Below are 72089 nucleotides of genomic sequence, written 5' to 3'. Positions count from 1 at the left end.
AAAAGCAGTGAATTCATTGCTTTGCAGAATGAATTAGAGTTAAGATCATTATCTAAAAATGGTTTTTCCACAAAAGTGGAAATTTACAGCTTACTTTAAGAATTTATTGAAAAAGCTCTTTTTGAACGTCAGAGAAAAAAAATTTATTCTGTGTCCTTCTCCTTTTACTGTATGTAGCATTTAATAAGTTAGTATTTGAACATTTCAATGCAAGATATATAATACGTTCACATGCATTATTCAGATCTTCTTTTCAATTATCAGTTTGTAAAACTGATATTTATACAGCATTTAAACATATTTTAGTTTGAAAGATCATCTTTCTGGAGTTGGCTCTCATCCCAACCAAGGTTGCTGTGAGGCTTTCTCTCAGATGGGTTAATAAATACAAGGGGAGGAAAAAACTTTAAGACAGTGTAATTTCAGTGTCAGGACATGCTGGCTGGCATAGCATAAAACATTAAAATAAATATGAAAGCAGTAAAATGTATTTAGATGTCAGGATTTTAGTCAATAAATATTTTCAGAATAGCATAAGAAAACTACTGTTTTTCAATGCACACAAATCTGCTTGATAAGTATACTGAAGGATTCAATTTTAAAATTCAAAGGAAAAATAATAAATTTTTAAAAATAATCAAGCCAAACAATGATCTTACGAACTTGAAACCTAGGGAAAAATTAATTCTTATATGATTAGAATGTGCGGGGGAAGAAAAGCTTTTTCCTTTTACCCTCCTAGGTTCTTCAGCCGGGGCCCTGCAAATCAGACTGACAAAAGACAATTTAATCAGAGAGAAGCAAACAGAAGTTTATTAACATGTGCAGCGTGCATACATACAGGTGAGTGATCAGTAACTCAAAAGGGTGGTTAGAACTTGAGCTTCTATCTATAGCATCTAACCAAAGACCTATAAATTTGTAGAGAAGGGACAAGACAAAGGAAAAGGTTTTAGGCTTCCAAGGGTGGCAAACTGTGGGTAGGTAAACATGGGGGAAATTACAGAGTAAAGTATGTTTGTGCAGGTGCATCTCTGTACCTAATCTGTCCTCAATTTGGCTATAAAAAAAAAATCCGGGCTTCCCTGGTGGCGCAGTGGTTGAGAATCTGCCTGCCAATGCAGAGGATACGGGTTCGAGACCTGGTATGGGAAGATCCCACATGCCGCGGAGCAACTGGGCCCATGAGCCACAATTGCTGAGCCTGCGCGTCTGGAGCCTGTGCTCCGCAACAAGAGAGGCCGCGACAGTGAGAGTCCTGCGCACCGCGATGAAGAATGGCCCCCACTTGCCGCAACTAGAGAAAGCCCTCACACAGAAACGAAGACCCAACACAGCCATAAAAATAAATAAATAAATAAACCCAAAGTTAAAAAAAAAAAAAAATCCCTGTAGAGGGGATTTATGGCAGTCCTGATTTCTCAGAAGTTTCTGCTTTTGGTCGAATAAGGGAAGCTCAAAAAAGGTATCTTTCTGCATCTATTGACTCTCAAATGTCTTCAGCTAAAAATAGTCCTTATGCCAAAGTGGTGTATTTTGGGATGGCATATTTTGATTTCATAAAAATGCATTTAAATTAGTTTGGGCCCTAACATTGATCATAATACCTATCCTTAGCCTAACATTAATCCTAACTCTATGAAATGACATTTACCTATTATTATGCTTCCTTTCGTGTTTGCTTACTTTCCTATTTCTCCCCAGAGGTGAAGAAATGCCTTTATGTAGGGGGCATCTTAAAAGTTTTATGAAAAATACTTATTCAACCAAAAGAGCTGAAGAATAGAAGTACTCTACAATAACGTGTGGCTTACAAAATCTTCTGGCGTTACATCCTCCAAATGCTGCAGCCATGCTTGTGGTCAAGTACACATTCATTGGAAGGAGTTTTGGTACTCTGGTATAAAGGGTAGACATTTGGGGGAATTGAGACTTTTAACAATGCTCCAAAAATGTTTCCTCTCCACGTGTTCCTCCCGCTGCCCCTCAGGCACCGGCATGTACTTCAAAATACGCCAGTGTAGCCCTGCCCTCAATTTCAGTGGGGTTTCAGCAGGTAGAGAGGGTACTTCCCTGCAAGAGAGGCCCAGCGAGGCAGAGGACTTTTAGGAGGACTGCTCAAATTATGCCACAGTTGTCACCTTCCCACTTTGCCCCTGAATATTGTTTGCAAAATGAACATGTTCGTTTTTGGAACACAAAATTTACCTCTCAAGAGGTGATTTGACAAGTCCCAGACAGGAGTAATAGTTTTCTCTCTTGGTTATTTATCTGAGGATCGACATTTCAAAGGCCTGACCCACAGATTCTAGAATATTTTCAAGTAATGCTTTTACATGCGATCAATAGAAGTGCTTTTTCCTTGGAACTGAAGCTTCAGTGGCGCTTGGTGGTCTTTTATCATGAATTGCCGGTGATGGCTGTTGGTCTCTCACCAGGCACTCTGCCCAACTTGCCCGCCATCTACACAAGTAATTGTAATTTACTTGTGCTGGAAGCTGCCAGCTAAGTGAAGCCAGCTAGTTTTCCAAATAATTGGCCTAAAACATACTGCATTTTCACTCTGCGTTGCATTTCATAGAAGTAAATCCCCCTTTCTGTGCACCACAAAAGACTTTTATTTTTGTCTCTATTATAGCATTGCTGTCATTCTATCTTAAATCATATCAGGCTGTTTTCAGACCTACCTCACCATTAGACTATTAATTCCTCAAATGTAGCTATGTTTCTTATTCATTATTATATTTCTGACACCTAGAATATGGTACCTGGTATATATCAAATGTTGTTTAAATATTGTAAATGAAGTAACTTTCACCTTATGGTAGGGTAGGATAATTTGAGGGGCTCGTGTGTGCACGTGGTGTTATAGGGAGATTTATTTAAAATTTCACGTGTTGTAAGAATAAAAGTAAAAGATGCCTTCAGATGAGAGGAAGGATTTGAGTGAGAGGAGCTGCCAGCGGCAAGCAAGGGAAAGACTTATCTGCTTATTCCTTACTCTGGAAATGAACAAGTGCTGGAAACATTCCAGCAAGAGTATCTTAGTGGTGGCCCAGACAGAGCTGCTTTCAAAGCAGAAAGAAGGTTTTTCTCTGTTAGGTTCAGCTGAGCCTCCTTGAAGAGCTCTAGGTAGCAAGACCTCTGAGATCACTTCTACGCCCCCCTTTTAAGGGCAAGAGTCTACCTTGTCATAGGGACCTTGCTGAGCGCCCTCCGTAATTAGACACTGCTGGCCTTCGCAGCGGCTAAGTCAGCAGCGCAGGGCAGGGGTTAGGGTGAGGCCTCCTGCAGAGAACCGTAGAGACTGCTAGAAGGGGGAGGGGTTGCCAGGACAACCTCAAAGCCAAGGAAGCTGGGGTTCTCTAGTGAGTTAAGTGCATGCACTTTGTTTGCAGTCAGATCTAGGTTGCATCTCATTCTACCACTCGGCAGATTTTGACCTGAAGCAAGTTAAGTAAGTCTTCCTTTCTTCATCCGGAAAGTGAGGATGATTCAAAGGATGGCACAAAGTCAGCACTACACACTTGATGTTATTATTTTTACGTTACTTTTATTACTGGAGTGGCGAGAGCTAGGCTAAAGAGAACAAAAAGGTTCCAGGACAGAAGAGCAAAACAGCCAGGAGCCCAGAGGGACAGCTAGTTTATCCACAACTAAAGATAAACCAATTCAGGAAGGGTCAAGGATTCCACTTGGTTTTAAGATGCTATTAGCTCAGACTCAAAGTTCAAATCAATTTAAACTGAAAGATAGTAGCTCAGCTCAGCCAGATAGTGTTGAGGAAAAGATAATAAGGGCTGTGTTCTCCACCTGCTCTGCCGTCCCATTTGCCTGTACTGTACAAACACGTCCATGTCTTTGCACTCATGGAATTTTATTCATTTTCCTTTGCTTACATTTTCAAGTTTCCTTCTGGAAAATGCTAACCTCATGGGAACAGAGGGTCTAGAGAAGCTTCATAACCCAGGGAGTAGACAGGGCCGAGCAGGAGTGAGCTCACAGGAGGGCAAGGTTGTTTTTCCCTCTCAGGCTCCTCTCCAAACCAGAAAGAAAGAACTACCGAGAGACACGTGATCTGGGCTGCCTTGTGCACGTCCTGAGTGATAACAGACCCAGTCTCATTGAGTTAATATGAGTTGGCTTTTTAAATATCTTTTACCAACATATACTATTGTAAATAAATACCTGGTTGTGTCAGCTTTTAAACTTTTGTGGATAAGTGAAAATTTACTCTGTTAGAAGATATTTTCTTAGTCCCATACTGTAGATTTCATACACATTTAGCAGATGGAAAGGAGAAAAGTTTCAAAATGTTGGGTTGTATATATATATATATATATATATATATATTTTTTTTTTTTTTTTGGCTGCGTTGGGTCTTTGTTGCTGCGCGCGGGCTTTCTCTAGTTATGGCGAGTGGGGGCTACTCTTCGTTGCGGTGCACGGGCTTCTCTTGTTGCGGAGCTCGGGCTCTAGTCAAGTGGGCTTCAGTAGTTGTGGCACACGGGCTCAGTAGTTGTGGCTCGCAGGCTCTAGAGCACAGGCTCAGTAGTTGTGGCGCACGGGTTTAGTTGCTCCGCGGCACGTGGGATCTTCCCGGACCAGGGCTCGAACCCGTGTCCTCTGCATTGACAGGTGGATTCTTAACCACTGCACCACCAAGGAAACCCGTTGGGTTGTATTTGACAAAAGCTTTTTAAAAGCTTTAAATGTTACTTTAAATCCAGTTCTTTATCACCCTTTTCCATTTTCATAATATCTCACTTCATTCCTGATGAGTGGGATGCTTTTCTACATTTGCCTGGGATGGAAAACTCAGCTTACAAGCTCGTGGGAACGCTGCGCTCTGGCAAGTGCAAGGTCAAGATGTTAAGAGGGCTTTGCTCTCAGTCTTTTTCCCTCCAATTAACCTGCTGTTCAAGGAAAAATCCCAAAGACCGTAGACAGCTTCTCCTTCTTTCCTTTCAAATCGACTGCATGACTGCTTGCAAATAACATTTGTTCTGCAAACTGGCTGCAGAATCTTGACGTGCAAATCATTATAAGCCCAACCTGGATCTCTCGGGGCTGATTTTCAACTCTTAGTTTTACATCTTGCTCTGAAATTGGATGAACCGGAAGCAGCACAAGAAAACTGTTGAAAAAGCTCTTGCTGGGGGAGGTTTCATGACTTATGGTTACAGAAGGGATCTCTCTGGAGCCCAGAGGTGGTTTCGTCAAAGATAAACAAAGCGGACGTTCGTTAAGGTGGCGAGAATACTTTATTGTCACTACAGACAGTTGGGAGAGTGGAGCCCCATTCCAATTTGTGCTGAGTGACTGGATATTTTAAAGGGAAGGTGAGGGAGTGAGAGGGGCAAGCAGGGCCTCAGCAGAGCCAGGGAAGGAAAAACCACAAAGTCCTGGTCAGTGTAAATGCAGCCGGGCGGCTAAGAAAGTTAGGATTTTATTCTCCCACAGAGACTGGAAGACAGAGGCCCTATGCTTCCTGAGTCTTTCAAAGAGTGGCTTTCAGGTCCTTGAGAAAGGCACTCCTGAGTTGTAGGAGATACATACACATCTCAAGGGCACAGAGGAAGGATTCACAATGGTAAACCCTTTTTTTTTAAAAAAAGCTTTCTACAGTATTGTAAGTCTAAGCTCCTTATTTTTGAATGGCATGAATGCCCTTGAGTTACCTTGATATTGTCAACAATATCAAAATAAGCACAATTTGCGTCTGTTTATTTGAATACTTCACGTATTACTTCTGAGAAAAGTATTTGATTAGAACCCATGAACTCAGGGGAAAAGCAGAAGGAAAGAGTATGTTTCGTCCAAGTTTGCACCCACTTCAGTTACATTTGCTTTCTATGAATAGTGATCAAAGTGTTGACTTAATATGTAAGGGTTCATCTTTTTTCATAATTTCAATTTCTTAAAATTTACAGCTCATATACCACTGTTTCATTATACTCTTTTAAACCACCCTTTAAAATTATTCTTCTGTCTTATGATTTATGTTAACCCAGAATAGATTTTTAAACACTCCTTGATTAGTTCTGTAGAAAATCAATCGCCTCTGAAGTCAACTCAGCCCTTAACCCAATACGTCAAAATTATTTATTATTCAATTAAAGGGTTCTGAAACAAATGTAAATGGCTCCAGAATTTTAAAATATGTTGATGATAATGGCTCCCCATGAGACAAGTTGTCAAAGAAATGACTGCCACCTAAAATAAATGTTTCCCCACGAGGGCTTCAAATCACTAGGCTGAGGCAGTGCATTTCAGACTCTGACTATTCCGAAGTGCAATGTTTTGGAAAAGCAAGCTTCCTTTTCAGACAGCCAGAAGCTCCACAAAATTTTCAGAAGAGCCATGTTTTAGGGCACTGTTAATAACCTTTAAAAGCCCATTTGCAAGCACAGAAGGCAACAAATGACATTTATCTTGTAAACTAGCAAGATGATGCATGTGTGAATGTGACTGTGTGTGTGCACGTGTGTGTCATGGATGAGAGAGACGGAGGCAGAGAGAAGAAGAAGGCAGGGAAAGCAGGAGGAGAAGCAGCAGAGGCAAGGTGTGAAGATGCGAACCCCTCCCCCTTCCAGAATGTCCTTCACTGGTCCCTGCAGATCCACTTTCCATCCCCCTGGACGTTGTTCTATAACCCAGGCGTTAACTTGAACTGCTCTGACTGGCTGTCAGCTGAGTCAGCCAGTGTCCAGCATTGATGGATTGGAGGTGCTGGAAGAGACATAACAGAGCCTCTATGGCCTGGCTTTCTCCCTGCTTGGATACGGATGGGCCACAGCACCCACTGAGTGGTCCTCTCCTACTGCTTCACAGTTCCTCCCTCCAGGAAAGTTTCCTAGGACGGATTAATGGAAAAGAACATGCCTATCTCTGGCTGAATCGACCCCATATACTGGCCCCAGCCAGAAGGGCATCTCCATCTTTTTACGGCACCTGAAACGTGGCTCTGATAGGAAGTCATGACAGTGGGCAGAGCTTTGGGCAGGACATCTGGTTGGCCAGTCTAACGTGGAAGAGATGGTCTGTGGTATGGGCCTACGTGATTTATGGACAGTGGCTGATGAGGTGCCCAGTTAAGAAAGGGAGTTACCTTCTTTGTCTACAGCACTATTAGTGAACTTACAGAGGGCCGTTGTTCTCAACATATCTCAGTCAAAATTGCCTCAGATCACATCATCTTCTTCTTTTCTATTTTTTGGAAAAGGGGTCATGCCCACAGAATTAACATATCTTATCCATCACCCAGAAGTAGCTGGCTGGATAGGATGGGAAAACTGCCAGTAGAGGGTTCAGTTATTTTATCATCGGGGACATGACACCGGGGAGTTTGGGACACTGTTTATAGGATGAACTGTATGCCTTAAATCAGGGGCTAATCCATGGTCTCATCCCTCCTACAGCCAGAATACTCTGGTCCAAGAACCAAGGCAGGGAGGAAATGACAGTGGCCTCTATTGCCATTTTACCCAATAGCCTATATAAGAAAATTTAGTTTTCTTTCCCCACTGGTTTCCATTAAGTAGGTTTGAAGGTTCAAATATCCAAGAAGGAATGCTTCCACCAGGAAACGCAATCCCGGTTCAGTTAAGCTGGAAGCTGAGACTGCTTCTTAGTTCTTGGGAGCTCTTCCTACTGTGCAACCGAAGTGCACAGGCATTTTGATCCCAGTTACCTGCACAGGAAAGTGCATTGCCGCAGCAAAACAATGAAAGGCTAACTATGTAAGGAATCCAGAGGATTCTCAGGGGTGCCTCTTGGGCAGTCTCTTGTCAAAGAATTATATTCAATAAAAGCTGTAAAAACAGTACCTCTACAGACTCAGACCCACATGCGTAAAGGTTTGGGTCACCTCAGTAACTAAAGAACTCTTCAGCCGAGGTGCCGGCAGAGAGTAACAGGAAGATAAAATGAGCTGTGGAAAATGGCAGTCACGCTGGCGAGTTCAGATCTCGTGACCAACTACAAAACCGGGGACTAGAGCAGTAAAATCTTATGTCAATGGACTATTTTCTCCCTTCTCCCCGCCTTATATAGTGAACGTCATTAGTGGCTGTGGACGTCTCAGGTTTCAGAAGGGAGTATGACTGAATTGATGTCACCCCATGACAGTACTTCAGATGATATGGACCCCCGTGCTGGGGACACAGTTTTTTTTATCCATATAAAGCACTCTGGGCATCCGTCCTAAAGACAAGAGTGACCACTGAGATACAAAGGAGTGGACTGTCCTGAATGTTCTGTTTGGCCATCCCCTATTTACTGACCACCATTCTGCATCCGTCTCTGCTCCTCTAGAAGTTCCCTGAACTACATCACTTGGAATCCTTGCCTTCTGGCTCCTGGTTGGGTTTTGTCAATGGGGGGCACTAGTAGTCAGAAGTCAGAAGTGGTGAACCATCGAGGTGTTTGCTCCCCTTGTGCCTTCCCACTGGTGGTGGTTTGGTGGTGACTGTCCCTCCCCTGGAGGCCACAGGTCCTCTCCGGTGGACCAGAGCAGCTGCTGCAGCTCTCTCTTCATCCACTGCTTGCCCCTCCCACAGCTGAAGCCCTCCCAGGGATGACAGCCTCCCAGGATTGCTCGCTTGCTTCCCTCGAGTCTGCTCTCTGAAGAGTCCCCTTCAGTCATCATGTTTGTCTGCTATTTATTTCCACTAACAAATTTCCACTTCCATAGACTCCCTCTTGTGGGGAAGCATACAAATACATCTATTCTAAAGGCTCCTGCATGGATTTTGCTAATATAAAAGAAAAAAAAATTAAGAGCTAGATTTATAACGACAGAAATACTTGTGAACTCCACATAAAATGTCAAACTCCTACCTACAAGACGTGACCAGTTTCCCATCCACAACGTCTCCTTGCTTGGCCCTTCTCCATGTGCCGTGCATGGAGTCATATTATAAAATCAGTCAATGTGGCAAGTACTCACCTGTGCAAGTCAGTGTAGAAAATACAAAAGTAGTGCAGTTACTCCATCTGCATGAGTGGTGACCAACACTGAGGTCACTGACGATCTTCAGTCACAGAGGTTGTCAGTCAACCATAAACATTTTTGAAGTTTGATATAAACCATCCATTTGCCATGACAAGTCTGTGGGGAAGTGATGTGACAACACACAGAAGACATTTTTGAACACAAAATTCACTTTTGAATTTGTTTAAAGGTGTGACTTATAGTACTCTAGGAATATTAAAATTATGAATGCACATCCGTGCGTATTATTATAATGCCTTATGACAAATGTCTTGCTTTTTTCTACTATTCATTTCTTCCCAAAGCAGCAATCCTGGTAACATTTAGTTTTAAGTAGATCGTTATTGATTATCAAAAGAAAGGCTTATTAAACCTTGTTGTTAGGTAGTGACACTGTCTATACAGCATAGAATAAAGAGAGTTAATTAAATATCCAGGAAATTAAAGTTGACAATAATATCTCATTCACTCATGTTTCTAAAATTCTGTATTGAAATCTAAATTGACTGCGTTAATAAAATTGGTCAACTCATTTTTAACACCAAGACTGACCTCTTTCTAGCTTCTAAGAAAAACTATCCTTGCCTTGGAAATCTCACCCTCACCTGCAGCTTCTCTCTTCTGCCTGCATTCTCCACCCCGGCGGTCCCCAATCTTTTGGGCACCAGGGACCGGTTTCGTGGAAGAGGATTTTTCCAGGGACTGGGGGTGGGTGGAGGGGATGGCTCAGGCGGTAATGCGAGTGATGGGGAGCGATGGGGAGCGGCAGATGAGGCTTCACTCGCTCGCCTGCCGCTCACCTCCTGCTGTGCGGCCCGGTTCCTAACAGGTCGCAGGACCGGTACCAGTCCGTGGCCTGGGGGCTGGCGACCCCTGCTGTACACCCTTCATGGCATCAGAGCCCACTTCCTCCAACACAGACTATTCTTGTTAGGGTCTTTTGTGCAGATTCATGGCTCTCTTACTGCACTTCTCCTTTGACCCTTGGATAATTTGTTTAGTGACCTTTTTTCTGGGCTCTCTTTACCAGACTAAGTGACAAATTCTTTAGAAGTCTAAAGACTCATGATTCCAATGTAGGTTCCAACAGGCACTCACCATAGAAAATGCTCAATAAATGTTTGTGATAATTTTTGAACGAGTAAACGGCTTTGTTCCCTAGTCTTCCTAGACATTTTTCCAACGAAGGCATACAGACGGCCAATAGGTACATGAAAAGATGCTCAACATTGCTAACCATCAGGGAAATGCAAATCAAAACCACAATTAGATTCACCTGTTAGAATGGCTATTGTCAAAAAGACAAGAGATAGCAAGTGTTAATGGAGATGTGAGTAGAAGGAAGGAGGTGCAGTTTGAGAGGAGCCTCTTCATTTTCTCTGGAACAGACACGAGCTTGCCAGGGTAGAATGAGGATGTCCCAAACTGAGCTCCCTTTCCTCACTGCGACAGGGAGCAGCCCTTTCCTCATTATGGAAAACCAGAATCATTTGCATTAGTGCTGCTACCCATCTGTGGTCCTGAGAACTGCGTGGCAGTTATTTGCAGCAGCAGCATGACTGTGCCCAAAGACAGAACACGCAGCCGCAATGGGCCTGCTTCATATCCAGGTGCCAGAGGGAGGTGGATAAAGATAAGGACAGAGAGAGGGAGAGACCGGCTATGGCAGCAGGACAGTGGACCAAGTGGTGCTACCAGAGCACAGCATCAGGCGTAGTGCTCCAAGGAGCTCTGGGGGCTGTTGTGACTGTACTGGTGTCTCATGTCGGTGGCCAGCACACCCACCCCCCTCAGCAGCCCATCCTCAACACAGGACGACCAGACATCCCATGGAGGGGGCTCATGAACTACCAGCAGCTAAGCTGGTGAGGGCTTAATAGAGACGGCTGCCTTTCTTATCATTTCTGCATGACTCTGCTACCTCAGCTACCTGTGGTCTAGCAAACCCTGTCACAAACATGGCCTCAACTATCCTGTCATGGCAAGTTGATACAGAAACCTCTGACTCCAATTCCCATGAACTAGAATTTATTAAGTTTTTTAGTTCCATAATATTAACTGAATTTATCCTGTTGACACTGCCACCCCTTCCCCCCACAACACACACACACCTAGCTGTTTCTCTATATCTTCCTGTCTCTGGCAACTGTAGCATCATTATTCTAGGTACCTAGGCTCAAAACATAGGGTCATCTCTGAATGATCCCTGTTCAGCCCCTATATCCAAGCAGTCAAAAAGGTCTCCCGATACCTCCTCAGTCTTGTCTATTTCCAGCGTTATCATTTACCATAAAATAAACACTTAAACTGAATAAATAACTGTAATGCATAGAAATAAACAATTTAATTATTTAAAGTAATTACCTTATAACTTCATATTGGAAATCTCTCTCACTCTAATCTGATTTCTCCTTAAATATCTCTTTTGTCATGGAACTCATCCACTTGGAAACTTTCTTTGGGTCTCTATTTCTCGACAGTCTCTCTGATTTAGCTCAAGTCTACAATCTCATATTAAGGAGACAGATTCAAACCTTAGCTTCACCACTGACTATTTTTGTAGCCTTGAACTCATTACTTAACCTCTTTGGGTCTCCATATAACATTGTTCATAAAGGTGAACAATTCCTACCCTGTAACATCATAGTGAAGATTAAAGGCTCATCTAAATTTTACCCATATTCCAAGGCTCATGTCAAATCTTACACCTGCTACTCTAGTCCTCAGTTACCAGCCTGTTCTCTGAATTCAATCAATACACTCGTCTGATCCAGACAATTGTATAATAGTTGACAATGTGTACTAATCATCTTAAATTTGTTGCTTTTGTGTCCTCAACTAGATTATAAGTAGCTTATTTAAAAATTCCTCTGTACCCCTTATAAAAGGCTTGGAAGAGTGATTATTCCAAAGTGGATTCAATCAATGCTTGCTGATTGACTAATTGAGCAATTTATTAAAATGAGACTCACCTTCATCTAATCTGTTGTTCTCATAACTGAACACTTACAAAATTCTTGTATTTCCCCCCACCCCCAAATGGCTACATGATTAAAAAAAGAACATGTTTCTTTTAGAAGTTAAGATGTATTCATTTAACAAATATTTCTCACATGCCTACTATGTGCCAGGTATTTTTTTCTAGAAACTAAGATACCTCATGAGGCAAAAAATGAATAATTCATATTTTTGCAGAGCTTACATTCTAGTAGAGGAAGAAAGAAAATAAACCTAATAGAGTCGCTAGCATATAAGACAGTGATAAATGCTAGGCGAAAATACAGGGCTCAGTAAGCGGACTCATGTGCGGATGGATGGAGCTGACAGGTGGGGGGCCAGCAGTGGAGTGAGCCTCTCTAAGAAGATGGTACCAGAGGTAGGGGATGAAACATGAGGTTGAGGTAGAAAATAGGCAGGTTATAGAGATAATACCTAATAAACACTAATGGAGGATAGACTAAAAACCTCAAAAGCCTAAGCTTCCAAATCAATGAATTACACATCATTCATATTACAAAATTTACCTTATCAATATACCCATTGCAATGCAGAATTCCTTTAAATGCAGCCCCCCCTTGTGCTTTTCTTTTTCTTTCTTTTTTCTTTCCTTTTCAATCTGTAGTTGATTATGAATTACTTGAAATGGAATGTCAGGAATTTGGGCAAAAAAATGAAAACTTCAGCATACACAACTTCAGCTAATTGAAGACATATAATCGTGTACAGTTTCTCTGAAACATAACGTAATATCATAGGGAGATAGAATTCACATTACGAGAATTAAATAAACAGGCGGCTTTTAGGGAATTAATAGCTGAACCCTGGCAAGAAACCCACCCGTTCACATTAACATGGTGACACAGAAAGGAGGATATGTTAGACCTAAAACATGATTATACAAGTTATTAATCTAAGGTATTGAGCTAAGCCTTTTTTGGCAAAATTATTGACCAGAGTCATAGAAGAGATCGCAAAGACCCAGAGAGGCGGTTGGGACCTAAGGTCACAGGAGCCAATGGCTCTGCAAAGTCCAACACTCATTATAAACCATGTGGCAATTTTTCGGGGAATAATTTTTTCTGGGAATTCCCAGGACCCTTTATGGTCAGTCATCTGAAGACTGAGGGAAAGGGAAGCTGTACAGAGATTTTGAGAGCAATTATTTTCTCAAATACCAGGTAACGCATTTTCTCACTACTTATTCATTCATCATTTCTTTCAATCAGTAAATATTTACTGATTTCCATGGTCGCGTGTAATTTGCAGATCAGTGCGAGAGATAGTAAATAAATAAACACATTATTTGATATATAATGAAAAATAGATGTAAGTTTTGTATGTTTTGTATGAGAAAAGATGTCAAGACAGATTATCAGGCATCAGAAAAGTCTTCAGGGAAGGAACGATACTTAGGTGAAATCTAAAGGATAATAAACAGCAGGAGGTAAACGGAACTCAGTCAAAGACAAAGCACTCTCTCTAATCTTCCTCCTCACCGGTACCTTAAAACGCCCTCAACTTGGCATGTTGTGTGAGCGAAATAATGGTGTGTCTTTGAACACATGGTCCCGTCGTCATGGCGTGATGCATCCTCGCTTGTGAATCGGGATTTTCGCTCTTTCTTCTCCAAAACCGCTGTTCTTGTGCTCGTGAAAGACCTTCCAGGACTCCTGCATTGTGCTCTCTGCAGAACGGCTCTGATTACATCAATGGAATTACATTGCTTTTTACAGGAAAACCTGGCTTCTGAGTTACCTGATTTCTTTTTTCTTTTCTTCATATGGCTTTGCTATAACTCACCTTCGTAGTGACTAAGAAACACAGCTGTCCAGAGAGTCCTCCCGTGTAATGTACTCAGGAATGCAGACGTGGTAGCCAAAAAGTCAGATTTTTCTTACTTTCATAACTTCACTCAGCAAAGAGCACTGAAGCATTTTCCAGTCATCTTATTTCTGATGTGGCTTTTCGTGCGATAATAATCCTGATTGAGGTTAACATGTTTGTTGGCTTTCAAAAATTATTTTCTCATTATTATTTTTGCTATCTATGCTCATTTTACAAAATGCTACCCTGTTGTCTAGCTTGTCCGAGTCACATTAACAAGCTAAGCTGTAGGAAGCAAGCAACCTTTCCTGCCCTCCGATCAGGCACACTGAGGTCTGAAAAGACCGTGTAATTGCTCAGCACTCTGCACTCCAGGCTAGCCCAGGACAGGAGGCAAACACACAGAGGACCGCAGCCTGCTATGCTCCTGAGAGGGGGTCAGGTTCTGCTGGGAAAGGGAAGCAGAAAATCGAAGTCTTTAACCAGGTGATGTAGGGACAAAAACACGCTTTCAAAGCAACATTCAAGAGGAGCCGAAGGCCACAGCCTGAGGCCTAATAGCAGAGTTCCAGACAACTGGACGGAGATTCTTCAAACCAGCTGCCCACTGATGAGATTGATGGAAGAACCGAATATTCGCCCTTTTAACCTTTCATGCTTTGTATGTTTCATAGCTCTTAGAGACAAGTGAAAATTATCTTGAGAGCCACTACCAGATAGAAATACTTCCCATTATTTTTGCCACTGCTCTCTGAAGAGGAGAAATAACCAGGATGGAAAAGTCGAAGCAAAACTATTTATAATTGGTGTGACTTCTTCAAATTGGCATGTATACCACCCAGGACTCCTAGCTCACTGCCAGTTCTAGCCTTTACTTTTTATCTTAGTGATTAGACATTGATCACAAAAGTAGAGGACAGATACAGGAAAAAAACAAAACAAAAGGAGAAACCTAAGTTTTCCATTAAGTATCAAAGTAGTTTGGGTGAAAGTGGTTTGGTTTTATTTTATAGTTTTACTTGCACAGGTACTTTTGAATTTTCTAGAGTTGAGCTTTTCAAGAGTGTGATTGTAAATGTGTTTATATTTCACACGTCTATAAATCACACACACAGAATCTTGGAAAAGCTGACTGCTTTACGCTGGCGATGGCAAAGTGTCCTGGAAAGACGTCAGGTAGAGTCTGGGCTGATGGGACCTCACTGGGCAGCTCTCCAATCTCAGAGACACTGAGCTGCCCTGGAGATGAAACGCGCTCCTGACTCACTGAGGATCTGGCATCAAATTGGATTATTTTAAGGCAATCCTATTTTAAAGAAAACACATTTTGTTTATAGATGGTCTCACAAGATTACAGTCTCTCATTTGTGGAGAAAATGCAAACTCAAATCAGAAGATTCTGCTTTGTATCATATTATTACTTGAATCACTTTTGAGAATTGTCTTATTTTTTAAGTGGATGATGGTGGATTTGTTTATGGAGGAGAATAGATTGAGGGCCTCTAAGGGTCCCTCAGAGGGCCCTTTGGGTATCACAGGAAGAGATGAAGGCAGTGGCCACATTGGACCATGGCCATTTAGAGAATCGCAGAAGGAGGACAGTGTGGGGAGGACTCCCTGGTGGCGCAGTGGTTAAGAATCCGCCTGCCCATGCAGGGGACACGCGTTCGAGCCCTGGTCCGGGAAGATCCCACATGCCACGGAGCAACTAAGCCTGTGCGCCACAACTACTGAGCCTGCGCTCTAGAGCCCGTGAGCCACAACTACTGAGCCCATGTGCCACAACTACTGAAGCCCGCGCACCTAGAGCCCGTGCTCCACAACAAGAGAAGCCACTGCAATGAGAAGCCCGCGCACCGCAACGAAGAGTAGCCCCCGCTTGCCGCAACTAGAGAAAGCCCGCGCACAGTAACGAAGACCCAACACAGCCAAAAAAAAATTAATTAATTAATTAATAAAAAAAAAGAAGGAGGAGGATGGGGTAGCATTGAGTAATTGAGAAGCTGGCGATGTGAAGTGGGTTGTGTTTTAGTAGAGATGAGATTGATTTGAGTTAGGTATCCATTTATTCATTTAGTTCTTTGTTAAGATAGATGCTTGCAGAGTATATTTTCAGTGCTTGGCACGTGCTCGGAGTTGGGGTTCTATCGGAGTTTTGATGGAGTTCCTGTTCTTGTCCGCTTTACAGTCTAATGGGACTGGGTTGGGCAACAAGAGCCAACAGAACTTCCACTGGAAGGTGACGTGTTATGACAGGGTTACTGCAAAGTGTAAGGGGCACAAGACCCGGGAAATTCAACAAATAAGAAGAAATAGATGCTGGTGGCATTTGAGGAGGGCAATCTCAGAGAAGAACTGTGAGAAAGATAGTATGTGACAGGATTCACTTTTCTTGAGTCAGGCTCATTTTCCCTTCTTTCCTTGGTTTTCCCCATAGAGATACTTAGGTTCGGGTGCTTGGATCCATCCCAAAGGAAAGCAGTCTTAAAAACTAATAAGCTCTTGGTGTCTCTATGTTCTACAGTTCTCCTGTTTGCTTCCCGTACTTCAACCAAAACAACATATTGCTGCAGACAGAACAGTCGTTAAAGAGACTGGCATGAATGCAAAACAGTGCCTCTCTTTTTACTAATTTTTTTTTTGTTTTGGAAAAAGTTTTTTTTCTTAAAAAAATATATCATTTATGTTATCATGTAATGAATTTATTGTTATTTTAAAACAAATTAACAAATATTTTTAAGAGTCTCACTTTCTCTAATATGGTAAATATCAAGAGATATAATTCACATGAATAAAAGCTCTTTGGAGTTCTTGATCGTTTTTAATAACGTAAAGGGGTCTTGAGATCAAAATGGTTTGAGAACCACTGTTGTTACCAGAACAGCAGTGTTTGAATCCTTGTACCACCTGCTGGGAACACAGCCTTGGGCCAATTATTTAACATCTCAGAATCTCGATTTGCTCATCTGTAACCTGGGCATTTAAGATAGCTAGCTTTTTACAGTGTCATTGTGAGAATTCAGGAAAATGTCTTTGTAAATTACCTAGATAATACGTCATAAATACTATCTGCAGGAAAAATCCAGATCTGGGTAGCATGAACTTTCTGGCCACAAGTTCATTCTGTGATGAGATAAGCATCATTCACCATACTCTTTCCATGCCCTGAATGGACAAATCTTTAAGACAATCCCATTCTTTTTGCTCTATATTCTTGCCCATTTAGCACTCTTAGATAATAAATTAAGTTTCCCAACTATTCAAGGAAAGGAAGTGTCTTAGATAGTGGATAAGAGCCTCTGTATCTAACAACTGTAAGTTAATAACATTCATTCTTATTTATTCTTATTTATGCATCAATCTTTCATGAATTTGGGTGCCTCATAGTAATAATAAAACCCACACCTGAGCACATAGTCTCTGTGCTAAGGCCATGGAAGTACGTTCCGAAAGCATTTTCAAACTGATCAAATTAAGTTTAGGACCTGAGAATTTAGGCAAAAATGTCGTGACAAAAAATGTAGTGACCTCTCCCCAACACTCCCCAAGTACACCACCATACGAAAAAGGCCCCTTCCCTCCAGGGTATTTCTACATATTTCTTGTTGCCCATTATGTAACCCTGGATAAATACAGCACCTTACCATTAGAGGCAAGATATTGCTCTTAATGTTTCAGAAAGTTCTTTTTATTCAGTTAACAGTTTTCTCTTGTGAAATCAAATTATGCTCATAAATTAGAAATTGTTTTCTTAAAACATCTTAAAATATTTCTGAGCAAATGTTATATATATATATATATATATATATGGTACTTTCTAGGAGAATATTACTGTCAGTTTAAAAATATTTATTCTTCAAAACAAAGAAATTAGAAATTGTGGACTCTCTAACCACCCACCTGATATCTCAATTTTTATGCCAGTTAAGAAATTAGAATTTTATGAAGCATTGATTCTTCCCTCCTGTGCTGTTTTTAGTGTCTTTTTGGGAATAAATTTATGTGGAAAATGCAAGTCAAAAATTTTGTCTTAGTATTTTTAATATAATTACCAAGGCTGTTGTATTTTTCCCAAATAGTGCTCATTATAGCAACGTATTAGCTATCAAAGAAACTGAAGCAATTAGTCCAATAAAACTTTAGAATGATTTCTTACTTGAGTAAATATATTCAAGAGGTGAATAATCTACTTTAAAAACAGCAGTAAAATTGAAGCCTACTTTAAATAACGATTGAGGTTATAGTAGCTCACCTGGGATGCATTCCTGCATTTCTATCCCAGAAGTAAACACTAGAAATTGTACCTTTTGTACCTATCCTCCTGCAAGCTGCATTTTTTACACTACGTTTTTGAAGAATTATCCATATTGATATTTGTAGTTTGGGTTTGTTGATTTTAATTTCTGATTAGTATGTCAGTGAATGAATATTTATCCATTCTCCTGTTCATGGACATTTAGGTTGTTTTGAAGTATTACAAACAGTGCTGCAATGCACACTTTTGCACAAGTATCCTTGATACGTGCCAGAGTTTCTCTTGAAAATGTGCCCAGACTTAGAATGACTGGGTCTTAGGACATATATGCACCCTAGAACACGGTTAATACCTAAGTGTTGGGAGTTTCCATTCTTTTACATACTCTTCAATGTTTGAGACTATCGGACTTTAAAAAATGTTTGTCAAAAAGATGCATGTCAATTGTTATTTCATTGAGGTTTACATTTGTATTTCCCTAAACTGCATTTTTTCCACAGGTTTATTGGCTGTTTGAGTTCTTTCTTCTATTCATTTTCTTAGTTTATTTTTATATTGATTTGCAAAAGTGCTTCAGATGTATACGCAGCGACCATTGTGTTTGTTGAAAATATTTTCTCAATATGAGCTTGTGTTTTTGATTTTATTGTAAAGTCTTTTGTTGTATAGAAATTTAACGTTTTAATAATCTAACTTATTCATGTTTTACTTTATTATTTAGCCTTTTTGTGTCTTGCTTAAGAAAACCTTCCTCACTCTAACTTCATAAAGAGATTCTCCTATATTTTCTTCCAAAAGTTTTAAAGTTTTACTTTTACATTGAGAACTATAATCTATCTACAATGCTTCTATGTAGGTGTGGTTCATTGACTTGTAATTCCTTCTCCATCCTAGATCAAGTTTCCCGATATGGGCCTCTTTCTGTTTCTGTGGTTTGCAACATTGATTATTTGTGTATCTTTGCACTGATACTGCACTATCCCAACAACTTTTACAGCAACATTAGTAGGGTCTGGCTATCAGGTAAGGCGAGCCTTTGTTATTATTCTTGTTGTTGTTGTTTCAGTTCTCTTGACTTTTCTTAACCCTTTGATCTTCCATATTGTTCTGTAAACAATTATCACTTTCTACAAGAAATTTGTTGAAATTTTGATTGGTATTGTATGGGATTTATAGCTTAATTTTGGGAAAACTGACTGACTTACGTTAGGTAGTTTTGTGATTTCCAGATTTATTGGTGTCAGGTATATCAGTCTAACTTTCTTGTACATCTTTGTTAGATTTGTTCTGTGCATTTTGTAGTTTAAATTACTTTTTTCTTTTTTTTCTTTTTTTTTTGTCTCAGCTCAAGTTTAATAAAACTACAAAAGACCAAAAGTGATACCCTACTACTATACACATCAGTCTGCCTGCCCCATAATACTGCTCAGGCCATTCCCTCCAGAGGAAGAAAGTCTGGCCTCCCCAACCCCTGCTGGAAAGGCCTGTCCTGTCCCACAGCACATCTGGGCTGAGTGTAAGGTCTTGTGTTTGAAGCATGACAGTGGTACAGAAGAGGTTTTGTTCTCATGGTCACCTACGGCAGCCTGGCCCTAAAATGGCCCCGTGCTCACTTCTGCTTAGAGAAACATTCTTGGCTCTTCTGGACATCAGGCTTGATGGTATCGCTGCCAGGCTTCCAGCCAGCTGGGCACACTTCCCCATGTTTGTCAGTAAACTGGAAGGCCTGAACTAGTCTCAGTGTCTCATTCACAGAACGGCCAACAGGAAGGTCATTTACGGTGATCTGTCAAAGGATACCTTTATCATCAATAATAAAAAGGCCCCTGAATGAGATGCCTTCATCGGCCTTTAAGACCCCATCGTCCTGAGCAGTAGTGTGCTTGGGGTCTGATATCAAGGGAAGAATGTTCATGGGTCCCAGTCCTCCTTGTTTCTTGGGTGTGTTGATCCATGCCAGGTGACAGAAGTGAGAATCCACAGAAGCACCAGTCACTTGGCAGTTGAGTTTCTTAAATTCTTCTGCCCCATCACTGAAAGCAGTGATCTCCGTGGGGCATACAAAGGTGAAGTCAAGAGGGTAAAAGAAGAACACAACATATTTCCCTTTGTAGTCAGATAGGCTGATATCTTTGAACTGACCATCTGACATTACAGCAGTTGCTTTGAACTAGTGGGTACGGTGCCCAATTTTGGCATTTCCTGAAGACATATTGCTATCAGCAGTTCTCACAGACAAACCACAGAGGACAGTCAGGAAGGAGACACACTAAATTACTTTTGTGATTGATATAATTCTTCTTGTTAGTATAGAATTACAAGTCAAGGATTACAAGTTGTTAGTATGTATGGAAATATATTATTTTTAGTATTCAACAATCTAGTTAAATCCTTTTATGATAACGTATAGATCTCTTGGAAAAAGTTAAATCTGGATACCTATTTCTAGTTTTATAGTTTTTTAAACTACTTTTTCTTGTCTTTTATATTGACAAGAGCTATCACTAAGCACAGAAAATGGGTAAACAGCCTTGAGTTATAGACGACGTTGTCATCAGGACAAAACTTCATTAAAGAGGCAGAACGTACTGTTTTCAAAATATTTCAGGCCTCTGCATGAAGTTCCGGAAATCTGGCCAGAGAACAAAGGAACAAAGTGACAGGAAAGGAGCTAGTCAGTCATCCATACTATTGTGACCATGGAGTCTCATTTGTATTTGCACTCCATTTTCCAATGCCTCTTTGGAACTCAAACAGTGAGCAGCTGAGAAAGCAAACATTCTCTGTGTATCGGATAGGAATTGAAACATAATAGCTGGCATTACCTGCTATAGGATTCTTATGGGTTGAATTGTCTCCCTCATAAAGACAACTGGAAGTCCTAACCCCCAGGACTTAACAATGGGACCTTCTTTGGAAATAGAGTTTCTACAGAGGTAGATAAGTTAAAATAAGGTCATTAAGGTCGGCCCTAATTCAATATGACTGATGTCCTTATAAAAAGGGGAAATTTGGTCACAGAGACAGGCATATAGGGAGAACTGTGTGCAGATTAGAGTTATGTTGTCACAAGCCAAGAAAAGCCTGGGGCTACCAGAAGCTGGAAGAGGCAAGAAAATATCCTTCCCTCACAGTTTCAGAGGGAGCACCGCCCTGCCGCCAGCTTGATTTCAGGCTTCTAGCCTCCAGAACCATGAGACAACAAGCTTCTGTTGTTTTAAGCCACACAGCTTTGTACAGCAGAACTAGGAAATTAATACGAGGATCTTCCTAAAGAAATCAGTTTAGTGCAGTCATTAAGAGGGTGGGCTTCAAAGTCAGTCATTCCTTCAGCCAGTGTTTTCTGACTTGGCTGCCTTAGGCGCTGAGAACTTGGGGACAATGAAGAGAGGCAGGGTCCAGCTTCCTTGGAGCTCACGTCCAGGCAGAGGAAGACAGAAAAATGAACAAGCAGACACACACATAAAGTGAGCTCAGAGTTGGTAAATGCTACAAACAAACAAGTAGGACAATGGGTAATGTAGTAAAATGTGGGAGGGAGAATGGTAATTAGAGAAGCCAAGACATTGAGTAGATTGGACTTTAAATAGTGTCTGCCCACTGTAACAGAAGAGAAAGCAGAACATAATGGGCACATAGGCAGACATATCAAGAAGATTCACTTGGGATCAAATCTTGACTCCATCATTGAGCTAGATGGCCTTGAGAATATTACTTAATCTCTGTTTTATTTTTCTTACTTGTGAAATAGGAATAATAATATTTATCACCATCAATTTGCTATGAAGCATGCATGAGGTTTCACATGAAAATTTTTAGCAAAAGATCTGATCCCTTATAAGCAGCAAATACATAATAATAATAATACCTATAGTAATGCATATGTAATAATAAACTTATACACCAGGCCAGGCCAAGTATACAGAAACGTGAGGACAAATATAGACATACCTTTGGTGTCTAGTAAAGTTGTTTAATTTGCAGTTTATATATCCATAAAGCCAAAGGGACCTGTCAAGATAAACACCTTTTTAAAGTCTTTCTTCAGCAAAAATATTTTTGGAGGTTTTTTGTTCAAAAAGTCTTTTTTTGGTGTTCACATCAGGGTAAAACACTTTGCTCTTACAGAAACTATGAGCAATCTGGAAAAGATGATGGGCTTGTTTCATCCTTTCAGTTCCAGGAAAATTCAACTTCACTTAAAAATGGAAAGGTTTTGAGAGAGTCTGAGAACATGTTTTTTATTGTAGAGCGTTTGTAGAGAGTCTGAAAATCAATGTATTTTATTGCCTGTCCTTATTTTCTCTTTATTGATCATGTAGTTTAGACAGAGCCCTTATCAAAAGTTTTTACCAGATTGTAATGTTTTTTCCATCAATATGCAATGATTAACTGAGGAGGGGGGCTTCATGAGAACATACTGCCTATTAGTCCACAAGACTAAGATTTGTATCTACTAGTAAAACTTCCTTTGTTGGATATGCTAATATATTGCCTACCAATTCCTTCTAAGGGAAGGCTCTACACTTAGGCTTGCTGAATGGACTTTCAGAAAGCTGTGGAACAGTGATTCTGCTTCCCTTGTCCATGGCAGGCATGTGTGTGTGTCTATCCGCATAGACTTGTTTTTCCTGTGTTTCAATATTCATAAAATGGAATAATCCAATACATACTTTTTGTGTGTAACTCATTTTTTCACTCCACAGAATATTTTAAAAATTAATCCATATCACTTCTGGAATCTGCAGTCTATCCTTTTTATTGCTTATTAGTTTATTTGAATATTTTTCTTTGGTGGAGTGAATTCTTAAGGCTTTTTTCACTTATTTTGTTGGGTTATTTGTCTTTTTACTGTTAATTTATAGGCGTTGTTTACACATTTTGTTTTGGCCACGAGGCATGTGGGATCTTAGCTCCCGGACCAGGGATCGAACCTGCATCTCCTGCATTGGAAGGCGAAGTCTTAACCACTGGACCACCAGGGAAGTCCCTTTGTTTACACATTTTGGACGTAAACAGTTTATCAGATAGAAGCATTCTGAATATATTTTCACCATCAGTAGCCTGTGTATTCATTATCCTGATGGCATATTTTGATAACCACAAATTTTAAATTTTTATGATGCCCAACTTATCAATTATTTTGTATATTATTAGTGCATTCAATTGGTGTAAATAATCTTTGTCTACTCTGAGGCAAAGAAGATGTTCTCTGTGATTTTTCTAGAAGCTGTATGGTTCTAATTTTTATCATTAAATCTATGATACATCTCAATTTTTATGAATGGAATAAAGCAAGGCTCAAGGTATATACATACTTAAATCAGATTTATTGAGGTATAATTTACATGCAATAAAATTCACCTTTATCAAGTGCACTTGACGAGTTTTAACAAATGCATATAATCACTTAACCTCTGCCACAATTGAGGTGCAGAACATATTTATCAACTCAAAGTTTTGTAGACCCCCTTTCCAGTGAACTCTTTCCCTTTCTCTTACCCTGAACCCCTGGCAACTGCTGATACTTTTTCTGTCCTTTTAGCTATACGCTTTCTAGAATATCATATAAATGGAATCATGCAGTGTACAGTCTTTCCTGTCTGAATTCTTTTACAAAGCACCGTACTTTGGACATTCATCCATATTTTAGCATGTATCAGCAGTTCATTCTTTTCACTGCTGATTAGAATTTGAATGCATGGATTTACTACAGTCTGTTTATTCATTCACCAGTTGATGGACACTCATTTGGGGTGTTTCCAATTTGGGGCTAGTAAAGCATCTATGAACATTTGTGTACAGGTATTTGTGTGGATATATGTATCCATTTCTATAGATGTGAAATTGAATCATATGGAAACTGTAAGTTTAAATTAATAAGAAACTGTCAGTCTGTTTTCCAAAAGTGACTGTATCATTTTGCCTTCCCACCAGCACTGTATGGGAGAGTTTGATTGCTCACAGCATCCCCAGTACTTGGTATTTTCCGTCTTTTTAAATTTAGGCCATTGTAATGGGTATGTAGTGATGTCTCATTGTGGCTGTAATTTGCATTTCCATGATGACTAATGACAATGAATATCTTCTCATGTGTTTTTGGTTACTTAGATATCTCCTTTAGTGAAATCTTTGTACAATATTATTTTTTAAATTAAATTGAATTGTTTGTCTTCCCGTTTTTGAGTTATAAGAATTCTTTACATAATATGGACATGTCAAAAAAAAATGGACACGTCTTTTAGCAGTTATGTGTTTTGCAAATATTTTCTTCCAATCTGTATGTGTGTTATTATGAATGCATGTTGAAGTCTGTCAAATGTTTTTATGCATTTATTAAAATCATTTTATTGTTTTCCCTTTATAGCCTGCTGAAATGATAATTTATCTTGTTTGATTTTTTAATATTAAGCAAATTTTGAATTCCTGGGATAAACCTCACTTGATAATTATGTATTGCCTTTGCATATTGCTGGATTCTCTTTGCTAGAATTTTGATAAATATTTTTACATCTATGTCCACGAAGGCTATTGGTCTGTAGTTTTTTTTCTTGTACAGTTTTTTTTCTGGTTTTGATATCAACATATGTTACCTTCATAAAATAATTTTGGAGGTATTCATTTCTGTTCTCTTTTCTGGAAGAGTTTGTGTAGGATTGGTATTATGTCCTCCTAAAAAGTTTGATAAAATTCATCAACAAAACCTTCTGGGCAGGAGTGTTTTTTGTATGTGTAAGTATGTTTATAATTACGAATTAAATTTCTTTAATAGTAATGGCTATTCAGGTTACTTATTTTTTCACAGTGAATAAACTTTAGTACCTTGTGCCTTTCAAAAAATGTATCCTTTGGACTTCCCTGGTGGCGCAGTGGTTAAGAACCTGCCTGCCAATGCAGGAGACACGGGTTCGAGCCCTGGGCTGGGAAGATCCCACATGCCACGGAGGAACTAAGCCCGTGTGCCACAGCTACTGAGCCTATGCTCTAGAGCCTGCATGCCACAACTACTGAGCCCACGCATCACAACTACTGAAGCCTGCGTGCCTAGAGTCTGTGCTCTGCAACAAGAGAAGCCACCGCAATGAGAAACCCATGCACTGCAACGAAGAGTAGCCCTGGCTCGCTGCAACTAGAGAAAGCCTGCACGCAGCAACAAAGACCTAATGCAGCCAAAAAAAAAAAAAAAGGTATCCTTTTCATCTAAGCTATACAATATATTGACATAAAGTTGTTCATAAGATTCCTTTATTATCTTTTTAGTGTTTACAGGATCTGAAGTCAGGTTTCTTCCTTCTACATATGGTAATTTGATTCTTTTCTCTTTCTTGTTGGCTAGAGGTTTACAATTTTATTGATCACTTCAAATAAACATTTTATCTTATTGATTTTCTTTTTTACTTTTCTATTTCACTTTTTATTTCCCCTCTTTTCTGCTTACTTTAATTTGCTCATTTTTTTCTAGTTTCTTAAGGCAATAGCGTAGGTCAGAGGTTGGCAAATTACAGCTCATGCCTACTTTTATACAGCCTCTGAGCTAAGAATGGTTTTTATATTTTAAAGTGTTGTAAAAAACCAAAATACATTCAACAGAGACCGTATATGATCCACATAGCCCAAAATGTTTACTATCTGGTCATTTATTTTTAAAGTTTACCAATTCCTGGCTTAGATCATTGATGTGAGATTTTTTTGGCCTTTTAAAATATGAGCACTTAAAGCTAAAAAATTCCCTTAAATCACTGCTTTAGTAGCGTCCCACAACTTTGTTACATTAAGTTTTCTTCTTCATTCAGACAAAAGTGTTTTCTAATTCAACTTGTGTTTTCTTCTTTGCTCTCTGGATTATTAATTGTTGCTGAATTTCTAAATGTTTATAGATATCCCCTCTCCACTTTTTGATTATTGATTTCTATCTAGTTAAATCCTGCCATGGTCAGAAAACATGTTTTATACAGTTTTAATCCTTTTAAGTTCATTGAGAGTTAAAGATCTAGAATAAAGATTATCCTGGTAAATAGTCCATTTACACTTGAAAATAATTTGTATGCTGTTGTCTTTGGGGGTTTTATATATGTCAATTGTGGAGGTTCTTTTCTCAATACAGATATCTGGGTTTTCAGCACCTTTTGTTAAAAAATACTTGTTGAAGAATATGCTCTTTTTGCCCATTTAATAGACAGAGTGCCTTGGCTAAACTTCAATCGACCGAGTATCTGTGGGTTATATGCTGAACTCTCTAATCGGTTCCATTAATCTATTTTTCTATCTTTACGCCAGACGCACATTCTTTACTGTAGTAGCCATTGATATCAGGTAGTGTATGTTCTTCAAGTTTGTACTGCTGAAAAAATTTTGAGTCTTCTAGATTATCTGCATTTTCATATTTATTTTAGAAAAACTTGTCTATTTCTCCAGAATACCTGCTTAGAATTTGTTTGGCATTACATTGAATCTGTAGATCAATTCTGGAGGGAAAAATGTCTTCACATTGAACCTTTCAATCCATGAATGTGATATAATTAGGCTTTCTACAATTTCTCTCAAAAATATTTTACGGTTTTCATTTTAAAAATAGCAGCTAATAGGAATTATGCATTGCTTATAAAAGCATGTATTTTGCCCTTCTGGCTGTATTAAAACGTCTTTTTTCAAACTTTCAAGATCAATTTTTTGCAAACTGTAGAAATGGTAAGAATCTCTTGAGCATTCACCTCTTGCAATATGAGAGTCTTTTAGCAAAGAAAATGTCCTACAATTTCCTTTGAATGTTGTTATCAAATTTGACAGTAGTATCTACTCCAGTGACTTCAGTGGGAATTCTTTAAAACAACTGGAAGTATATCATAATGTCATTATTGTGAATAGAGAGATGAATAAGTTAAGTAGAAATGAAGATGATTCTAAAACTGAACAATTTTTGAAGCTTCAAAGCATAAGAGTTGAGTTGATATAGTTTTGATTTTTCAGTACTCCACTCGTCCTCTTTATTTTCCTATTTGCAGACAATATGATTGCTGTAGAGGCGACATTATAAGAATCTCATCTTGTATACTTTTAATCTGAATGAAATTATGAAAAAGGTTATTGAAGAAGAGCCTAAAGAAAGCCAAACTACTAATAATCTAGAATCATCAGAGATGTAGTCTTGCTTGAGAGTGTGTTTGATGCGAACAGATTAATTTGTGACTATTCAATGTCACAGCACAGTTTCCTTTCTTCCGCATCCAAAGTGAGTGATGGGTTCTTCATTCAAATAGGTTTTTAAGACAAAAAGTAGCATATTTACTTGATTTGATTAATATCAAAATTGGAATTCCAGAAAGATACTTTCCCAAATGACTATATCAACTGAGATGTGAAGTCTAATAGTTAATGTTGTAAGTAAATGACTTTAGCTTTAGAAACCTAATTAAAGCAGGGCATGGAGATGACCTTCTAAATTAAGGTCCAGAGAGCCACGGGCTCAGAGCTGCATTGTCCAGGGCCCATGCTTTGGTCCTCTGTAGCATTGGTCTCATGTTTTACAGTGCAGTGAGCAAGGTATTTCCTTTCCGAGTCTACACCACACTTAACCAGAATGTGCAGGTATGTTGGATGCTCTGTTAAGTAGCGTTTGCAGAGTCCTGGTCTCAGATTTGGCAGCAGCAAGACAATGCCACCCTACTTAGGAAGTACCTCCTTCTGGTACAAGATACTGTCCTTCTTTGTCACCAACCTTGAACAGAGCAAGAAAAACATGCTGTTACCTCAACTAGAAAATTAAAATGTAATTAGCAACCATGTTTTTCTCTACATTATTTAAACGTTCATTGGTATCAGTGAGTTTTTCAAATATGAGTTCCAGTACTGTTGGAACATTTCCCATAATAATTAGCAGCCTTAGCAAAAAAGTGACATAGACATGTTAGGAGTAATCCTACATCTATTATAACTGTGAGGAATAAAGAATCTAAGGAAATGATGTTACTGGAAGATTTGTAAGCAAATGGCTCAGGAAAGTTTTTATAACTAAACATTCATATCTGAAAATTGAGGCTTTTTTTTTTTAACCGAAAAAGATAACTTCTCATACACAAAATGATTTGAAGGGAAATCCACCCCACTGAAAACTGGTGACATATTTATGGAAGTAATATATACTTCCTTTATAAATAGGTACAAATGTAAACTAACAAAGAGACCTTTTCCTGTTTACCTGGCAATTTTGAAGTATTATTATTAACCTTGTAGAGTATCTGCATTTATTAATTATGGCTTAGTAAAGAGGAGCTATTGAAATAATTGATGTAAATAGATGGCTTATTTAGAACTAATTTGATCATAAACTTTCAACTTGAACAGCCATCTCACCATGTTCTAAAGAAAACTGTATTTCAGTGGAGATATTTCCAAGTGCCTGTAATTTTTCAGGGTTACAGACTTTGGGACAATTATTTTTATCATCATCATATATAAATATTTAGTTTGCAGCATTCACTTTGTTTGGCCCAGGCAAATTTTAATGAAGCATTACTCCAATATAATATATAACTTTCTACAAATTATTTCAAGATAATGCAAGTTGTTATAAACGTTTTCCCATGAAAAGATTTCTAAGTAACTACAAAAACACTAGATTCTTTTTTGGTTTTTTGGGGGGCGGGGGCACGCCATGCAGCATGCGGGGTAAGTGTGGAGTCTTAGCCACGGGACTTGCAGGCAAGTCCCCTAAACCCTAGATTTTAAAAGACCCTCAAAATAAAAAGGAAAGGAGTTCTTATTGTGCAAAGAGCATTGGATTTGGAAACAGATGATCCAGGCTTAAATCCTGGCTTCTGGGTCAAGGTGCTTAGGAAGTTATTCCGCTCACTCTCTGTCTGCACTCTCGATTCTCTGTCTGCCTCCGAGGTGTAATGCTAAGAGCTGCGTGGTCTGGGAGCACCTCTGAGGGTCCCACAGGATGCTGTTCATGGTAGAAGCATGGCTGTGCCTTCCAGCCTTCCTTCCTGCATCACCCCTCCCACCTGGTGATGGTCCCTCTCCATGGTACCTCTGCTGGAGGGGTTTTTCCTGAACTTCAGCCTCGCCTACTGGCTTACTTTATTCCAGTCTGTTTTGAGGTTCATCCCTCTGAGCTTAATGTTATAGTTTCTATAGCTCTGTTCTCAAATTCAGTGATGTTTTTCCTTCTGCAGTGTTGAATATGTTAACCTCGCCCAGTGATTATTTTATTTCATATATTCCATATTTTATTTCTAGAAGTTTCATGTATACACACGTACATATATCCTCAGTACGTTGGTGTTTCACCATAAATCCTTGAGCACATTTGTAAGATGTATAATTGCAGTTTAGAAGTTCTTGCCGGATACTTCCATCATTTCTGACTAATTTTCTTACTGCTTATGGATCATAATTTGCTGATTCTTTGCATGCCTAGTATTTTTTTTGATTGGATGCCAGATGTTGTGTATGTTACACGGTTGAATGTTTAGATTTTGTTATTTTGCTTTAAAAATGTTCGTTTTCGGGCTTCCCTGGTGGCGCAGTGGTTGAGAATCTGCCTGCTAATGCAGGGGACACGGGTTCGAGCCCTGGTCTGGGAAGATCCCACATGCCACGGAGCAACTGGGCCCGTGAGCCACAATTGCTGAGCCTGCGCGTCTGGAGCCTGTGCCCCGCGACGGGAGGGGCCGCAATAGTGAAAGGCCCGCGCACCGCGATGAAGAGCGGTCCCCGCACCGCGATGAAGAGTGGCCCCCGCTTGCCGCAACTGGAGAAAGCCCTCGCACGAACCGAAGACCCAATACAGACAAAAAAAAAAATAATAAACAAATAAAAAAAAAATGTTCGTTTTCTTTGGGGACATCAAGTAAGTTTCCTCTGGATTGTGTTGATACTTTGGGGGATTATTTTAAAGCTTTGTTAGGGCAGTTCTGCCGTATCCTTATCTCTAGAGCTATTTTAGCCCTTTTAATATCTACTGATTTCCCCGAGTTTTCAGCAAGTTCCTTATACTCTGCTGGACAGAATTCAAATGACTGTGTGAGCTGTAGGAATTGTTCCCCTCATAGCTCCCGGCACTCGCTCTTTGCGTGGATGTGTAGAGTTTCACTTTTCACGTTAGAGGACTAACTTTCTGCCAGAGGCTGAAGGGGCCACCACAGCGAGTTTCTGGACCTTGTCCGGTGGTTTTACCTGACCGTGCCGGGCACGTCCATCTCCCGGAGCTCCATCTGTCTCCTCTCCTTTGCTCACACCAGCTGAATGGGCAGCAAAGAGCCGCGCCTCTTCTCCTGGTGGCCTCCTGACGTAGTAGACGCCTCCCCAAGCCGGCTGCCTGCAGTGGGTCCTGAGGGCTCAGCCTCCTCAGAGGAGCCCCCTTCGCCGCGTCCGTCTCTGCGAGCTGAGGGCTGAGGGCAGGGGTGGGACTGGAAAGACCCCGGGGCCGCTCTTAGCCCCCATTCACCTCCCCACCCGGGAGGCGGGACCCACTCCCGCCAAGGGCCCTCTGCATATTCCCTCCTCTCTGAGGAGCTGGGAGTTTTGACTCTGGTGCAGGTAAGGCAGCATCTTCCCGAAACCAGGATGTGGGGTTTTAACTCCGATGAGACTGCAAGGACCAGAGGTTTCCCTGCAGCTGCTCCCCAGCATTTGCCAGCCCCGCTTCCTGGACGGACTTGATGCTTTGTTTTTCTCCCGGTGCCGTTGACCTCCCCGCCTCCTCTCCCCACTGCCCTCCACCACCCTTGGATGGATGGATTTTGTAGTTCTAGCTGTCCTGTTGTGTAGGTGTGTCAGGTTTGTTGTTCTTCTGTGAAGCACATACACTGGATGTTGGGGGTGAAGGAGCATCTCCGTGGCTCCTGGTGACTCCCAGCACCGCCCCGTCCTGTGCTGACTCGTCTGCAAGGCCTCCACTATCTGGTATCTCGTAACTCAGGTTGGATTATAGTCTCTTTTGCCCTACCGGGCGGGGCGGGCATGGGGACGAACCAAACAGCTCAAAGAGACGAGACAGGAAGAAAGAAAGACCTCACAGACAGGTTGTTGGCTTTTGAGGGGTGATTTTCTCTCTTCTCCTTGAAGGAGAAAAAGCTTTTCTCACTGGCACATTTAAAGTTCCCCATCTCGGGGGAGGTACCAGTTCTGGACAAGAGTCACTGCAACACAGGATCCTAAGAAAACCTGAACTTTTCCAACTGGAGATGGGAAATTTATTGTTGGCCACTGCCGGGTCTGTCTGGTATTTCAAAGGAATATTGCGTGCTGCAAATAGGAGCTGGAAGTAAATTATTAAACCCCAAACCTCTGATTGTTAGGCGCTTTTGTCATTTTAAGAGACTAAACATGGGGGCAGAAGATGCAGAGCTCAAAACAATTGTACAATTTAAAATGTCACAATTAAACGTGAGAGCTACTCTCCCTCCCCTGCCTCCACCAAGAAAGTGAGTCTGCCACTAATTAGCAATGTAACCCCTGGTAATTCACTTTATCTCTGTGTCTCAGATGCTTCATGTGTAAAACAAAGCAGGTGAACTGATAATATCTAAGATCTCTTTTAGCTTTGAAATTCTCTTCTACCTTTTCCACCTATACAGGCCATTGCAATCAGACAGAAAACTTAAATTTTAAGTTCCAAAGTCTTCCAATAATGTTCAATGCAGGGAATTTAAATAAAATAAGATACAGTAAAAACACATGTAAAAATGAATGGCTCTGAGATTTCAAGGTCGACTTCACTAATTGCTGGAAGAAAGTTACAGTGAAAAATAAAGAAGCAAAGATCAAGGCTAAAAAAGAAAAAAGAGTAGGTGGCAGAATATATAATTGTACAGAAGGTTTGAGAATATGCAGACTAAAGAACAAGTTTAATATGAAAATGTCCAAAGAAAGAATCTGAAAGGGGTAATTGAAGGTCCAGAGTAAGCCAGAGAACCTCCAACTGAAGAAGCCGTAAATATACAGAACAGGAAGAAATATGGGGCATATAAATCCGTTAAAATGCTTATTTAAACACATGAAGGCTATAAAACTTGAGATAACTAAAAGAAGGACTAAGGGAAATAATTAGCATTTACTGAATACCTATTACTTGTCAGGCATGGGCCAGGCAGTTTATAGCCTATGTAATTTACAAGTTCATTGGAGAATTAAAAGAAACGAGGACCACCATGAATAATGACTGTCTATTATGCACAGGCATTGAGCATCCAAAGTCATCTTGGGTGGTGGTCTGAACTCGGTAGGGTCTCAGCACAGCCTAGTCATCTGCATTTTGAACGCTCTCAGGTGACTTCGTTGCACAGCCAAGCTGGAAGATCGCTGATCTCAGGCACACCCTTTGCCTTGGGAAGTTTATGCTCAGTTGGTGAAACGATGCATTGCTGTAACTGTGCACAAGACAGGGAAGGCTGTGGAGATGTGGGGAGACCCCTGGAAGAGCTAGAAAACAGAAAGGAGAGGAGAGACAAAAGCAGTCCCGGGGCTGGACCAGACGTGGCCTGCTCAGGAAGCCAGGCTAGACAACGTGGATTTTAATTAGGGTAAGACTAGAGAGGAAGATAATGTCATAATAGACTGGTTTAACTACTGGTCAGGGTCATATCAGAATTGGAGCCAGAGGGTTTAAGGGTCTTCAGAGAGTCACCCTACAAGCAAGTTACAATAGGCCAATCGTTGCATCCAAGTGTGGTCCACGCGTCTACCAGGTGTGAGAGCAGGCAGCACGTAGGTACTGCAGCAGCTGGGCAGTGCAGGGCAGTTCTGAGGTGTGTGTCGGCGGGAGGAGAAGATATGCAAGTGACAATCAGGCCAGCCAACAGGTCCCGGTCGAGAGGGCGGGGTCCAGAACTCAGCGGCTCTCACAGTTTTTTGCGCCTACGTGGGCTCAGGGCCTCCTCGGAAGGGAAGGGCAGTGAGGTGGAGGGAAGCCGAGGTCTAGTAGCACACCCAGGGGTCCACACAGGATCCCAGGCCCCAGGCCACTCTTGGGTGACCTATCCTGATGGGAATCAAAATAATAGCATCGCCATAGCAGCACTATTTGCAATAGCCAAGACATGGAAGCAACCTAAATGTCCATCGACAGATGAATGGATAAAGAAGATGTGGTCCATATATACAATGGAATATTACTCAGCCATAAAAAGAATGAAATAATGCCATCTGCAGCAACATGGATGGACCTAGAGATTATCATACTAAGCAAAGTAAGTCAGACAGAAAAAGACAAATATCATATGATATCACTTACATGTGGAATCTAAAATACGATACAAATGAACTTATTTACGAAAAAGAAATGGACTCACAGACATAGAAAACAAACTTATGGTCATCAAAGGGGAAAGGGGCGGGAGGGATGAATTAGGAGTTTGGAATTAACAGATACACACTACCATATATGAAATAGATAATCAACAAGGTCCTACTGTATAGCACAGAGAACTATACTCAACAACTCGTAATAAACTATGATGGAAAAGAATTTTTTAAAAATGATAGTGTCTACCTCATAGGGCTTTTTTAGGACTCACAGATAAGGTGTGTGTACCTATAACGAAGAAGTGCTCAGAGGGCTTAGAAGAGGCTCCGAAGGACTAACTTTGTTGTTGTTACCCTGAGCTGGAGATGAAGACTAGCCTGGCCGAGGATGGAGAATTATTTTTAAGGGAGGGGGGCAGGAGAGACGCAAGGTGAGACAGGAAACGAGACCTGGAACTGCAGGGAAGAAGGGAGAGAGGACCGCAGGTCACACAGCAGAGCACAGGCAAGTGGGTGCTGGGGACGGGCTGTGGAAGCTGCCCAGAGGGACCAAGGCCTCCTGACCAGGACAGCTGTGGAAACAAGGACACAAGGGGGAGGGGAGGGAGGGGAGAAGAGGAGTCAGAGGTGCTGGGATTTGGAGCTAAAATGAGAGACGGGGTCAGCCCCCCAGGTGGAGCTTTGGGATCAAACAAGAAGAGTGAGAGAGAGGATGGGGTCATGGGGGAGCAGCGAGGGAGAAGGGCCGGGTGGGGAGGGGAGGGGAGAGACAGCAAGCGGGGGGCACCCAGAGGGCTGGGGGGCCAGGGAAGGGACAAAGGGCAGCGCTATCCAGAGGCTAAGAAGGCGGCTGGAAGGGTTCCCACGCAGTAGGTGGGCGCCCAGGAGCTGATCGCGCCCGGCATGTGCGAAGGCAAGAGCCCCTGAGGTCTGAACTCTCCTTGGTGAACAGAGGGTTGACAGGTGATGGATTTCTCAGGCCCTCTGCTCCTGTGAAAAGCCGTGCAGAATCAGAGAGGTAGGGCGGAAACCAGGCTGGGGAATTGCAGACAATTTTAAAAGGAGACAGTGAGCGAAGAACACGGTGTTTTTCAGAATATTTAAGGTGAAAGGAATTTGTGTAACAGCGTCAAGGACTAGCAAAATCACAGAGAGGTGATCCCTAACCACAGGTAGTGGAAAAACAGAGCAGCCTAAGGCAACGGGCATGAGAGAGCAGAATTAGCAGAGGGAGACGATGCATGGACGATGAATGGACGAGGGGTCCTTTCCCTCAGGTGTCTCTGCGCGAAACATTCTGCTTCTTAGAAATGGAGCTGAATCCACCAAAGCCAGAGAGGTCAGAGAGCCAGGACCCTGGGTGCCATGGAAACCAAGGGAGTCCTTTTTGGAGAGTATAAATATACATTGAAATATCTTGGGGATTTTGGTTAACTGCTTGGGATTTCCCATGGTCTGGTCACAAAATTACACTCTCACGTCCATGTATTAACCTTGCACTTTACTCGTTCAGTTTGCTCCTCACTCTGAGGGGCCTGGTGTGCAACTGTTCCCATATGCGAAGTGCACTTGAGGTTCCATGTTCAGGGAGATCAGGAAAAATGAAGTTTAACTGAGCAAAAAAAAAAATGGAAAAGCCTGGAATGGTTGTGGTGTGTTGGCAGTGATCAAAATTCACCGTTTCTTTATTTTCAGGATCTACGTCACTGAAAAATTGCTCCAGGCAAAACTGAGCTTCGCCTAAGGGCCCAGCAATTTATGGAAGCACATTTAAAGGACAACGGTTTAGAAAAATCTCTTCGCAGATAATCATTCAGATCATTTAGTGGGCTTGGGCCTTTCACAACGAACAGAAAATTTCTCCAAAGAAAGCTTTCTCAGGAAAAGATAATTGCTTTTTCATGGATGATGGTGGTACTAACAAAATGTTTTGTGTTCAAGAATGAAAACCTTGGACTTAACAAAAACCCTTTGGATTCTAGCCCAGAAAGTCTGACTGCGTTTTGATGGAACATTTACCAAGCATATCTGACCCACAGAGCTGGCCAGACATAGCTCAATATCATAGAGTTTCTGAATTTGCTTCTTCCCTTAGGTCACACAGACTTCAGTTTAAGCTTAGTTTCCATCCAAAAGGCAATAGCTGGCCCTAGGCAGACTCCTTCTTTCACTATAAAACAAAGACAATAGGGTGTCTGAATTTTGGAACCCAGGAAAGTTTCTTGGCTGCGAACCAAGATCACTATTTCGTATGATAACCATTTTTGTACAGAGCTTGATCACTTACAAATCATTTCAATAGAAGTCATGTCTTCACCCCTTTCGAATCACCCAGAGAGGGAGTTATTACCCTCATTTTCTAGGTGAGAAAAACATGGCTAACATAAGGTTGTTCAATTAGCGAGTGATTCAGAATACAAGTGTACTGCTGCCATGCGTTTTCCACGCCTCATAATTCGTTCACTTGTCCATTCATTTATTCCACAGATGTTTGTGGAGTGCGAAAAAGGGGACTGCTAAAAGGCATGTCTTGACCACAACTATATGAGCTCCTTCCACATAAGGAGTTTGAATTTTCTTGGTCATAGCCCTCCAAAAGTGACCCCTCCCATCGCCAGCAAAATAAATGATAGCCTGTTAACAGTGGCAGGATAATTCCAGGGCTGGTTTACTAAGAAACAGAATGGAAATAAATACAGTCTATGCTATGTAATATTTTCTGGGTTTCTAAGGTGATTTAGGGTAGATGATGGAATCAAAAAGTCGCAGGGACTGAGAAATTTGTGGGGAAGACAGCACAAAGGGAAAGGCAGGAGACGGGCTGGCAGAGAGAATCTGAAGCTCTGCGGTTTCACAGTGATTTTTTTTCTGCCTGGATCCATGTCTGGTCAGGAAAAGAGTGAGCACCTTCTCTGAATCTATAAAATTGATAACTAATCTGAAGTTTAAAATGGAGACCATCACGGAAATATTCAGGACACGTGGTTGACATAGACTTGTGGTCGACTCTCCAGAGCTGAATTAAACATTGAACCTGTGGACTTCTTTTTGGACAGACCTTTAGAAGTTCTCCACGGTCTTTAGACTCATGGGAATTAATATAATGAAGACTGTGATTTTAATATGTTTAGAATTAAAACCATGCTAATGGTCTACAAGAACTGTGGGTTCTCAAAATTTTCGTGTGCATTCTCCATACTACAATGATTGTAATAAGAACCACTCCATTTTATTCTGTTCGTTTAATTATTAGACAAGTCTTTTTTAAGCACCTGCTAAGTGTAAGACACTTTGCCAGGTTTTATGGAGAAAATAAAGATGAAAATGACCTCAACTGTGGTTTGTGAACCCTGAAAATATAAATGTGATGTACTTGTGTAACACAGGACTTTTAATTGAAATTACTTGAGCATTTAGATTTCTGTACCTGATATTTGATGTATTCCTTAGGGCAAAGTAAGGACATTTAATACTCAAGCCACAGTGTTTAACATCTCAGTTCTACAAACAGTTGTGGCCCGAATTCGATGGTTTCCACACTATGCTAGTCCTTGAGGAGAGCAGGTAAGTAAATCCTCCCTTTGTCATTAAGCTCATTGAGACCCAGATCCGTGGCTGTTAACACCAACCAAATTCCAGACTTTCCTGTGGTTCTTTAGAAATGCAAGGACCTTCCACTGTGCCCCTCCCTCAGTGCTGATTCTGGACAGGGCTTGGTATCCAATATTTTTTGTGGCCAAACTTCAAAGTTTGTGAAGAGCCATTCTCTATTCCAAGTCCTTGCAGGTCCCTGCATTCAGGGCACAAATGAGCAACGTAGCGTGACTCTGCTTTATTTCCAGAGACTTCTGGTTTCTGGTCTGACATGTGACGAGCTCAGAAGTGATCACTCCCCGCCTCACAACAAGAAAAAGACGGAGGAAAACTGAGAACCAATGGCTTTTTGGGATCCATCAGAGAACTGAGGTCACAGGGCAGACTACCAGCCTGCAAGCTGAAGAGGGGGGAACAGGGAACCAGAGCTTGCTGGAGCTGAAGCTGCAGCTGCGGGAACAATGGAAGGAGAAGTGACTAATTCCTGTGAGCTGAGTGTGGACCAGCTCGAGAGAAAACCAACACCCCTGTGGGCCCAGTCTTGGCAGGGGCGGGGGCACATTTGTGTGAGTTTTTTCCCCCAGGAACCCCACCAGGCTCTCAAGATGAAGATCAGGGAATAATCCATGCTTGCTTCAAGCCGGAGGAGGGGAAAGTAACCATTCTGAAATATACCCAGAACATCTGCTCTCATTAACAGAGGCCTGCCATCAGAGGAAACTATTTCACCAGAGCCTAACCAGCTTGGGTTTTACCAGAGTCTAGTCAACAACAGGGGAAGGTAACACCCAACTTCAGCGCCTCTAGTCTTCTTATCCCACCAAAGAGGGTGAAAAACAGCTGAAAGGCACCTGTGAAGGTCAGAGCCCAAGGACATGGGCTGATACTTCATGTAGGAATATGGAATGGCTCTCCCTCCCCCAGTTTACCACTCTAGCAAAGACTCCTTTGTGATAACAGAGGATTACAGCTGAAAAGAACTGCACGGCTCAGACTCTATTTTAGGCTCTCCAAGAAAACCCTGAAGACAGCAGGGGAGACAAAACTAGGATAGGTCACAGGAGGAAATGTTGGTCTCTGATGCCTACAGCTGAGCAGGTAGTAAACACAGCCTAACTCCCAGCCAGATCAACATCAAGCCTCACCCTGAAAGCACATTCACCTTAGCTCTTCTCACCCAGTACATCATGTGTGGCTTTCAACAACAACAGCAAAACCCAAGGCTAAAAAGCAAAAAACACAGACCAGATAGGAAACCAAGTACCCGAACCAGACTCAGATAGGCCAGAGGTTTTGGAATTGTCCGACCAGGAATTTAAAATAACTATGAATGATATGCTAAGCGGACAGAAAAACAGAAGAGTGGACAAAAAGCAAGAATAGATGGGTAGTGTAAGCAGAGAGATGGAAACGCTAAGAAAAAAATCAAAAGGAAAAGCTAGAAACAGAAGCACTGTAATGGAAATGAAGGATGTCCTTAGTGGGTGGACACAGCGAAGGGGAAAACAATCAGTGAACTTTAAGGTACACCAAAAGACACCTCCCAAACCACGAAGAAAAGAGAAAAAACAGTGGGGGAAAACCCATAACTGAATATGCAGGAACAGTGGAAGGATTCTTATTTTTTTAAATAGACTTTATTTTTCAGGACACATTTAGATTTACAGTAAAATTGAGAAGATAGTACACACCATACCTCCTGTCATCAAGTTTGCAATCTAGCACTAAAAAGATCACACATATACATTGTGTATATATGAAAGTTTTTGGTAACTACCAGAAGGGTATGTGTGTACAATGTTATCGAGAGAAAGAAGTCACTTCTGGACAGAGGCCACCTGGATGTCTCATTCTTAAGAGGCAACAGTTTAAAGATACCTCGTTATATAGAGAGTAGTAGATCTTAATTGTTCTCACCACAAAAAAAAAGTGATAATTATGTAATATGATGGAGGTGTTAGCTAACACCACAGTGGCAATAATATCGCAATATATGTGTAGCAAGTCAACCTTAAAGTTATACATTGTTATATGTCATTACATCTCAATAAAACTGCAAAAAAATGAAGACCCTATGTTGAAAAGAAACCTAATGAAATTTGGAATTTTCCAGAAGTCCCTCAGTTTGATTGTCTAGTCTTGTTCCTAATTAAATTCTAATTAAAGGGTGCTGTCTACAAGTTAAATGTTTTGAGATCTATTATGTAGAATTAGTTTGCTAGGGCAGCCATAACAAAGTACCACGGATTGAGTGGCTTAAACAACAGAAATTTATTTTCTCACAATTTTGCAGGCTAGAAGTCCGAGATCAGGTGTCACCAGAGTTGGCTGTCTCCTTGGCTTGCAGATGGCCACCTTCTCCCTGTGTCCTCACTTGGTCTTTCCCCTGTGTGTGTCTGTGTCCTAATCTCTTTTTATAAGGATACCAGTCCCATTGGATTAAGACCCACCCTAATGACTTCATTTTAACTCGAGTACCTCTTTAAAGGCCTTATCTCCAAATACAGTCATATCCTGAAGTTCTGGGGGCTAGGACTTCACCATATGAACTTTTGGGGGGGACACAGTTTAGCTCATAATACGTGCGTTAATATTTTACTCTCAATTTTCAAATTAACATTTATCACGGGGCTTCCCTGGTGGCGCAGTGGTTGAGAATCTGCCTGCCGATGCAGGGGACACGGGTTCGAGCCCTGGTCTGGGAAGATCCCACATGCCGCGGAGCAACTAGGCCCGTGAGCCACAACTACTGAGCCTGCGCGTCTGGAGTCTGTGCTCCGCAACAAGAGAGGCCACGATAGTGAGAGGCCCGCGCACCGCGATGAAGAGTGGCCCCCGCTTGCCACAACTAGAGAAAGCCCTCGCACAGAAACGAAGACCCAACACAGCCAAAAATAATTAATTAATTAATTTTAAAAATGAATATCTGCTTATAAAAAAAAAAAGAATCACTCATCTATAGTTTCTTAAAAAAAAAAACATTTATCACAAATTCAGTATAGGCCATACACAGGAGTGAAGGAGAAAAGCTTCATAAAAAAAAAGTAACTCTCAGGAGATGATTTTTTTTTTTAAGAAACCACTCAGAAGGGCCCAGCAGGACAACCACCATTTCTCCCAATCAAGGCCGAAACACCATTTCGTGCTGCACCATTTTCAGCTAAGCTTTGGAGTGACAAACATACCTGTTATCATGAGGACTAATGCCTCAAGGAGAAACCCTTTCATGACGACCCTTCTTTCTCCCCGCTGCCCTTCAACACCCCCTACCCCCAACCAACTTGGTCACAGTAAATCCGACAGGAATGAAGTTAGAGGCAAGGATTAGGCTTACTCACAGAATAAAATATTTGTGACTTCTGTTCACACCTTCTTGTTTACAGTGGAAATTAAGAGCTTTGGAAGGTAAGACAAGGATACACAGCTAGTTAACATCAGAGCCCAGGGTTCCAAGTTCCTAATTTAAGATCATTGCATACTGTTCAGGATTCTGTAGCTTATATGTAGAAAATGGAAACATTTACACATCTGTTCCAGATGCTTAGTTGATCTTACCATATACAAAGCACTGTGCTAGCCTCTGAGGAAATACAAATTACCTGTAAGATTCTGCAGCTGGATTCAGAGAGCTTGTAGCTGTTTGGAGGTGGCTGATGGGAAGGGGATTGGGACATGTTCCCAAATGTTTCTAAAAGAGGACAGTTTAAGATCAGCATCATATGAATGGATAAAGCAGATGTGGCACATGTATACAATGGAATATTACTCAGCCATAAAAAGAAACGAAATCGAGTTATTTGTAGTGAGGTGGATGGACCTAGAGTCTGTCATACAGAGTGAAGTAAGTCAGAAAGAGAAAAACAAATGACCTTGAGAGGGTCATCTTATCACAGTTTGTTCATGGAAGCAGAACTCCAAAATGAAAACAGGCTACGGAAAAAAAATATTTTAGTTTACAAAAAAAAAAGTCAGCACTAAAAAAAAATCAATTCAGTATTTATTGGTGCATTATTCTTCAAATTATCTCAGAATACAAATACTCTTAATTTTCAGTCAAATGGAAACATGCTCCGGCTGGCATGTGTCACAGTTTTGTGTGCAGTTACAGGAAGAATGGCAGAGCCCTCTTCTCTGGATACTGATGGAAAACACATCATTTTATGAATTTTCCCCCCACTGTCCCTGTATCATAATCTCTTCTCCATGGCAATGTAATGCCTGACTCCATCCTCCTTGAAATTAGGTCTCATTTAGACCTGATAATTGCAGGATAAACGTAAGTATAAATAGCCACCATATGACAAAGTGTCATCTTTATGGAAGATATAAAAAGTTGTAAGACACGGAAGGTATGGCAGGTGCAAGAAAGCATTAATTTAGTCGGCAGTGATAAGCAACTGTACACCATGTTCTGTATTAGCAGTGCCATGTTTAGTGTTATTCCAACATCTGCAAATATTAATTTTTTTCCTAACAAATGTCACCTTGTATTATTTATAAAATAATGTCAGTGTTAGAACTCTTCAAAAGTATTAATTGTTCTGTGGCTTATGTGCTAAATTTTACTTACTAATTTTAAGACTACCCTATTCTATTTTATTAATGCAAAATTTGTAAACTTGAATACTAATTGCTATTAACACTCAGGAATATAAATATTTTTAGTGTGGGTTTTCTTCTTGGTTAACCATAAATCCGGAACCCAGCTCCCAGAACAGAAGGAGAGAAGTGAGGTAGTTTGTCGGAGTGCCATGTCCCTGGATCCTGTGGTATATACTATACCCCTGGACTATATTGCTGCTCTCCACCTGCAGATACCTTTTACAGGTACATTCCTTTCAAAGCTGCTTTCTCCATTTTTCTCTTCCCACCAGTTTCTTCCCCTTTCTTCCTGTAGAGCCCTTGAGGAAAGGGCGAAAGTTTGACCAGATGGATACACTGGTGGATAGCTGCTGTATTTCTCTTCCCAGGGTCCATTTCCTGTCTCTGGTAATAGATTCCTCCTTCTAATGGAAATCCACTCTCTGAGGTTCAAGGCAAACTACCCTTCCCCAGCTCCTCCCTGCTAGTACACACATGGGGCTGGATGGGGGGGGCACGTAAACGAGGTCTGGCCAGCTGGAGTATTGCATCCCCCGGTAACAGTGATTGATGCAGGGATGGGGCAGTTGGAATCCCTTCCTCGGATGTGTGGGTGCTGGAAAAGGGAGGGTCCCTCTATTCCTTGGGTATCATGAGCGATAAGGACCATGTGAGCCTGGAGGTGCCAGTACCACAGAGAGAGATTTCCCGAAAATGAAGGCAACACGGAAGAACAAAGATATGAGGAGCAAAACAAAGCCCTGACATCATCATTTGAGCGTTGAATCCATTCATGTCTATCATCTGAGACACTCAGCATCCCTGAGCTACATGGCAAACAAAGCCCCCTGTGCCTTATGCACCAGCTGCGGTGGTCCCTTCAGGTTAGAAAGTAACCAGGTCAGTCCTTTCCTGTTCCCAGTACAAACCCTCACTTATAGGAGGGATCAACCAATGAGGATAAGGCAGTTCGTTTCTCAGGAATGAATACCTTCTAAGTTTGGAGAAGGGAACAAAGCCCTTGCACTGGGCCTCTCGTGATGCTGGAAGACAAAGCCCTGTTTTCATCATGCTGGAATACTCAGACCCCTTCCCAGGACATAGTTGTGTCCACGTTTTATTTTGCAACGACTGATGGGAAGGAGGTGACAGTAGATGTGAGTCGTGTCCTCACTACCTGCTAGATACCATGTGTCCAGATTTGTCACGTGGTGATGTGATGCAGCCCACGGGGATCTCAGAGTTGTACGACTTTAGAATTGGAAGAAACCATAGAAATAATGGAATACAATGTGTTTGCAGTGAAGCTAACGGAGAATAATAATTATTATATTAACTAACACTTGTTGAGTATTGACTGTAGTATTGTATGAGCCCAATAATTCCAGGTGGTAGATATTCTTTTTGTCAATGTCTTATAGAGGATGCTGCAGTGCAGAAAAGATAATATCTTGCCCAAGACCACACAAATCTCACCTGGAGCTGGGATTTAAAGCCAGGCAATCCAATTCCCAAGTCTGTACTAGTTTTTATCCTCCCACTTGCGTCTGTTGCAACTTACCAAACTCCCGTGAACTCTGACCCTAAAAGAGCCCATCGCTTTGCATGTAATAATCACATTTTTTCCCACCTCTGCCACTTACTAACATGTGACATTGGCAAATTTTTGTGACATCTCTGTTTCACACAACTAACTCATAGGCTTGTTGAGAGTATTAACTCAGGACCTGTAAAGCACTTAGTATAGCAAAAAATGTAAGGTTTTATAATGATTAATACTATATATTGACATAGAAGCATTGTTCTTTTTAAATCAAAAATTAACTGATATTTTCCTTTAGTAACTCTCAGGCTTTTTTTTTTTTTTTTGACACGAAGCTTGTAGGATCTTAGCTCCCTGACCAGGGATGAAACCCCGGCAGTGAAAGCGCCACTGACCACTGGACCGCCAGGGAATTCCCCGTATATCAGGCTTAAACTGCATATTTTTAGCCTGAATTTCAGGTTGAGGTGCGTTATGACATAGAAATATCAAGTTTTATTGGTAATTTCAAGAATACAGGAAATCTACAACTCTGATAGAGAGAGAGCTGAGACTTCAGTGTGCTTCCCTGGTCCTTCTTTTTACATCAGACGTGGACTCTCTTCCCCTAAATAATATTATTATTTAGATCACCTCGAACAGCATAGAAAGTGTATAAATTATGAAACATATCCATTTTATACCCCACCCCAAACCATAAACCTATAGATTATAGGTTTATTCCAAGTAATCCTCTAGCCAGGGACATCCTGCTAAGGGCATTCTGTAGATAAGGTCTCTTCCACGGAGCAAAAATCATTAGTTAGCAGAGGTCCAGAGGTCCCGCTGAGAAGAAGGACATTAGGCAGTCACCTGGCTTCATTCTCCCCACCCCCTCCGCATGGGCAGTGAATTGATTGCAGACCAGCTATTTCAACTCTGTACTCTCCAGTTCCACTAAAGATATTAAAAGCAACTACGTTAGACCCTGTAGTTTGGTCTGTGTTTTATATACATCTTTATAGCATACCTCATAATTATCAACGTCTCATCCTCTGGTGTAATCCCAAGACTATATTGTTCCTAAATTATTTGATTTCCAACATATTGGCTTCCTTGACTATTTGAAACTCAAGTCACATATTATTTAGTAGTTGCCATGTTAGTTATCTCCAATTATTGGAATATTGTTATTTTAAATTTTCTAATAGTTTTAAGTGTAGCATAAAGACATGGATAGAGCAATTTTAAAAATACATCTAGGTTGACGGATAGATAGACTTTTCAGAATAGGCTACATTCCACTAATTTGTGCCTCCAGTGCAATACATCATGATTAATTCTTTAGCTGCTTGTTTTTCTTACACTGTAAGCCTCAAAAGTGTATCTGTTTTGTTTACCTGTCTATCCAGAATCTAATATGACTCCTGGCATAAATCTGAATGAACATCCTTTCAAGCACCAGTTATTGAAAAAAATTATATAATTATAATGTTCATTTGTTATTGTTATCACTAGTTTCCACAAACGTGGACACTGCTAAAATGTGTTTTGCTGTAAATTAATTACTGAGAGGAAAAGATGTCATAATGCCTACAACTTGCTGCATATTGAGTTTTCCCTCCAGTCAAGTATATTAGCAATTTCCTTTAAAAATAAATTTCTAATCATATTCAGCACATTCCAACATTTTTACAACCACATATATAGCATCCAGCCCAAGGAAAGAACCTTGTTTCAAATGAAAAACTATTTGCTTCCTTAGACTTTTTCCAATTCAATTTGGAAGGATCCACCAAAAATGGAACCTTAAAACATACTTGAGCTCCAATCACTAATGAAAAATTGAGTTAGCAATTAAAGATAAATAGTAGTAAGAAATTTTCAGTTTTAAATGAGAATAGGACTTGCTAGTGTGTTCTCCCCAATTAGTAAAAGGAGTTCCCCTTTTCACTTCCCTTTCCTAAATTTTTGTTTTTATTTACAAAAAATCTTTCTTTTGTCAAGATACTGATTTTTTAATTGTTCTATGTGTGTTCAAATACCCTGAGGTTTAGAAACAATTCATGGCAGTGATGTAGTTGTATTTTATTGGGAGCAGGGCGGAAGGCTGCTTGTGTTTCCAGAAGAGTTTGATTTTTTCATGTTTTTATTGGTGGGACAGTTTGACTTTGAATTTTGCATATTTTTAATAGTGAAAAAGTGGCTTTTCATAGGGAAGGCAGTATGTACCATTGATTCTGGGATCTTGGTAGCATTATTCTGGAAACAAGTGCATTTTCCTAAGTGATTGATAGGTTTGGGAATTTAAATCATACACGGTTTAGATTCCTACATGTTCCGTTCCTTTCCATTAATCATCTACAACATTGTCGTGGATGGAAAATTAAAGCAACAGTTTAGATTTTTGAGAAACAGTGAGCATCATTCTTGCCGAAGTGCGGCATCATCGAAGCCATTAAAGAATAAATGACTGATTGAGCACAGTAATGGACTGATGTGATTTTAGGTACAGTTTTTATTTTATTGCAAGGCACACAATCATATATACAATGCATAATTATCACCTTCTAAGTATAAGATATAAAGAATATACATTAAAGACTATATGGATATGCTTCTGTTTCAGAGAAGAAAACTGCCTTAGGGCAAGAGGTTCATGCCCTTTTGGGAAGAGATTTTCATATCTATGCTGAATCTTCCAGGAAGCTCTTGCTTAGAAAATAAATCTCACTGAGTGGACATATAATCTTGTCACAGTTTTCTCCTTAAAAAGCTCTAATTTAAAGCCAGCCAATGTATTCCTTTTATTCCAGTTATTCTTCTTATGTCCCAGTACTAGATGAAACACCTATAAATTGCCTGATAACAGTTATACAGATTTAAGAACTTTATTTCTCAGTAATGCGTCATAGAATGAAACCATTTTCTTAAGACTTGTGTGAATTTTTCTTGATTTTTTCAAAACTACCTTTCCAAACTATGCTTCCTTTTTAGTATTAAGCCTGGAGTTTTGACTTAAACTCTGCATAGGGGATGCATCCAGATTCATAAGGGTAATACAAGACGCTAACGGTGGTTCTACTCTTCTTCCAGTCGGAATTATGGTGTTTCATCCTCATTGCCGCCTCCTGCACAGTTTTATTTCTCTGCATTTTTCTGACCCCTCACTAGGTCCTGTCTTCCAGTTCTTGCCAGGGAGGGGAGAAGGGGCTCATGGAGGAAGCTGAATTCAAGGTTAGATACGTGCAGTTCTGGTCCCAAAGAGACACAGTGGACAGTACACTCCTTGTCGTGACTGGAGAACAGGGACATGACAAGATGGGACACAGACACACACTCTCACACACTGTGCATGCACACAGTATCCACACACGCACACACACACACAATGCACACGCACACATGCACTCAACTCTCACACACACGCATACACACCTTTGACAAAGAAATATATTTGTGTAAGAGATATTTTTCCTAACATACATGATTCACTTTAACATCCTTTAAAGTACTGCCCTAAAATGACCCTAAAATGCCATAGCCGTCCTCTCCTCTTCTGGTTTGGGGACTCTGGTGCTTCCAACAATAGAGAAGCTTGGAGCACCATGGCCTCACGGGCACTGAGAGCTGTTTCTCTCTCTCCTGGGGCTGCAAACTTAGACACGAAGAGATGTAGGACGCTCAGGCTAACCTTTAGCTGCAGTAATGGCAAGATGCTATGAGGGCATGTGGAGTGTGAATTTAAAGAGATTGCCATATTTCCCACATCAGCAGGGTTTGTTCCTGGAACCCTCCATTTAAATATCGCCCCCGTATGATGGCCAAAATTTTTAACCATCAGTATTTAAGCCATTCCTATGTACTTTTAGTTATAAGAATACAAGGACACCTAAGAGAATCAATGAAATGTAAGAAACGCTCAAAAGAGCCCTTCATTTTCATCCGGGAAAGCCTTGCCCCCCTGCCTTCACTCAGCTGTGCTAGGTGCCATGAAAACCTGCGAAGTAGGCAGACATCGTCCCAGTAAAATTCTGAAACCACGTACGAACTCTTCCATGCAAGGTATGTTTCCAAAAGGAGAGAGTACACACACAAGGGAGAAAGTACTCGGTGAACAGAACTTATCGATGTAGTGATGTCGGTAGCTATATAGTCTATACATTCGATTTTCCTATAAATTCCACAGGATGCTGCCCTAATAACATACAGGCTTAAAGAAGAGATGGGTGTTATTTCTAAATTAGCCCTTTCTTCTGCCCAGGCAAATTGCAGAAAAAGCCATTACCTTGAAACCATACGTTTCAGGGGAAAGAAAGAGGAATTTATATGTCATCTGGAAGTTTTCGCAAAATTACCCTAAATGTGCTGCCCGTTGGCATTATCCTCAGCAGGTGTGCTCCTCGTGCCACACGGTGCTAGGTGTGCCCAAGCACCGCGAGCGACATGATGTCCTCATTCAGCCCACAATTAGGATCCATTTTACTTCTCGCTGAAAGCCACAAAATAGTACCTCAAGATTTACATGAGCAAGACGTCCTCCTTCCATGAATAGAGAGAATCTGATAACGGCGATATATTCATAAAGAGATGCTGCTTATAAGCTAGATTCTGCCAAGGCTACAACCTGGGAGCGAGTTAAATATTTCCTGATTCATTAACACATGAGTTCTGGGCTCAGAACACCCATTACAGGGCTAACGGGCGCTCAGGGAGTCATGGCGCCGTGACTGATTCCCAGACAGAAGCTTCTGCAGCAGCAAAATATCTCGGCATCAACCCTGAACGACTTGGGATCTCATCAGCGTGCCCTCGGGAAACCACTTGGCGGGGAGGCAAGCCCATTCCTTATTTGTACGTACACTATTATTTACAGATGAAACTATATGTAAAGTTGGTGGTATTTAAACCACTTTGTGTCTCTTGACATCGGGACATGCTTTATCATGAGGTTATTTATCTGAATAGCATGCTACAAACAAACAAACCATAGTTTTCAAGAGGTTAGACGACAACCACCTTTTGCAGGTTTAAATGACTTTGTAAACATCAGGACAATTTTCTACTACACGTGAACAGCAGACACCCCGGGTGTGGGTGTCTTAAGCCGAACTCCTCACCACGCAGCCGCAGGAGATGTGTGTCCACACGGCGTTAAGCGAGCTGGGCACGGGCCCTGGACACGGTTTTCCTTCTTAATGAGGTTGCTGCAGTCAGTGTTAAGTGTCTGGATTGGATGCCCGCTAAGCTCTGAAACCACTTTATTTTTCTTTTCTTTTTTCCTAAACAGAACTTTTGACAGCACGTTGCATAGGAAGGTCACAGCAGATGGGTCCTGAACTAAATCTAGGCAACCAGAAGGAAAAGGCTCGTTTCTTTGTCCCTCAAAGGAACTGGGAGTCAGCCTCGCTTCCCCTCCCTGGACAGGGGCTGCATCTGCTCGCTCAGACCTCCTGCGCTCTGTCCCCACAGCCTTGATGTCTCCACTGACCTGGGTCGCTAACGCAGGCTGCATCTCACCACCTCGGACCATGAGATTTCTAAAAGTTTGTTAAAACTGCTGCCCTTCCATCTCAGACTGCAGTAGAAATCTGAGTTAAACCTAGATCGTTGAACTCCTCTCTACCTGGAGAACTACAGGAAGACATCTCCACGACTAGTCATACTGGTTTATTTACCCCATCAGCATCCCTCAGGTGAGCGGGATCCTGAACGGTGTTTCTGACTCTGTCAGTGTTCTGGCGCTCCATCCTCATCTTAATTGGAAAGCAGAAGTCCCTGAAACAGCGCTTGAAGTTTTCATCGAGAAAGGCATAGAGAATGGGGTTCAGGCTGCTGTTGGTGTAGCCTAAGGCGATACAGAAGTAATAGCTGGAGAGCGCGGCCGTGCTGTAGGAGCTGCTCCCCAGAGCCTCCACAAGGATGAAAATGTGGATGGGGGTCCAGCAGATGATGAAGACCGCCACCACCACCAGGACAAGCCTGGTGATGCGACGGAGGTTGCGGTCTTTCTCTCGGGAGCCGGAAAGAAGCCGGACGCTTTTTAAGCGCAGGATCATGAGGGTGTAGCAGACGATGATGATGAGGACAGGGATCACAAAGGCAAAGACGAAGACACAGATCTTCATGAAGAGGTCCCACCAGGAGTAGTCGTCGTCCGGGAACTGCAAGGAGCACTCGACGACATCCATGTCTGGAGGAGGTGACAAAGCAAAACCACAAAAGCAACAACAATCGTTAGCGCCGTGGCTGCCAAGGGTTTTAAATATGTGAGTTTTAATGCCTTCGGTTGCAAAGGTCCAATTATGGTGAGACGCTGTTACCTGAAGCAGATCACCAGTTAGGAATGAATGCCATGCATATTAACCATGCTATCTTTGCACATAGAACAAATAAGCCAGAGGGTCACCATTCACTGCTAACAAACACAATGCTACAGAATAAATACGATTAGCCAGCGATACGAATTATCTCGTTGTGGAATGGTTTGACGCAGATGATTTTGACAAGGATGATTTTCAGAAGAGCTAATTGTTCATTTATAGCATGAGTACTTATTTGCATTTCCATACATTAACAATTCTCCCAGATCAAAGGCTCTGACAATAAAAGCTAGTATCTATTTGTAATAGATGATTAAATATTTCAAATCTAGCCATTCAATTTAACAAAAGCCAACTTGTCCGAAAAACATTAAGTGGTTTACAAGAAATCACTATGTGGGTCGATAAAAATTTAAACAAAATTTGTCTAAATATGACCCAGCTGTTGTGATTTAATGGAACCGATGGTGGTCATTGTGGCTGAGAGCATTGTTAAAACATGAGTAAACTTTTGAAGAAGAAAGAGAAGGAGGAGGACGAAAAGGAGGAGAAGAAAATAGAAGGGGGGGGGGAGGGAAAGGAGGAAGAGAATCACCGTCATCGTCATCATCAAGGAAATTCATAAATCAGACACATTTTTTACTTTTGCCAACATTGACTATGTAACAGGTAAAACGACTATGTTTATAGGATTACTTAGAAAATGGCTTTATTTGCTCTGCTTCTCTTTGCTGGACAGTATTCTCTTTGGAGTGACCATAATATTAGAAAGAGCAGAGACCCAGGATGAGAACATTTTATAATACAGAACTTTCACTGGGGACCCGCTCACCACTCCCAGGCTCCCTTTTCCCCAAGCATCAGCCACTGAGCACAGAGCAGGCTAAACTCTCTTTGTCCTGATTCTTCTTTACAGGTAAAGGAATCATGAACAATACTAAGTTATAATTTTTAGAATGAAAATATTTTCTTCTGACACTGGAAAATCCGCTTCAAAAACAGTATAAGAATATTTTTCAAATAGTGAAACGGCTCTATTAGTAGTGTTTTCTAAAACATCTTCATGTGCCCTTAATCATATATCCCTTAGTAAAACAAAATCTTAGAATTTCGATTAGACATACTTTAAAACACAAAGAGTATAATCATTTTGGCCAATTAAGAGAGATGACTATCTTAGAGTCATTTTCTATCAACTAAATACCATATCAAACCTTTCAATAGTAAATGAAAGCTCCCAGAATAACTTGTAATTTTTGATTCCCTAAAAAAGCCATTGTCCAAAGTACCATTACTAGGAAGACTCCAAGAAACAAACAAGCATCTCTCTTATTTTTTGCTTTAGTGTTTATGGAAATAAGACCACTAGACAGAAACCAGACAGAAGCTCTTCTATAATAATGTGTTGTCTTTCCTAACATTTTTCTCTCCATCCAGAATGTAAACTACCTTAGGGTAGGTACCCAATCCACCTTGAATAATATTCAGTCCCTGCCACATAGGGAGGCAGGAATATATGGTGTTTGAGGAGAATAATTTGCTAAATAAACAAATTAATACCACAAGGAAACCCTTGAAAATATGGACTCAGTACAGTAGTTTTTACGGAAGAGTAACCTGTTAAGATAAGCAAGGCAACGTAAGGGCTGATGTTTATAATTTGGAGACATCTTTTAACTCTGAGGATCAACTTCCTCTTGCATGTAGTAGGAGCTCAAAAAACGTTAAATGAATGGGTGAAATAATCAACTACAAGACTTTTACAAGACTTTGGAAAACATCCAGTGATAGAGTTGTAAATATCCTCAGGAATGTCCATGAAGCTGAACTTATACCTACAAGGGGAAAGGAGAGTACTGAGGCAACCACCAAGGAAATCCAAGTCCAAGCATCCATTTTTATTAAATGTTTGACTTCAGGAAAAAGAGTGCATCTTTATCTTTAAAGACATATATAGGCTGAAAGTGAAGGGACAGAAAAAGATATTCAGTGAAAATGGAAACCAAAAGAGAGCAGGAGTAGCTAGCTATACTTACATCAGACAAAACAGACTTTGAGTTAAAAGCTGTCACAAGAGGCGATTTTATATAATGATAAAAGGGTCAATTCATCAAGAGGATAAACAATTGTAAATATATATGCACCCAACATTTGAGCACCTAAATATATAAAGTATATATAAACAGAACTGAAGGGAGGCATAGACAGCAATACAATAATAGTAGGGGACTACAATATCCCACTTTCAACAACGGGTAGATTATCCACATAGAAAATCAGTAAAGAAATGGCAGACTTGAAAACATTAAAAATAAAATGAACTCAACAGATATACACAAAACATTTCACTCGAGAGCAGCAGAACAGGGGCTTCCCTGGTGGCGCAGTGGTTAAGAATTCACCTGCCAGTGCAGGGGACACGGGTTCGAGCCCTGGTCTGGGAAGATCCCACATGTCGCAGAGCAACTAAGCCCGTGTGCCACAACTGCTGAGCCCGCGAGCCACAACTACTGAGCCAGTGCGCCTAGAGCCCGTGCTTCACAACAAGAGAAGCCACCGCGATGAGAAGCCCACGCACCACAACGAAGAGTAGCCCCCGCTTGCCGCAACTAGAGAAAGCCTGCATGCAGCAATGAAGACCCAACGCAGCCAAAAAAAAAAAAAAAAATGCCAATGCCAATCAGCTTTGATACAGTGTGTGGAGATCACCTAAAGTTCTCTTCTTGGTCACCCAGGGGTCTTGACATGCAGTGTGAAGCACGCTCCAAATTGAGCACGCTAGCCGGTCTGGAGACAATCTTTCATCACATAAACAAAGCACGCTCCACAAAGTAAAAGACACACGGAAAGGATGGAGCCCTCCTACAAGACTAATCTTCTCTCATTTCTTCCTCTATTAGCTTTGCCGCACAGACTAATCTTCTGCTGACACTGGGGGATCTTTTCTTGCATTGCATCTGCACTCGTCCATCTCCAGCACCTCCTTCCTGGAAAACCCACATCTATCTTCATTTCCTTTCAAAAACCAAACTGAAATCCATTTCTTCTAGAATGTCATTTTCTGACAATGATTACAGGAGTAGTGGTTACGTCGACAAGTATAACATAACTGTTCACAAGTATAACTGTAAAAATCAATTCTTTGTTTGCCCTGGGAAAAAAATCATCCATCTTCTTTTGTTATTTAGCCCATTGTTCTCACCCTCACAGTACATACGCGGCATCTCCTCTTGAACCTAAGTTATTACGCACCAACCCCTAGGGCTCAGAAGAGTTTCCTGAAATTTTATTTCATGTGTTGTGTGTATGAAGAAACAAAATCCTGTGTGTAATTAATCATATTTTAAAGTGCTTCTCTGGTAAAGTTTGGCTTTTCTTAAAATGTACCAAGTATTATAGCTTAACACTTGCAGTGCTTATGCTGTAAACTCATTTTGTAGTTTAAGAGGAAAAAGATTATGCTTCATTTAAAAATGTGTACTATGCAGGATAAGCTATGATTTTAGCACCTGCCTTTTCACTGCGACCTGGAAAGTCCCTACTTATCTGTACTCACAGGTGTCCTGAACCTCCAAAATAAACTGGAGCATTTAGACAACGGCTAAAGCAATAAATAGCATTTATAAAGTCTGAAGTGATTGTTCTGCTCCCCTACCCCCAATGAATTTCTACTAAGACCAAAGATATTTTCACAGCTTTATCTTCTACAAGTAAAGCTAAGCTCCTAGAGCAGTAGTTCTCACCTTGGCTACAGGTCAGAGTCACCTGGGGAGATCTTAAAAATCTTGACACACCAACTATGCCTCAGGTCAATTAAACCGGACCCTCCAGAGTGGGACCAGGCGGCAGTATTTTCTAACGTACCCAGGTGATTCCAACACACGTCCCAGGGTCAGAACCACTGTCCTAGAAATACAGGGAAAACATCAGATGTCCTGTTTGCATGGGGTAAAAAGTAACAAGTCCAAAATCTGATGGTTTTGCTTCTCTGTACTACCATCCATCTGTGAACCTAATTTTGAATGGGCTACACCCAAATGAAGCTGCCAGGATAGTGGCCTGGAGGTTAACCCCTAAGGAAAAAGAGTAAATAGCCAGCATGACTCTAATGACTTAGGGTGCTTTTTAGGGAGAAAGGAGAGGAGCAAGGAGGTGTATCTTAGAATCGCCAGGACGCAACAAATTGTATTTTAAAATTCCACACGACTATGGTTCCTTATTTCATCCCCACCCCTCCAGATTCCAATAAGCACTTTCTGAATAGCGGATAGCTTGGGTGTCTGTGTTCCCGTCATGCCATTATCCCATCCTGTGTGTAGATGTGGAAAGGAACACAAAACTGTTTTATTTCTCATCTTCCGTGAATTTAGCATTATATTTCAATTGGCATTTGTCTTTTCTTCTAGATATGTGTCCTACTCACTCCAAATTAAGAGTTTGTGTAATTAGAAGTTACATTCTAAAAAGTGAAATGATTTAACCGAATCACTTTGCTGAACACCTGAAACTGACACAACGTTGTAAATCAACTCTACTTCAATAAAAAATTATTTCTCTTACGAACAATGATAAAATAAACATTTTTTTAATGAAATTTAAAAAGCTGCCCTTACCTTCCCTGACTTTGGTTCCTCCAAGGACTATGGCAGAGATGCCAACAGACGAAGACAGGATCCAAATACAGATGTTGATGATCTTTGCCTTCAGGGGCGTGCGGAAGTCGAGAGCCTTGACCGGGTGGCACACCGCGATGTATCGGTCCACGCTCATCATGGTCAAGGTGAAGATGCTGGTGAACATGTTGTAGTAGTCGATGGAGATGACGATCTTGCACAGCACATCCCCAAAGGGCCAGGAGTTCATCAGATAGACCGTGCTCTGGAAGGGCATGGTCGTGGTAACCAAAGCATCTGCCAAAGCCAGGTTAAATATATAGATGTTGGTTGCTGTCTTCATCTTTGTGTACCTAAAAGGCAAGAAACAAGATTATTTCTCTCCATTGTCACGTCATACCCATGATGTAAATGTGCTGCTGGGTTATTGAATGTTTTTCATTCACTTATTCTTTACGTATTTATCATCTAATGTGTAAAAGGACTGTTCTAGACATTAGGGGTAGTAGAAAAATGGGCAAACATTTCTGACTTTATTTAGCTTTTATTCTAGTGCTTTGTTCCAAAATCTATTTAATTTTAAAAGGGTAAAGAAACGAGTACAGACAGACAGATGAACATACATATAGATCTTTTCAACAGACTTGCGTGTGATACAGCTCTTTATTTTGTGACTGACAATTCATTTTAATCCTACCCAGGACTGCTTGGCTTTGTTCATTTTTTAATGCTTTATTGTTTTTCACTGTGTAAAACAAAGATAAAACCTACCCAACTTTTCCTCGAGGAAGGTTTACCCAACTTTACTTTGAGAAATCACTCTTTGTAATTATGTCTTTTAAAATGGTTTTTAGTTTTAAATACATTCAATTTCAATGACTACAACACAACTAAGTGTTGATTTTTATCTACCAGTGTCCCACTAGCTTTTCATTTTAAATGCATTATGTAAAAAAAGCAGGCTGAGTTCTTCCCTTATTCACAGTATAACATAAAACATAATCTGGTATGGTAGGTGAGAAAGAAATCTGTTTTCCTTTACTTTCATCTTGAGAGATTTATAAAACACACAATGTGTTTCATTTTCCAATTGAGGGAACAGAAAATTTCAAAATAGGTCAGAAATATTGCCTTTAAGCCCAAATTATTTCTTTCAGTTTTAACATGAAGCTTAGAACAATTCCATTTTCTACTAAAACTGAATTAAGAAGATTGTTTTACTTAGAGAATGCTTCCTTAGAGAGCTACAGGGCATGAAAGGTACCAAACTACATCAGCGGGTTTTCTGAGGCCAAATGCTAAAATATGTTGGGAAAATCCATATATTAATGACTTTCTACACACCTCACATTTGTGAACCTAATCACAATTAATTCAGCCATGTCCCGTGTACCTACACAGAGCCAGACTTCAATGTTAGGGCCTTGACTTTAATTAAAGGTTCTTTGTAAGGAGCCAGTTATGGAAAACTACTTCTACTTTGGCTATAAAGTCAATATCAGTGGTATTTATTGATCCCTGTGTGCTGTTCAATACATAAACTTCCACATGACACTTCTGTGACAGGTGGTGACAGAACAGCCTTGTCTCCCCTTTTGCAGGCACTGCAGTCTGAAGTCAGACAGTCCTGAGTCTGAACTCAGTGTACGACTTTTCTGAGTTTCAGGCCCCATGAAACAAGGACAATAAAACCGAACTGACAGGACACGAGATAAAGGCAGGAGACAACCTGACTCAAAATACCCGACACACAGGATCACACTGCACTCAGGGTCCCACCCCAGCACCAGTCTCCTTGCCTGTTTCCTCTTCCTGCCCGTGCTTGGATGAAGGCATTGTGAACACTTGTACCCAAGTCAGTATCTCTTGGCCTCCGTTTTGATGCTCTGTTAACTAAACAGTGCTTTAATCTGGAGAGCGAGGAGTTTATTCTAAAATATGTTTTGCTTTTACATTTTTTACTCAAATATTATTAAATGGCCCATAAGTTTTAGAAAGTGATTGAATGTATATGCCCAAGACTCTGAGCACAGGCTTTTAAAGGCACAGATAACTAAGCAAGTGCATTTCCTGAGACGGAGCCAAATGTTTCTTTTTTTTTTAAACCATTTTTTAAATTGAAGTATAGTTAATTTACAATATTGTCTTAGTTTCAGGTGTACAGCAAAGTGATTCAGTTACACCTATATATCAATACACATATATATGTATTCTTTTTCAGATTCTTTGCCATTATAGGTTATTACAAAATATTGAGTATAGTTCTCTGTGCTATACAGTAGGTCCTTGTTGATTACCTATTTTATATACAGTAGTGTGTATCTGTTAATCCCAAACTCCTAATTTATCCCTCCTCCCACTTCCCCTTTGGTAACCATACGTTTGTTTTCTCTGTCTGTGACTCTATTTCTGTTCTGTAAATAAGTTTGTTTATATCATTTTTTTAGATTCCACATATAAGTGATATCATATGATATATGTCTTTCTCTTTCTGACTTACTCTGCTTAGTATGATAATCTCTAGGTCCATCCGTGTTGCTGTAAATGGCGTTATTTCATTTTTTTTAACATCTTTATTGGAGTATAATTGCTTTACAATGGTGCGTTAGTTTCTGCTGTATCGCAAAGTAAATCAGCTATACGTATACATATATCCCCATATCCCCTCCCTCTTGCGTCTCCCTCCCACCCTCCCTATCCCACCCCTCTAGGTGGTCACAAAGCACAGAGCTGATCTCCCCGTGCTATGCGGCTGCTTCCCACTAGCTATCTATTTTACATTTGGTAGTGTATATATGTCCATGCCACTCTCTCACTTTGGCATTATTTCATTTTTTTTATGGCTGGGTAAATTCCATTGTATATATACACCACATCCTCTTTATCCATTCATCTGTCAATGGACACTTAGGTTGCTTCCATGTCCTGGTTATTGTAAATAGCGTTGCTATGAACATTAGGGTGAATGTATCTTTTCAAATTAGAGTTTTCTCTGGATATATGTCCAGGAGTGGGATTGCTGGGTCATATGGTAGTTCTATTTTTAGTTTTTTAAGGAAACTCCATACTGTTCTCCATAGTGGCTGCACCAATTTACATTCCCACCAATGGTGTAGGAGGGTAGAGTCAAATGTTTCTAATGAATAAATGCTAACTGTTCAAATATCGTCTTCTTAAAAATATGGTTTTATGTTTGAAAAATGCATCTAACAAGCCAGGCTCCTATTCTATCAATCCCTGACACTAGCAAAGACTTGAGTTGGCAACAGCTTTGACTTCTGCTCTCGTGTTTTGTGACCTGATATTCTCCTCTGTCTTTACGAAGTTAGACTGATGTTCTCTGCCTCATACATTTAGGTGGACCTGGGTTCTAATCCTTAGTTTTCCCTCCAACTGACAGACTTTGGAGAGATCACTGAAAACCCTGAGCTTCCATTTCCCAACTATAGAATAGGAAACATAACACTTATCTCATGGAGTGCCTGAGACAACTAAGGGAAAGCACCTGATTTGGAGACTAGGTGTAATTTACTTCATGTTTCCAACTCCTGTCCCCTGCTCTTGTGTGGGTGGAAGCCACCAGTTACCACAGGAAGCAGAGGGGAACATAGTTTCTAGTTAACACCCCTGGTTGTATTTACCCATTTCAGCTTGAATATCAAAGATAATAGTAAAAATGAAGCTTGGGACCTTAACTGCTAGAAGACCATGAATGGAATGATACATGAGTTACAATAAAACAGAATATGCATCTTTTAAGTAGCAATAAAATGCTGAATAATAACTTGCTCTGAGCTTTTCAACAATATTTTTAATAATTAGATGTGTGAAACTGCTTCAGGCTTGAACTTATAAAGAGTTCAAATCCTGTCATCAGATCTCAGAAAAAGAGAGATGACTAGCTACAACAGAGATGTCTACAAATTACACAGATTGTAATTATACCAATTGTAGCAAAAGTCCATGCTCCCCGAGAAACAAGCTCTGCCCAGATCCTTCATGCTGGAGCTACCGCTGTTACCACCCCAAGGGCTACAGGCATCTGCCAGAGACGTAGAGAGATGCCTGCACCCTCCTCCTGTACCCCCTGCATCCACCAACATCCAACGTCACAGCACTGAGGTGGATCGCGTTAATGACAATAATGGTAATAACCATTTACTTCAAAACACTCCGTGTCAGACTCTGCTGTACATTCCACGTGCTTTATCCCACGTAGTCCTCACGGTGACTCTGTGTGGTGGGTACCAGCATTCCTACTCTAGAAATGAGGCCACTGAGAATCGCTGGAGTTCTGTACTTTTCTCAAAGTAATATGGTTATAAAAGGGACTGCAGGAATTCAAACCCAGGGGTTTGACTTCATCCCTGCATTTTTACATCTCTCCAGCACTTGATAATTTACAAAGCCCCGAACTTTGACTTCCATGTATCCTATTTGATTCTCACAACAACTGCCCTTCGAGTTGCCCAGGAGATTTAGGTCTTTTCTCTAATATCGCTGAAGAAAGTAGACTCATGTGAGTAAAGCGATTTTTCCAGTGTCAGCAGAGGCAGGGACTCAGTGGGAGGATGTGGAGGAGGCAGCAGGGCACGGCCCCTCCTCCAGGGTTCTGGAAGACACATGCTTCCAAGCCTACAACACTGAAAGGGAGAACTAAACAGGTATAATTAAAAGTAGCAGACTATGGGCTCACCGCATAGCTATTGACAGTCTTTTATGCGCTACACTGGACTGCATCCAGTGGCCACGGGATTAAAAGACCCCACCCCCAAAGACAGTCTGGTTGAGCCCCCCTGGATATTGTTTGCATTGAACCAAAGCAAAATAGCAGTGAGTTCTTTCAGTCACTGTGTGTCTGCTGGTGAAAACAAACAAGTAAGCTTTCTCACTGCGATCAGATAGGAAGTTATTCTCTGTTCCATCCACACCGCTTTCTAAGAAGTTGCAAGTATTTCAAGTAAAATGGCCCCATGTGAGTGGGAATTCTTGGCTTGTGTGCAGCAGCTGGAGGTGGGCTGGCGGCGCGTGGCCGCACTGTTCAGCGTCCAGGCCCCAGGAGCACATGGCATTAAAAGAGCAAACTCTGCGGGCTGTCCCCGCTGAACTTGTCAATGTTGCAAGCCTGCAAACGACGGTGGGAGGTGGAGAGCCGGCCAGGAAGAGGGCTCAGCAGGGAGACCAGGGCGCCAGCTGTGAGGACATCATCGCGGGGCAACGTCACGGATGGTGTCCCCGCGAGCGGACAGCGCTCCCCATCGCACGCTGACTCAAGACCTTCCTAGCGTGGTTCTCTTCACAGGGACTTGGGGGTGGCGTGGCTTCTGAATTGGCAGCCGTACACGCTCGTGTGACAGCGAGGGGAACAAAGTTACCTGCAGGGCTCTTGGGAACCAGCGTCATCAGGTGGAGATTCTGGGACAGCGTGGCACTTGCACGAGAGAAGTGAGGCGACGGCAGGAGGAGCGTTGACCCTGTGACCCCGCAGCCGAACCTGCTGGGCGCAGACAATGCAGGTGGAGACAGCACTCTTGGATCATTACCGTCCCTTGCTACTGGGGTGCACTGCCCCAGTGTTTCTCTTTTAATTTAAATGAAGCTTCTTTAATCAGGAGCTGCTTTTTAGCTTCGGGGCAGCATAATAAAGCCATAATCTTGACGGCTAATCACCATACATCTTTAAACACAGAGGCGGTTCAGTTCTGCGGATTCCGGTTACTTGCGGCTCTTACCCGCCCTGGTCCGCCAGCCTGACATCCTCTCCCCCTCTTCAGTCACGCTCCTGTGCCTTCCCCAGACTCATCTTGTCATCATCTCCGCACGTCTCAATGCCTGCCCCATGCACAGCAATACGCTGGGCACTGAGCCCACTGAACAAGAAGTTTATACAGACCCTGCCCCCAGGGTCTTTCAAACGAATCGAGCCAAAGTCATGATGTGAACTAGAGAAGTAGACAGCGGGGAAGTTCGCTGTGTAGTGAAGAGATCAGGACACATTTCACGGAAGGCAGAACCTGGATAGGCTCGTGCACTTTGAGAAGGATTTGGACACGGAGGTTTGCTGGCTGGAGTCTCATTCAGGGCCATGGGTCCTGCTGGGGGTGATGGGAGGCTGCTTGGGATGGGAAAAGGGGGGGTCAGGCCACAGAGAACCTTGAACACCAGGAAGAAAAACCATTTTAAGTATTGCCTGAGGACTCACGTGACAGGCACTGTTTTAGGAACTTTATGTCATCTGGCAATAATGTCACGATGATTACCTTACCCAGTGCCTCAAATTACTCAGCACAGGACCTGGTACCTGATAACCACGCAGTGGACGCCAGCCCTCCTGGCCATCATCCTGCTGCCGCCCCTCTTATTATGTTGTTGGTGTTACCGTTCATCACCTACCGCAGTCCTAGTAACTGTACTGCAATCCTGCAAGATACAGCAGCCCCACTTCTTCTGAAGAGGAAGCAGCCTTAGAGATGATTCTCAGTGCTTCTCGGAATCCATCCCTAATACGTAAAGGAATTCAGGACCATAGTCCAAAGATTCTTAAGGAGTCAGAAATTTTATCAGAGGACTAATGGGATTCTGTGAATTCTGCTACTTCTAGCAGCTAAAGGTTGAAAAACATGCTGATAAGTGTAGTTTAGTGTGAATCATGAGGGCAGAAAACATGTGACGTGATGAAACGGGGCCTGGTCCAGGGAATGCAAATATAAAATATTAGCATTTTACCCCTCGATGGACAAATGCCGTCAGCACGTCATGGTGTTTCAGGTTTTCCATAAGCAATACCCATTTTTTTTCAGGTGAGGAAACTCAGTGAAGAAGTAAGTGATTTCCTCAAATTTGAGAGACAGTGGGAAGTAAAATCTGAGCCTTCTGAGTAGTCATCAAACTACTGCTCCAACATAATGAAAAAACAAACACCCTACTGGTCATTTTTTTGAAGAGACTCCTTTAATACAGCAAATAGCTAACGGCCAATAGAAAGCTCCTGAACAAACACTGGTCTGGTGAAAAAAACGAGTGTGATCGAAGGCTCCCGCCCCACGGGAACCTGGCCACTACCCCACAAGCCTGGAGCTGCACCAGGAGTCCGAAGGCTCCAAACACCAAACTCAGGAGAAGGACAGTTCTACAGCACCTGGGAAGATGCAACCCTTTTTAACCAGCGGTGGGAGAACAGCACAGTGAGAGATGGGTTTCAGCACTCTTTTCCCTGCATGATTTATTCATACTCCTGGGCATGCTTTCCAGACACACAGCATTCTAGATTTTACATTTAAAATAACCAGACATGATGGCTGTACTGATGTGAATTCTCAGGAGAGCTTATTTGAAAACATAGTAAGTTTGCTTCATTAAATTCTCCAGATATTTCCAGTTCACCTCAATGAAATGAATTTGCTATACATCCTTTTAGATTACTTACTACTGAAATTATGGTTCTTTACTCAAGGGCAGTAGCTTATTAATTTTTTTTTTTTTTAAAGAAGGGAAATTCAGCCATTGTTTCTCCAGTGATCTGACTTTGAAATTGCCTCAATCTATAGTATTTTAAAGGAGTCATATTCACATAGGTATCAGGTCCCTGATACTCTCCTACATGCAAAAAGCAAGAGCTTTCATGAGAACAGAGGAGTGGGCCGTGTCTCCCAGTCCTGACCCTTGTGACTGCAGGTACCAGGCTGGTAGTGATGGACTGCCAGAAGGGCGGACAGGCATCTCACCGGGTCCTGGCAGGTGGTCCTTGCAGGGTAGCAGGAGAAGGGGAGGAAGGCGCATGCAGAAGTAATGCTTTCACTGCAATAGCCAGGGCCCCAGAAGCTACTCATTCTCCCTGCAGTCACGGCCCTGAGACCCAGAAGAAATGTTCTAGTGCGTTCGGTGGTGCACGCTGGGTGAGTGTTTATCACGCCCAACCACACCTGGTAGAAAACTACAAATCTCAAATGACTGACATGTTGCTTCCTAGTGTACAACTAGCTGCATACCTAGAAGTACACAGAATTCTTAAGTTATTCTTCCGTTTTTATACAGAAAACTGACCTAGCTAAGGTGGACCACAGGGTGCCACAGACAGGTGACACGGTTACCCTCCTGCCCTCTCTTTCACGGGAAGGAAGTGCCCCTACAGTAGGTGGAAAGCAACACAGCGAAGCAGAGGCAGTTTAGAGTTGCCTTGTGAAGTTAAAAGAGTTAATACTCAACAGAACCTTGGAAAATCGCTCCTATTGCTACAGCCGATCGTTAAAGCCTCGTAACTCCAGCCATTCTTAGTCTGAAGGCTGCCCTGCTCAACTCCAGACCAGTTCCTTTGGGGTATCTCAATTCATCACGTTTTATGTTTTTCTCATTTTTCATTTAATTTCTGACTTGCTTGGCCAGTGAAGTGGGTTAAAAAAAAAAAAACCAAGACATAAGCCTTTTATAATATTAGCCTCACTCCTAAAACCTATTCTTCTTACGTTAGTTTTCCTTATCTAAGACAAAAGCCAGCATCCCCTCCAAAGAAAGAAAGAAAGAAACAAAAAACCATTGGCTGATTTTCTGTTAAGGAATAAATGAATGTTATTCTGAAACTATCTTTTGTTAACACGGTATCTTGTTAAGCCTGTAAAACTTGCACCACTGAAACCATGTTAAGCCAAATCTTAGAAAGGGAACCGTCCTGCGGGCATAGAATTTTAGGGTTTCAGCTGAGCACAGAGCACCCCGTCACCCTCCCACCCTCAACCCCCAACCCCCGGCAGCGACAACTGAGTGTGTCCACAGGTTAATCTGGAGTAAAGGAGGCGTCTACTGCCCAGTTCTCCCAAAGACACTGCTGGCTGCCCCAGACACACAGCTAGAGACACTGTAAATGGAGAGGTGCTACCTTCTCCCAGTGAGAAGTCAGTCCCTCCTGAAACTAACTCTAAGACAGGCACTGGGAAAAACTGTAAAGGCAACACGATCCAAAAGGGATGTTGAAGACTACAATTTTGCCCAAGTCTGTTAAAGCTTAAGAGCTCTATACCTGATCACCACCTTGGTTTTTTTTTTTTTCTTTCTTTCCTTTTCTTTTTTCCTGTTTTGTTTTCTTTCTTTCTTTCTTTCTTTCTTTTTAAGCAGCCGTTTAGTCTCTGCTCTCTGAAACAGCTCCGTGAGGATCTGGACTTCTGTGATCAGATGTCCCACAGCAAAGAAAATAATTCCATTTAGCTAATCCATATAAACAGTTGCAGTGAAGCCAATTCTCTCTCTCTTTTTTTTAATTTTATTGCATTTTTATTTATTTATTTTATTTATTTATTTTTATATTTATTTTTGGCTGTGTTGGGTCTTCGTTTCTGTGCGAGGGCTTTCGCTAGTTGCGGCAAGCGGGGGCCACTCTTCATCGCGGTGCACGGGCCTCTCACTATCGCGGCCTCTCTTGTTGCGGAGCACAGGCTCCAGACGCGCAGGCTCAGTAGTTGTGGCTCACGGGCCTAGTTGCTCCACGGCATGTGGGATCTTCCCAGACCAGGGCTCGAACCCATGTCCCCTGCATCGGCAGGCAGATTCTCAACCACTGCGCCACCAGGGAAGCCCCAATTCTCTCTTTTAAGAGCTTGTCAAACAGTAAAATTACTTCCAGAAATTCATGATAGGCTCTTCCGAAAATAATTTCTGAAGTTATTTTACTATGCTTGCTTTAATGGAAATGTTGGGTGTTGATTCAAAGAGAGGATTCAGGATAAATTACAACATATTTTTTTAACCCAAAGCCTAAGGTAAGACTGCTTGCTGTTGGACAGCCGCACACCTCTGCCTTCCCTCCCACACCTCCCGAGGTGTCACTTGGTGACACTGTCTAAGGTCGGCTCCCGTGACATTTGAGAGAAGCTGGGACACGTTGCACACACACCTGCAGTGATTACAGCAACACTTGCAGCAGGAGGACTGGGTCACCTGGCATGGAGAAGAGGCAGGCAGTGTAGCAGACACTGTGACTGGCTCACCCCATCCCCCCTCCCATCCTTCCCCAAATTGGTTACGCCACACAGTTTTGGCGGGACGGGCATAAGCTCACGCATGGGGTCCCCACTGACTCGGAGGTGGCCTGAGTGAGTCAGATGGTCTCAGCAGAGTGGAGCATGGGACTTCCGTCATGCCTGGGGAAGAAACACCCTGCCCCCAAATTTGTGAGCCAGAGAACAGGTACCTTCGTGAGGAACAACTTCCAGGCCCAGCAAGCTTGGGTGGGTTAGCTGCCTTTGGAGAAGAAATCTGAGTTCAGAAAATGGAACAATTTCCAGAGTATTTTTGTGGTTCTGGTTTTTTCTAAGCCCCTTACAAAGTGACTTCTTTTGGCAAATTCCAACACTGCCCAAGCTGAATTATAGGGAAGCCAGAGTCTTCTACTCCGAGGGCAAAGTCAGCAGAACGCTGATCCCTAGAGGTCTTTATTATGGTAGCAAAGTATTAATGAAAACTAATGAGAAAAGGAAAAGGCAAACCTTAAGACCAAGGACCAAATAATTTTCCGATTTCTGTTATTTTTTTCCTAATAATTTTTCCTTGTTTATCCCTACACTCAATTTAAAAAGAAACATACCTTTGTAAGAGTAAAGCTTTTCTTTAAATTAAACAAAAGAAAAAATATATATACGTAACTTCATAAAGACTGAAGCTAGAAGAGTGTTTTCTTAAAGAGAACAGAAAATGGATAAGCGGTGTTTAGAGCTGAATTGTGTCCCTCCAATTCATATGTTCAAGTTCTACCCGCCCAGTACTTCAGAATGTGACTGTATTTGAAAGTAGGGTCTTTAAAGAGGTGAAATGAGGCAAAATTAAGGTAAAATGGGGTCATTAGAGTGGGCTCTAATCCAACATGACTGGTGTCCTTATAAGAAGAGGACATTAGGACACAGAGAGTAGGGATGTCGTCCACACAGACAACCATGTGAGGACACAGGGAGAAGGCAGCTGTCTGCAAGCCAAGGAGAGAGGCCTCAGGAGAAACCAAACCTGCCAACACCTTGATCTTGAACTTCCAGCTTCTAGAACTGTGAGAAAACACATTTTTGTTGTTTAAGCCACCTGGTCTGTGGTACTTTGTTACGGCAGCCCTAGCAAACTAATACAGGCAGATGTCTAGAAATCTGAGCTACCTGTGAGATAATCACACAGAGCCATCCAGAAGGAAGGAGGCCAGCTGAGTCTGCAGCTGGGGATGAATAAGTGGGAGAGATACACAGACTTAGGACCGGTCAGAATTTCCCTGACAGTTACGGCCACAAGAATGGACGACACCACTGAGAGTGATGTCAGTTTGACAAGCCAACTTGGCCAGGCTACAGTCTCTGAATACTCAGTCACTTACCAAGCTGCTGCTGTGAAGGTGTTTTGTAGATGTGGTTAAAGTCCATAATCAGTTGACCTTAAGCAAAGAAGATGACCCTAGATGATCTGGTGGGCCTGGTCCAATCAGTTGAAAGGCCTTAAATACAGGGCTGCAGCTTCCCTGAGAAAGAAGAGATTCTGCCTGGGGAGGGTAGCCTGCCTCGCCTGACGCCTGCGCTCGGGGCTGCAGACCTGCCTAGCCAGCCCCACGATCACGTACGCCAATTCCTTGGAATGAACCCTCAACACACACATCCCCTACTGGTTCTGCTCCTCTGGTTGAATCCGGACTAATACGGAGGGTGTGCAAAGTGAGGACAAAGAGAGCTGAGAAGGCTCTGGAAAAGAGGAGCATTTAGGGAACATCAGGGAAGAGGGGGCTGTGATGGAGGCTGAAACCCAGCGGATGCGGAAGGAAGTCAAGGAGAAGGTGAGACTGGTCCAGCATGCTAAATGCCCATGGGAGTCAAGGGACATCCAGGCCGAAACGAGCATCCGGACTGTGGGAGCTTCAGCTCCGGGAGAGGAGTGTCACACCATGGGCACCCCCAAGGTGCTGGTAGGACTAAGGACATGAATCAAGGTCTGAGGTAAGAACTTCCTACGCCAGGACCACAAACCCCAAAGCCTGGAGAGGGAGGCTGGAGTGCTTAAATTGTAAGGTTTTCAAAGTGAAAGGTTAAAGTACCCTAACATTAGGTAATTATAGCAGTTGCTACACATTAAATGATGAAAATCCTTGAAATGCTAGATTATCTTCAGAAGATACTGGACAGGGCTTCCCTGGTGGCGCAGTGGTTGGGAGTCTGCCTGCCAATGCAGGGGACACGGGTTCGAGCCCTGGTCTGGGAAGATCCCACATGCCGCGGAGCGGCTGGGCCCGTGAGCCATGATTACTGAGCCTGCGCGTCTGGAGCCTGTGCTCCGCGACAAGAGAGGCCGCGACAGTGAGAGGCCCGCGCACCGCGATGAAGAGTGGTCCCCACTTGCCGCAACTGGAGAGAGCCCTCGCACAGAAACGAAGACCCAACACAGCCAAAAATAAATTAATTAATTAAAAAAAACAAAAAACAAACAAAAAAAAAAAACCCTCTACTTGTAAACTGCCTTCACTGATTAAGTCCCCTTTAAAAAAAAAAAAAAAAAAAAAAAGAAGATACTGGACAGCATTCCAGGTGTTCAGGGTGGGAAAAGCTATGTGTAAGGCAGATCTAAAAACATTCAAAGCTTTTTCCACAACCCTCACTTTCTCCCCAGGTCTGAGCTGGCCATCCCAGACCTGCACCTGCCCTGCCATCCAAGCGTCCAAATTCCATCTCCAGAGTGACTTCCTAGAGAACTCAACCAGGACTCTTTTGCATGTACAATATTTTAAAATAACGTCCTTCTTGACACGGGGAGGGGGAAGGGTAAGCTGAGACAAAGTGAGAGAGTGGCACTGACCTATATACACTACCAAATGTAAAATAGATAGCTAGTGCGAAGCAGCCGCATAGCACGGGGAGATCAGCTCGGTGCTTTGTGACCACCTAGAGGAGTGGGATAGGGAGGGTAGGAGGGAGACGTAAGGGGGAGGGGATATGGGGATGTAGGTATACGTATAGCTGATTCACTTTGTTATACAGCAGAAGCTAACACAACATTGTAAAGCAATTATACTCCAATAAAGACGTTAAGAAAAATAATGTCCCTCTCAAAAGTGATCCCCCATCTTTTCAAGTGATGCTGGTCAGCCCTCGACGTCAATCACAGAAGCTGCACTTGAATTCCACACTCTGGTTCTGTTCTGATTTCTGATGAGCAAACCACCGCCTGCTGCAAACCATCTTCAGCCCTTTTTTCTCCTGAGCAAAATAAACCCAAGTCCATCAAGTTTCCTTCTGAGGTTTCATTTTTCAATTCTTTGACCCTGTATCAGCTTGAACAAAATGCTCCGTAATGCTCTCAGCCATAGGTTTAAGCCAACTATTGTTTCAGTAGGTTGGCTTTCCAGGATGAGAATAGAACTCTTCCGTCTTCATTTACTATCAAGTGGGGTGGGAGGATGGATGATGTTATGTGAACTCTCTAACTCCTATTGTATTTTTAGCTGAATTTATCCCTTTCACACAAATCTTAATCTTGGATATCTTTGGAATAGATATATTCAATTTATAATTATACTTTTTTATATTTATCATTAAAAATCCTAGTCAATCTACAATGATTCTTTCTGACATGTCTAATGCTCCCCGTGGAGTTCCCTTTGCATATATTTTAAGATTCTTTATTCTTTTTAATCCTAGACTGCAGGGCTATATAAAAAGTTGTAGAGCCACTAAGAAGCCCTTCTCAACCTCAAAGCTTCAAGTTCTCATTCAAGTGACAATAAGATGTATCTGTTTCACTCAAGCACTGAAATATGATAGGAGAAGGAACAGAGTGGGTTTGTTCTTAGCACCCTCTTTTTCTGTAACAATGTTTTATTATAAGACAATGGCCGCTGTAGCAAAGATCTTCTAAAAAATTTAATTATAGTCTAGAATACAGCTGTCTTTTCTTTTCCTTTGGTCACTATAATCTTCCCTCTAATGGAGAGCAGCCCTAAAATTACTAATGACTTAGGAAAACAATGTGCTTTTAAAATATTCCTCCTTCTGTATCTTGTACTAATCACTGATAGAAGTCCTGTAAAATGCAATAAGCAATTATGAAAAGCAAGGTTACCAAGCTAGAGACGCTAATTGTAGGTGAAAAGAGCTTTATAATATGTATTCGGAAGCTTAAATGATGGTTTTCAGTTCCAGAGCACAGATGAGGATAAAAGACCCGACATTTCCAATAAAGAGAGAGAGAGAGAGAGAGAGGGAGGTAGGGAGGGAGGGAGAGAGAGAGAGAGGCGGAGAGAAAGGGGTGTTTGAAAGATTCATGCTACTGCAGATACTGTTCTTAAAGTTCATAATAAAGAGAAATTAGTTCTTCACCCTTTCAATGTCCCTAAACAGCGTGACTTGCAGCCTTCCTTTATTTCACAGGAACTTCTCAAAGGAATCTCAGCTTCGTAGTCACTCTCAAAGGTGCAACTGCAGAGCATTAAGTCTGCCAGAAACGGAAACTTCTCAAAGAGCATCCAGACAATGTTAGGATTTTTTTTTCCTCTTGTTTCTTTTGTTGCAAGAGGCCAAAAGAGAAATCACTTCACTTACCAGAAAATTAGCATATACGCGGATATTTGGATATTTATTACTGGAAGTTGACGTCAATGTATCCACAAAAGAACAATAAAATCAAACCTTCAGTTCTCACCGTGGGAGATAAAAAGCAAAACAATTTTTGGAAACCTCCAGCAGCTGTACTTTAACAGATAAATATTAGGTGGCTTATGTACAAAAGTCACTGGTATTCTAAACAAATAAGATGGCATATCAGTACTAAAAAGGCTCGTGTATGGATACCAGCAACCCTGAATAGTATGCTGGCTTTGCTTCATAAACCATACCACCAGTCTGACGAGCCACAGGAAATTCTGAATTATCTCCAGTGCATTAGATGGGCATGAATTTTATCTAAAGAAACATTTGCAAAGGGCAAAACGAAGTGCTCCAAACGGGCGCAGGCAACGAGGCAAGAGGCCAGGCAGATGGACCAGTTTGGTTCCCACGAGACACTGGCTTTGCCCCTTGCAGGGACACCCCCTGCACTCTCCCTGTCCGTAGGGTTTTCAGTAGGGGTCTGGGGGGCAGGGAGGGTCACTCCTAAATCCTCAAGACACCTCCGGCTGCTCGGATTCGCCCTCTGCGAACCTCGAAGTCCCGCACCAAAAACTCTCCCAGGAAATCTCACTTCTAGGAGGCCACGCTCTGAGACTTTGCGGAGCCCGACGGAACGGGGTCCCCGTTACCGGGCGGGCGTCCCTCCGCGCGTCCTGGTGGCCGGCCCGACCTTCCCTCCCTGCTGCGGCCACTGCGGCGCCCGGACCCCGCGCTCACCGGACGATGACGAACATGACCAGCGAGTTGCCCACCAGGCCCACGACGAACACCACGGAATAGACCGCCGTGATGATGACCGGGATGACCGGCGAGATGTGCTCGAGCTCCGGCGGCGCGTCCTCGGCGCCCGCGCTGCTGTTGCGGTCCGGCTCGGCCCAGCCCGGGACCCGGCCGCTGCCGTTGGGGGGCAGGCAGGTGCTCGGGGCGCAGGTGGAGCCCGGCTCGCCGCGGAAGATCTGGACCGGCGGGTCCATGTCGGGCGGCTGCAGCTGCGGGGCGAGGACAGGCGACACCTGCGGGCTGCGGGGGCGAGAGAACCGGCTGGGCCCCGGAGGCAAACTTTGGCCGCGCCCGAGCCAGCGCGCGAGGCCGGCGGCGCCGAGGGCCCAGGGCCCGCTGATGCCCGCCCCGGGGGACGGGCCTCTGGCTGCCGCCCGCGCCGGCAGACGCGCCGCGGGTGCCAGGAGGGGCGGAGAGCACGCCCGCCTTTCCCCCGGTTCCCGAAATCCGCGCCCCTTGGAACCGTCCCCGGACTGCGGCCCGGAGCCCCCAGGGACACGAGATCCCAGGAGCACCGTCCTCGCTCCCAAGCACGGCGCCTCGAACGCCCGGAGCTCACCTCTGGGCCCGGAGACGCGCGGGGCGATGCAGTGATGCCGGCCCGCGCGGGTCCTCGCGTCCCCGGGTCCGCTCGGCCCTCGGGTCGCCGCGCTCACGCAGCCCCGCGCTCCGGCCGCGGACGCCTCCCCCCCGAGCGCGTCCCCGCCGCTCCGCGCGCGGCTCCCACGAGCGGAGGCGGCTGAGCCCCCGGGACGCCGCGAGGACGCGCGGGCGCCAGGGACCCCGCCCCGGCCGGCCGGCCCGCCCACCTGGGCCCGCGGCGCCTCCGGGCCCGCGCGCAGCCTCGCTCCGACGGCCCCCGCCGCCCCGCCGCCTGACCGCCGCCTGACCTGAGCCGCCGGGCGTCGGGAAGGGCGCGCCGGTCCAGCACGAGTCCGCCGCTGGGGAACTCGCCGTGTGTCTAGAGCTGCTGCCGGCCCAGCTCTCAGGACACGTCTGCCTTCAGGTGAGGGGGAAATCGTAATTCTATTTGAGTGGCCCGTCCAAATACAGTAGCGAAATTATCCAGTTGGAATAAGACCAAATCACAACATTTAAATGACTGAATATACAGAAATAGAATATTCCGTCCCTTTCAGTCTCCTCTGTCGGAGACCACGCACAGAATGCACCTTAAGGCAGCACCTGTGTTTCGTGGTGCTACCTGCGGAAAAGCAAGACCCCCGCCTTACCCAGGCCTCGGTGTAGGTGCAGGTAGGTGACCGTGTCTCTTTCTCCCGCGTTAATTAATCTCTGCAGCCCTCACGGTCCCTCACTACGGCACCTTTTCTCTAAAACCTCCGAGGGCCTGAGCCCCGCAAGGAAATTCGATCAGCCTTCTTCCTTCGGGTAATTCTGCCAGTGCCAGGATCAGGTGCTGCTGGTGAAAGAAGCCCTCAGCACAGCGACCAAAAGGGAGAAAAGCCGAGGTCAGCTGGAGGAAGGGAGCAGGACCCAGCCACTGAGATGAGGTCCTCAAGGGGCCTGGGGAGGTTGCCCTTTCCCAGTTGGGTATTGGAGGCAAGATGCCTGAGTTTCCTGAGTGGTCTCCTGTCTAAGACTGACTGACTTTTTGAGACAAACACGGGCCCTCCCTTGCTTCCCACAGATCACATCAGTGCCCACACCTGGGCACCATCATGGCCCATACAGTCATTCCATCCGCTGGCTGATAGCAGAAGGGAACCCCTACCTCTTCCAAGACACTGTGACCCCCAAAGAGGGACGTGCCCACCAGCGTCTTACCCCAGCCTGGAAATGTGCGGCTCTTCTGAGAAGCGTGATATGAGTCCAGCAGCATCCCTTCAACCCTGGTGCCCTAGGAGTCTTGAAAGTAAGTTTTGATAAATCTTATATTTCTTTTAAGTCTGACTGCAAATTTTCATTAGAAGATGACATCTGCCTTCACAAAACATCGGAATGCTGTGACCTCCATGGGTCTGAGGGTCCCTGTCTGTCAGGAAGATGGCAGACAAATGTCGAATCTTCTGCAGATGTCTGGGGGCTCACTTCCTGACGGTGGGATCCCAGGCTGCCACCACAGCAGCCCAGCAAGACGTTTGTTTGAAGTTCACAAAAACTGAGCAGTATCCAAGTCAGAAAGAAAGTCGAAATAATACATTAAAGGAAAATAACTGAGAAGGGCATGATTATCTATCTATCAACCTACTACCTATCTGTCTATTTATCTGTGAATTCAGCACTGAGATACAGCTGCCTCTGTGCTGCACACTTTTGAAAGGATGTTGACAATATCTATCCTCCTCTTGCACTTATTTATCACATAGGGGTTTTGTTTGTTTGTTTTGTTTTTGTTTTTGTTTTTTGTGCACACAGGTGGCTTGCACAGCTGGTAATGTTAGAGCTGGGTTCAAACACAGGTGTTTCTGTCTCTTGCCACATGTTGATTGAACAGAATGATTTCATGTAAAGGAACAAAAGCAGAGCATCTCTTCCCCAAAAGACAAAACAATATAGGCGGGGATATTTAGCAAGAGCAAAAAAAAAGAAAGGGAAGGGCATTACTTGAAAAGATTTAAGGAAAGTTTTAAAGTGAAAAAGTTGAAAGAAGTGTCCAAAAGTTGGTACAATTCCAATAATTCAAATTCTTGATTGCCCTTTCACATATATATATACACACTATATATATAGTATGTGTGTTAGGAGGGATTTTGCTGGAAAAATACCTCTCTAATGGAAACAGA

General features: G+C 42.3%; 1 protein-coding gene and 1 pseudogene across 2 annotated transcripts; both read right to left on the bottom strand.

The window, feature by feature from the left end:
- Nucleotides 1–19642: 19642 nt before the first annotated feature.
- On the bottom strand, nt 19643–20286 carry LOC103006721 (peroxiredoxin-1-like; annotated as a pseudogene).
- A 28341-nt stretch (nt 20287–48627) lies between these two features.
- Nucleotides 48628–69539, bottom strand: OPRK1 (opioid receptor kappa 1). 2 transcript variants are annotated; one of them, XM_028163165.2, is made up of 4 exons: nt 69283–69539; nt 53954–54306; nt 50176–50186; nt 48628–49193 (listed from the first exon to the last, which is right to left on the bottom strand). In XM_028163165.2, exons 1-4 carry the CDS (start codon nt 69537–69539, stop codon nt 48678–48680), a joined length of 1137 nt encoding a protein of 378 aa, XP_028018966.2. In that variant the 3' UTR covers nt 48628–48677. The 2 variants fall into 2 exon arrangements, with proteins under 2 accessions (XP_028018966.2, XP_007168673.2); XM_007168611.2 differs by lacking the exon at nt 50176–50186 and having other exon boundaries at nt 48628–49210.
- Nucleotides 69540–72089: the final 2550 nt, after the last annotated feature.

Source organism: Balaenoptera acutorostrata, chromosome 17 (genome assembly GCF_949987535.1).
Source record: "Balaenoptera acutorostrata chromosome 17, mBalAcu1.1, whole genome shotgun sequence".
Classification (NCBI taxonomy): domain Eukaryota; kingdom Metazoa; phylum Chordata; class Mammalia; order Artiodactyla; family Balaenopteridae; genus Balaenoptera; species Balaenoptera acutorostrata.
This window is presented reverse-complemented; position numbering and strand designations above follow the sequence as displayed.

Coding starts and splice junctions, on each gene's coding strand:
- OPRK1 (XM_007168611.2), bottom strand. CDS start 69,539: ATGGACCCGCCGGTCCAGATCTTCCGCGGCGAGCCGGGCTCCACCTGC. Junction 54,307..69,282: donor GTCATGTTCGTCATCGTCCG/GTGAGCGCGGGG, acceptor CTTGCCTTTTAG/GTACACAAAGATGAAGACAG. Junction 49,211..53,953: donor AGGAACCAAAGTCAGGGAAG/GTAAGGGCAGCT, acceptor CACCTCCTCCAG/ACATGGATGTCGTCGAGTGC.